At 37.3% G+C, this 70,451-nt stretch overlaps 8 protein-coding genes across 9 annotated transcripts in view; 5 read left to right on the forward strand and 3 right to left on the reverse strand.

Moving 5' to 3' along the window:
• The window catches only part of LOC126788050 (uncharacterized), a 3,168-nt gene extending 2,500 nt beyond the window's left edge, over positions 1-668 (reverse strand). Inside the window, exon 1 of the mRNA XM_050514004.1 lies at positions 310-668. Within this exon, the coding sequence (XP_050369961.1) occupies positions 310-473 (164 nt within the window). The 5' untranslated portion in view covers positions 474-668. The remainder of the gene's footprint in view (positions 1-309) is intronic.
• Positions 669-1,706: 1,038 nt separating this feature from the next.
• On the forward strand, positions 1,707-2,330 carry LOC126787284 (uncharacterized). Its single transcript, XM_050513195.1, has 2 exons — positions 1,707-1,917; positions 2,014-2,330. The coding sequence occupies exons 1-2, from the start codon at positions 1,707-1,709 to the stop codon at positions 2,328-2,330; spliced, it is 528 nt and encodes a 175-aa protein (XP_050369152.1).
• An 8,308-nt stretch (positions 2,331-10,638) lies between these two features.
• LOC126788046 (uncharacterized) lies at positions 10,639-13,909 on the forward strand. Its single transcript, XM_050514000.1, has 4 exons — positions 10,639-10,970; positions 12,264-12,459; positions 12,541-13,263; positions 13,500-13,909. Exons 1-4 carry the CDS (start codon positions 10,813-10,815, stop codon positions 13,689-13,691), a joined length of 1,269 nt encoding a protein of 422 aa, XP_050369957.1. The 5' UTR covers positions 10,639-10,812; the 3' UTR covers positions 13,692-13,909.
• A 4,358-nt stretch (positions 13,910-18,267) lies between these two features.
• On the forward strand, positions 18,268-24,660 carry LOC126788043 (uncharacterized). Its single transcript, XM_050513995.1, has 6 exons — positions 18,268-19,038; positions 19,297-19,391; positions 19,481-19,600; positions 22,094-22,831; positions 23,163-23,376; positions 23,494-24,660. The coding sequence occupies exons 1-6, from the start codon at positions 18,747-18,749 to the stop codon at positions 24,144-24,146; spliced, it is 2,112 nt and encodes a 703-aa protein (XP_050369952.1). The 5' UTR covers positions 18,268-18,746; the 3' UTR covers positions 24,147-24,660.
• Positions 24,661-25,301: 641 nt separating this feature from the next.
• Positions 25,302-27,070, reverse strand: LOC126788049 (pectinesterase QRT1). Its single transcript, XM_050514003.1, has 5 exons — positions 26,754-27,070; positions 26,264-26,459; positions 25,940-26,143; positions 25,608-25,843; positions 25,302-25,449 (listed from the first exon to the last, which is right to left on the reverse strand). Exons 1-5 carry the CDS (start codon positions 27,068-27,070, stop codon positions 25,302-25,304), a joined length of 1,101 nt encoding a protein of 366 aa, XP_050369960.1.
• Positions 27,071-36,423: 9,353 nt separating this feature from the next.
• Positions 36,424-39,243, forward strand: LOC126788053 (30S ribosomal protein S10, chloroplastic). 2 transcript variants are annotated; one of them, XM_050514011.1, is made up of 4 exons: positions 36,424-36,707; positions 37,069-37,110; positions 38,047-38,377; positions 38,919-39,243. In XM_050514011.1, exons 1-3 carry the CDS (start codon positions 36,471-36,473, stop codon positions 38,356-38,358), a joined length of 591 nt encoding a protein of 196 aa, XP_050369968.1. In that variant the 5' UTR covers positions 36,424-36,470; the 3' UTR covers positions 38,359-38,377; positions 38,919-39,243. The 2 variants fall into 2 exon arrangements, with proteins under 2 accessions (XP_050369968.1, XP_050369967.1); XM_050514010.1 differs by having other exon boundaries at positions 38,938-39,243.
• Positions 39,244-43,406: 4,163 nt separating this feature from the next.
• LOC126788048 (serine acetyltransferase 1, chloroplastic-like) lies at positions 43,407-44,868 on the forward strand. Its single transcript, XM_050514002.1, has one exon. The coding sequence runs from the start codon at positions 43,420-43,422 to the stop codon at positions 44,515-44,517; it is 1,098 nt and encodes a 365-aa protein (XP_050369959.1). The 5' UTR covers positions 43,407-43,419; the 3' UTR covers positions 44,518-44,868.
• Positions 44,869-68,810: 23,942 nt separating this feature from the next.
• Positions 68,811-70,451, reverse strand: part of LOC126787286 (major latex protein 146-like) — a 2,893-nt gene continuing 1,252 nt past the window's right edge. Inside the window, exon 3 of the mRNA XM_050513196.1 lies at positions 68,811-69,170. Within this exon, the coding sequence (XP_050369153.1) occupies positions 68,900-69,170 (271 nt within the window). The 3' untranslated portion in view covers positions 68,811-68,899. The remainder of the gene's footprint in view (positions 69,171-70,451) is intronic.

The raw sequence follows: 70,451 nt of genomic DNA on the forward strand, positions 1-70,451 counted from the left end.
AGTTTATGTAATGAGTTAAACAAAGAACATAAACAAGCCAAACAACAGGTACATGAAAAACAATATTCCAAAACAACCTTAGCATTGTATTATTACAAACTACATCAGAAACATTAGTCCTAAATAGTTTACTTCTTCAGCTTCAACCTAATAAAATCCAATAATCTATTGTACCCAACAAACAAATCAAACTATTGTAAACAAGCCTAGATTCTATAAAGTTCAAAACTCTACTACAATGGGCAATCGAAAAGATCATATCAAGCAGCTAATCTCAACACAGATAGTAAAAAAGCAAAAGAATTTTACCCAAACAAGGAGCTGTAAACATAAGGAGCTCCGGCAGCGACGGAGGCGGCGGCGGCGGCGGAAGCGGCAGCTTTAGCGGAGAAGTACCCAGAAGCGTGGAGGCACTGGGTTGTAAGACTTGGGTTTTTCTTGAGCAGATCCAAGACTATAGCTATTCCCGCCATTGGTACTAATCCAAACCCAACAAAAACCCTCTTGTCCTAATTTGCTGGAATATTCACGAGGCCAGGTGAAGTTTGAGACTTGATCATCTTTTAGATGGGATTTTTGTGACTCCCAAAAAGAAAAGATTAGATTTTTGTGAGAAGATGAAGAAGAAGAAGAAGAAGAAGGACCGTCCTTCCTGTGCTTTTAAGCCGATCAGTGTAATATGAGAACTCTTTTGCACAGATTTTCTATGTATATATTGACCTTTTCTTCAAGCAAAATTGATGAAGAATATACTACTTGAAGTAGGATTTTTGGATTCTCCTTGTATCCAAAAAAAAAAAAGGAGTAAGATTTTTGGAAGAGGCCCTCATTTGGCTTCCTAATCCTGGTTGTATATTATCATTTATTTATTTATTTTAATTCTCAATTTTTCCCATATATATGACAACTTAAACGGCTAAATAGAGAGTTACAATTCTAGTAATTATAAGATTGTGTTGTATGAGAATCATATCCTCTGCATTATTGGTGTATTTTGTCGTAATTAGTATAGTCTAGATAGTTAAGGAATGTTATCTTATTCATAATTCATTGGGATCTTTGATGTAATGTATATATATAAGGTCATAAGTCTATCAATAAAATTACAATTATTCTCTCGAGTTCATTCTATTGTTTCACATTATCAAGAACGTAGCTCTAGCCCTGAAAATCTAGACCTAGAACCCGAAAAAAAAAACTAAACCCTAGATTTTTCTTCTCTAGCGGGCCGCACCTTTTGCCTTAGCGCTACCGGCCTCCAAACCCCCTGCCTCTTTCGGCCGCCACTTCTTGGTGGCCCTAGCCTCCTCTGCCGCCGCACCAAGAGTTGAAGACCAAGGCTTCAAGGTTGGTGTCGTACAAGAAGAAAAGAAGAGAAGAAGAAGAAAATTCAAGACTTTTGCAATTCAAGGTAAAATTATAAATTAAAGTTCCTGCTTCCAATGAAATTTACTTTGATGGGATTTTTGTCTTGCATCGAGGACTTTCAAACTCCATTTTTTTGTCAACCCAATTCTTCTGCTTCTCGGATGATACACATGATTCTCCTGGTATCGAGTTTTAGGAGCGGTTGGGAATGCCGCTGTTACCATCCGTAGCCGCAAATTCGTATCGATTTGACCCATACAATTGTTCAGAAATAGTTTTATTTAATCAAACTTGTTTCGTTAATTCGAAACTAACATCTTCAATATCTTTTCTTATAGATGCCTAAAAATACACAAACAGAGTTCAACATCCTAGATTCTCATGGAACTAAGTGTCATCGATGGGTGTCCAACATTCAAATCACGTTCGTCAGAAAGAAGTTTATTGCTGCCATCAAACCTCCAAAAGAAAAAGAGGACCAAGCGTCTAATGTGAAAGCCCAGGTGCTGATGTTTCTCAGGCGCCATATGGACAAGATGCTCAACAACAGTCCCTAAAGTATACAAATCCAAGTGTTCTTTGGGAAGCTCTCAAGGAACGGTTTGATAATGTGCTTGATGCCCGGTTGCCCAACTCTTTTTGCAGAATGGAGATCTGTTTGTCTACTGGATTTTGCCAAGGTTCATGATTACCATCAGGCAATCTTAAATCTCCAAGCAGACTTAAATGTGTGTGGTAAGGAGAAAACTGGCGATGACATGATCGAGAAGACCCTAGAGACTTTCCCAGAATCTACAAATGAAATAGCTCACCAATATCGCCTTGATTATGAGGCCAAAAGAATCAAGAGTTTTACATATTTGATGAACTTTCTCAAAAAGAAGGAACATTATCATAAGATCATTCTCAACAACAACAATCTAAAACTTGCAGGGACGAAAAGAGTTCTAGAAGCTAATTAGGCAAGTAAGGGAAAAAGTCGAAAAGAAAAATCAAGGAATCGATCTGCACCGTATCAAACTGGAGGAAATAGAGGGCCTCGTCGAAACATGACTTCGACTAGGGATGGCACCGCCACCTGCCCCTCTAACCCTCGAGGCTGTGGTGTCTCCCGACCCTCCAAATCCAAAAACTCGGCAAACATTCCAAATCTGAACCTTTCAAGCTACAAGTGCGGTTCAAATCATCATTTTCATAACCAATGTCGTGCTCCTAAAGAGATTGGTCGAGCTAACAAGAAGTGCAAGCATTACTTGTCCAATGAAAGAAACTATGTTGAAGATGTGGAGATGCATGATACTAATGCTACCATCAAGCTCAAAGTTGAGGATTTTCAGACAAAGAAGAAAAAGAAACTCGGTCCTGAGGGTCATTCCACTCTTGATTTTAAATAAGATCTATGTCGATTGATTGTCGTTATATTCTTATTTTATTTAAACTTTTTAAGTTTGATTTGTAATGGTAGTATCACCATAATAAGACTTTTTCAAGTCAAGTGTTTATTTTTCAAGAACAATGTTGATGTACGATTATTTTTGCAGTTGATAAAAGTTTCGTTTTTGGTTCTTTGTTATAATAATTTATATAAACATTAAAGCATGAATGGTTTGCAATCTATAAACGGAAGGATTCATAGAACCAAATTTCACCGGTTTATGGTGATGATTGAGAATTAATGGTTTGACAATTGAACTAACACATGAAACTTAGGGGGAGTGACAAACTATAACAGGTTCACGAGTTACGGCTTTGGAAATCCACCAAGATGTTCTGTCCGCCGCCCGGTTTACCCCTGCAAGACGTTTAAAATGAAAAAAATATGTTTTAGCCTGAAAAAGTCGCCGGAAATTGGCCTGAAAAGTCACTGAAAAGTCGCCAGAACCGCCGCCGAAGCTGCCACTGCATCCCTGTCGAACCACCGCTGCTTGTTGCCGGCCTTGCAAACCCCCCTGCAGCCTCTTTGCACGACCCGCTATCGTTTCAAAGGTCACCCTCAAATATACGGGTCAAGTTATAGTGTAGTGGGATTTTGAGTAGGGGATGTCATACCCAAGGGATTGGAAAAACCGTCTCTAGCTAGGAGAACCTAAGGGATGCTAGAAGAATATGCAAATGTACAAGTCACAAATCAAGGCTCACAAGTGAACCCAAATTCATGGTAGATATATGCAAGATGGTGTAGTGATTCAAATTTATTTCGGATGTGAAGTTACTTCTAAAAACTAAATGACTACTTAAAATGTAAACTGTGCTATACTAAACTAGATGTGATGAAATGGATGGAAGTTAGGACTCAAGGTTTCCACCTCTAGATTCTCTTGTGAACAATGATGCTATTAAATTGAATAATGCCACTCTAACTAGCCAATTTCTCTCCTTGTATCCCTCTCAAGTATGACAAGGTACAATCTCCTTTGTTGGTATCAAGCAACCCCTCTCTGGTGTAGTACTTAAATACTCAACTCATGCATATGAATCTGGTTAAGTATCAAATCCATTATCCTAAGTGCATAAAGTTTAGAGATGAAGAAATCATGCAAACCAACCATGATTATCTCTAAGTGATTGTAGTTCACAACTCTAACATGCACATATGATATGCTATCATGTTTCAAACAACTAAGGTTAATCAAGCCTTCATCATTTATCATGTCATGGCAAACAATCATACCCAAATTGATTAAGTTTAAGCATAAATGTTCAACTTTTGAACTAGCATATTAGAGTGCTAATGAAAAGTGCATCAAATAAAATATTTATATCATTGTCATACAAGATTGGGTAGATCTTTCACCCTAGCCCCAACAAACTAACTACTCACTCATAACCAAATACACAAGCTTCAACATGTTTATGAACATCAAAGTAAAGAGAGAGTAGAGAGGTGACTAGTGAATCTTAAGTTGAGGATGATGTGGATGAACTCATGGAGGTCTTGACATGGTGGTGATGAAGGTGGTGGTGATGGAGATCCTCAAATGATGTTAGACTCTTCTTCTTCCTTCTTACTTGATGATGGTGTATGAAAAATAGTGGATGATGAGGTGATGAAACTTGTTGTTTTTAGAATGAGATGGATTGATGGAAAGGTTCTCTTCCTCTCTTTTCTCCTTCTCCCCTTGGTGGTGGTGGTGGTAATAGAGGTTTTTGTAGAGGAGAATGGTGGTGGAAAAAGTAGAGAAAAGTGAGATATAATAGTGTAGTGAGTGGGGTGGTTGGTTATGGAAGAAGTGTGTGATAAAGGAGGAAGTAGGTGATAAATGAGGAAGTGGGTGATCATGGAGGAAGAAAGTGATCATAGAAGAAGTGAGTGATAAAAGAGGAAGTTGGTGGTTGTGGAAGAAGTGGGTGATAAAGGAGGAAGTATGTGGATGACTAGGTAATGATGGACCTAGAAGTGATGATTACACCCAAAATCAAATCAGATTTTCGCATAATATAGGTGTGGATTTTTAGATAATGGGGAGCCATGATTTTGTGAGAAAGAGAGAAAAGTGGTGTAGTTAAATCTCAACTAAAAAGATGAGATCTAGTTGTGATAGAACAATGTGTTGCTCCTCCCTTGCTCCTCTATAAAATTAGCCGAAAAATACATGGAACCACCAAAAGTGGTGGTGCTCCGCCATAATAGTGCCGCTACAAGTGGTGGTGCTCGGAAAATTGCCCGAACTTGTCGTTTTTCTCTTCTTGTCAAGATATTCTACAAAACATGGAAATGAATTAATCTAAATTCTACACATTTGTGCCTTACAAATCCTCTGTGACTTGTCTAATTGGGACTGGTCAATTGATCCAAGGGCATGGTATAGCGTAATTCTTGTTACCTAATGGTACTCCCATAACAGTCAAAGATGCACTTTATGCACCAGGGGGAAACCAAACCTTGCTCAGGTTTAAGGTTATTTGTGCCAACAAGTATCACCTGAACACCAAAGTTATTAATGGAAAAGAGTATCTCTATGTTACCTCTTGTTATGGACGTCATCGTTGTAACCTAGAGATGTTTGAGTAGTGAGTTGTACTTTACCACACTATGTGCAATTGAATCCAATGCAGTTAGCAAGTCTTTCTGTGATTCTGACGCTTACAGCTATGGCATAATCATCTAGGTCATCTTGGACGTGATATGATGATTTTTATATTAAAACTGCACACGGTTATCCATTTTTTAAAGCCAACAAGCATGTGGGAACCCCACATGCCATGGATGATGGTGGCACGGCCGTGGCACTTGTGTCCGACCATGGCTTGGCCTCACGGCCTACCAAGGCTTGCCTACAGCCTCTAAGGCTGTGATGGAGCCCAAGGAGTTATGTGATGCCTTTTCCGCTATTGCCCATAAATCATTTTGTAAAGCTTGTGCATTCGCAAAGATGTAGGCAAAGACTTCCTTTGTAGTTGATAATACACATAACATTCTATTCTTACAAAGGATCCAAGGTGATATATGTGGAAAAATACATCCATAGTGCATACCATTTAGATACTTTATGGTTATGGTAGATGCATCGACATGCTAGTCACATGTCAATCTATTGTCCACACGTAATGCTGCATTTTCGAAGCTCCTTGCTCAAATAATTAAACTCAGAGCTAACCACCCTAACTATCTGATTAAGTCTATAGACTGGGCAATGCAAGAGAATTCACTTCAAAGACATTTGATGATTATTTCATGTCCATCGGGATAGATGTTGAACATTCCGTACCCCATGTTCATTCTCAGAATGGATTGGTAGAAGCGACAATTAAGCGGTTACAACTTATAGCTCAGGCTTTAGTTATGCATTGTAACTTGTCCATAACTTCTTGGGGATATGTCATCTTGCATGTAGTTGTACTTATTCATTTCAGGCCCACCGCCAAACAACCTATTAGTGCCTACAAGTTGGTAACTAGATATGAGCCTGACATTTCACATTTACGCAATTTTGGTTACGCAGTTTATGTACCTATTACGCCTAAGAAAATGGGTCCACAGAGACGAATGAAAATTTATGTTGGATATAACTCTCCAACGATTATCCGCTACATTGACCCTCAGACAAGAGATCTATTTACTGCTAGATTTGCAAATTGTCATTTCGATGCGATACACTTCCCGCATTTAGGGGAGATAAGAACTCATTTTTTCAAGATAAACTTCAAGAATTGATGTGGAATACCCCCACTATGTCTCATTGGGATCCCCGCACATCACATCCTGAGATTGAAGTGCAACGTATTTTGCAGTTACATAATGTTGGCATAGACTTATGCCTGGCCATACGCATTGAAATCAACACAGCTAAAACCAAGCGAAGCTCGAACCCGCAACACTGACATGGAGACAGCCACGCCAGCTCCGCAATGGGCTGAAGTACGGCCCAATTTGACTACGGATTTAGATGGAGCAAGTCTCACATCGGCAAATGAATGCTTAGCTCACCACTACTCAGCTATTAAAGGCCAAACCCTTTACCATTTCAAGCAAGTAAATTGGACTACTCACTATTACTCTGTCAAAATTACCGTTCGCCTGACTTAAACATCGAAGAGTTGAAGACCACGCCGTCGTGGTCTCTACTCTATTGAGTTGTGCTATTTGTGACAAGAAGAAGAGCAAGGAGCATAGCACAGCATAGATCAACGTAGTGGAGTGAACTACACTGCATTAACACATAAGGTGCCAGATTCAATGCCTAACGTTTTTACGGATATTGCAAAAGTGACGAGATCGAGTATACATGCTGCAAACTGTCCTGTGAGGTTAGAAGTCCCGAACTTCGGGCAAGATGCCACCATACTAGGGCAAGGCTTGTCCGAGCTTACCCTAGTTGGAGGCACAACGACGGTCTCGGCTCCTCCCAAGAAGTGGGGAGCCCGAAAGGTTTCACTGACTCACAGCCAAGAAAAAGAGCTAAAGTCAAGGCACAAATTGATCCACTCATCATAGACTCGGACAACCTGAGCTTCGAGATTGTCTTTGATTATAGCTATGTCCATGAATCAACACTTGATGATATGAGGGACGCTTTACACTCATTATTCATATCAGAGAACAGAGAAATCTCATTGAGCGAGTTCAATGCTCCAAAAGGCATGGATATGAATTCCATGTGGAAAGATGATGTGTTTACTTATTCCATTGCTCAGGAAGTCATTGACGACGACGACATGGAACCGCGCTCGGTTGAAGAATGTCAACGAAGAGCAGATTTGCCGAAATGGAAGGAAGCAATCCAGACATAACTAGACTCTATGAATAAAAGGCAAGTTTTCGGTCCGGTCATTGAAGTACCGCCTTAAGCCTGTTGGACATAAATGGGTTTTTGTTCGTAAGCTGAATGAGAAAGGTGAAGTCCTGCAGTATAAAGTGCGACTCGTTGCTCAAGGATTCTCTCAGCGTCCTGGTGTTGACTATGAGGAGACGTATTCTCCGGTTATGGATATCATTACCTTCTGAAATATGATAAATATAGTGGTATCTAAAAAGCTAGACAAGCAGCTGTTAGATATGGTGACCGCGTATCTTTATGGGGATCTAGATACGGAGATATACATGAAGGTTCTTAATGGACTTCAAGTACTCAAGTCAGGTAGGCCACGCAATGCCTATGCCATTAGGTTACAACGCTCACTTTATGGACTTAAACAGTCCGGTAGAATGTGGTATACACGTTTGAGCGAATACTTGATTGGGAAGCGATACAAGAACGATGAACTGTGCCCTTGCGTGTTTATCAAACCCAATAGTTTTGGTTTTGTTATAGTAGCTGTCTATGTCGATGACATGAACATAATTGGATCTCTTAATGAGATTGGTGAGACGATAAGCTCCTTGAAAGCAGAATTTGAGATGAAAGACATGGGAAAGACTCGGTTTTGCTTAGTTTTGGAAATTGAGCATAAAGTTGGTGGAATCCTTGTACACCAGCCTGCATACGTTCAAAAGATACTCACGCAATTATGTATGGACACAGTTATGCACCCTTTTAGTACTCCCATGGTCGTAAGTAGTCTGGATACCAAGAAAGATCCATTTTGTCCGAAAGTTGACGATGAAGAGATACGTGGTCTTGAATATCCATATTTGATTACTATATGAGCTTTGTTTTATCTACCTCAATGTACTCGTCCAGACATTACATTCTCAGTATTTCGACACAACGTCGCCGCCATGCTCTCCCGGAAAGCCGGACACGGCTCTGCCACTGCCAGTGTCGATGCCGATGCTAATTCTCAGCATTTGAATGACAATTCCTCCTTCCTTGCAACTTCTAGTGATGAGTTGTAGGATTCGCTGATGCTGGATCCCTTTCGGATCTACACAAAGGACGTTCTCAAACTGGTTATGTTTTTACCATGAGGAATATGACAATTTCTTAGAGATCAACCAAGCAAACCCTTGTTGATACTTCCTCGAATCATTCTGAGATTATAGCATTGCATGAAGCAGTCAAAGAGTGCATTTTGCTTCGAGTAATCATTACTCATATTCGAGATGCTAGTGGATTAAGTTCTACTACAGTTGAACCTACATGTCTTTACGAAGATAATGCTGCTTGCATTGAGCAGATGAAGTTAGGTTACATTAAGGATGAAAACAGAAAGCATATTTCACCAAAGTTCTTTTATAATGAGCAACAACAAGAGATGTTGAATATCTAAGTTAATCAGATTCGTTCTGAGGATAATGTAGTAGATCTATTCACTAAGTCTCTTCCAAAATCTTCATTTTTGAAGCATGTGAAACGCATTGGTTTTACCCAAGAGGTTTTGTTTTGCTTGGCAAGGTTTTTACCAAGGCAACAATATTGCACTATGTCACATTAGGATCGCGATACAAGAGAGAGTGTTGCAGGAGAATCATCTCCTATGCATTCTTGGTGTATCTTCTCCTAATTAGTATAGCCTAGATAGTTAAAGAATGTTATCTTATTTTTGATTCATCAGGATATTTGATGTAATGCCTATATATAAGGCCATATGTCTATCAATAAAATTGCAGTTATTCTCTCGAATTCATTATATTGTTTCAGATTGGTATTTGTCGAGACTTTTTCTTTACGTTTCGTAGACATCTATTATTAAGAAGTTTAGGCTTGATGACATGTTCCAACCCTCTATTTAACATTTTCATCAATCAAGGATGACAAATAGATAGAATTTTAATAACTCTCCTCTATAATTTATGCAATCATCGGGAGTGCATGGCGACAACGTTGTGTCAAGAATGCTTGGAAGTTTCTTAAGATTGGGTAGCGGGGGCTAGAGGCAAAAAGGCACCACAAAATCGTCTTAAAGCGAAGAGGGGATGGCCTGAATGGTGGATGGAGCCTTTGATTCATGGCAATGGGGAGTCTTTTGGGAAGCACTTCTTTGGCATTTCTATTTACATTTTTAGGAGCCTAATACATTATTTATATTTTTTTATTATTTCAAAAATAAATTAGTGGAATCTTTGTAATAGGTAGTGGTAGCATACCAAGTTCTTAACTTGTCACGAGGATACGACCAGTGTTCTAAATATCGGATATATCGCTGATATATCGGTGATATTTAGAAAACGATACGATTTTGTCATATCGGTTGAATATATCGGACAACGGTTAAATATCGGTCAAATATCGGTCAAACATTGATTTTTTATTTATTTTTCAATTTTTGTTTAATTTTTTAATATTTATTTCCTTTTTTTTAAAAAAAAACTTATATTTTTTTTCATTTTCTCATATATATATATATATATATTTAATTATATATATTTTAAATATATATGATGAATTTTAAGCCTAAATAATCATTCTTAGATACCTATTTTTATTATTAGGTGTCGTTCGTGTACTTTAATTGTCACAAAATCAAGTATTTATTTTCTTTAGTTTACTTAGTACCGTTTCTTTAGTTTATTTAGTACATATTGAAGTATAATTTTATAATTTTATTGAAAATAAGCAAATCCGATAAAACCGATATATATCGATATATCCCCGATATATCGTTTTACTCCTCGACCAATACGATAAGTAATATTTAGACCATTAATTACGACATTGTAATAGATACGGATACCAGTCATACAACTATAATCGTATTTTTGTATGTTTTAGTTGCATGCTATATTAGCAAGATAGGAATTTTTGACAATCTGTTTAGATCCTCTAAAATAAAATAAAAATAAAAATAATCCAAGAGGAGGTCAGGAGGTGGATGACCGATTGACCAGAACATTAAGCCCCACACGTGCGACACAGTCTAAAGCCCGCCAACCTCGAACTCGACAGAACCTATGAACCAAAGTACCAGACCCCCTTGCCCTTCCCTAAACTTGTCTTCAAATTCAAACTCTCAAACAGCATCTCCCCGAAAATCTGGGAATTTGGGATTCGATTAGTGAAGAAGAGAGAGGGAGTCGAATTGTTGCAGAGAGAGAGAAAGAGAGAGAGAAGAAAGGAAGGAAGAATGAATACGGGAGACCTGAACAAGGTGTGGGAAACAAGAGCCCTCAAAAGAAAGGATCGGCAAGATGAAGCGACCAAGATGCTCGACAGAATCGCCAAACAGGTGCAGCCCATTATGCGCAATCACAAATGGCGCGTCAAGCTTCTCTCTGAGATGTGGTAATTCCCCTCTCCTCTCTTTATTTATCTTCCTTGCCTATTAATACACATTTGTGCTATCGGATTAGGGAATGGAATCCCACTCTTGACATGATCAGCTATATCAATTGCTCACATTGGTCTTGACTCAATCTAATTTTTTTTTGGGTTTTGCTTGTTTGTTTGTGTATTTGTAATATTTCGAGGGGTTCATTTGTTTGTTTGTTGTTGGATTTAAATTTTCTTTGTGTGTATAGGCAAGAACTCGTGATAGACTTCAAGGGGTGAAACTCATCAACACCCTGCTTAAGCATATTGATAATAATCTCAGTATCACATTCAATACGCAATCCATAAGTTTTTTGTTTCGCAGCCATTTCTAAATCCAATAGGAGACCTCGGGCTTTCGCTTCAATATTTTCCCAATGCCAATGTAGTTGGAGTATCCCTCAATATGCCAAGCAGTGGCATTATCAAAAATCACTTTAACAGGCTGAATGAGAAATAAGGAACCTATCGTGAAAAACAATTTCATTCCTCCTTTTCGATTTGTACCAACATGTGAATACAAAGTGGAACTCGACATTAGGCCTCCATAATAGCTCTTCATGCAGTGAGCATTGGCAATATTGAAACTGCCCAGAGTAAGGGACTTAAAATTAGAGTTGGAGCAGATATTTGCTACCAATTAGCAAGGCTCTGGGACTATCTCTTAGTAGATGCAATAGGTTTCTGATATACCTGCAAACCAGGAAAAATCATCACTGGAGAGCCTCCATTACGCTGTCAGTATTTGTAAAAATCTCCCTATTATATAAAAGCCAAGAATAGTATTCTTAGCAGTCCATATGGTCTTGGTCCTGGTATTATATTGCATTCCTAGCAACTCTTCTCTTCTTGGACTTGGATTCATGTTTTTTTTAGCATGATTGAAATGATGGAGTAAAATTGACTATGTTAATTACTCACATTGGTCTTGATTTGATCCAAATTATTTTAGTGTTGTTAGTTATTACTTTAATAGCTTAATCTGTATATAGTTGTTTATAGCTGTGCTTAATTTCGTCAATCACCATGAACCTATGCCAGCAATGTGTTTTTTTTTTCTGGGGAGTTGTTAATATCTTCTGCTCATGTTGCTGCTGCCTTCAGAAATATTATTCATTTTGGATTACTGTAGTTTGTTTATTTTCCAGTATGGACCATAAGTGTCGCTCTGTATGTAAATTTTCCACATGTTTTTTTTTAATTTTTGGGACTATTCACTTCATTGCTTTGGTTATAAGAGATGAAAACCATTTGATAATATTGCAGCCCAACCAATCCTAGGCTTCTTGGATTGAATGTGAACCGCGGTGTGCATGTGAAGCTGAGACTGCGTAGGCCAAATAGAGATCTGGATTTCTATCCCTTCGATCAAGTTCTTGATACAATGCTGCACGAGCTTTGCCACAATGTTCACGGTCCCCATGATGCCAAGTTCTACAAGCTGTGGGATGAGCTTAGGAAGGTGCTTTTGATTTCACTACTCTTCATGTGCTTAATGTTGGTGTTGGAGACTTGGAGTTTTTAAAGTTTCATTGTTTAACAGGAATGTGAGGAGCTGATGGCTAAGGGTGTAACTGGCACTGCGGAGGGGTTTGATCTTCCAGGGAAACGTTTGGGAAGTGTTATGTGTCAACCTCCTCTTTCTTCTCTCCGGAAAACAGCACTTGCTGCTGCAGAAAAGAGAGCGGTTTTGGGATCTTTGATGCCATCTGGACCTAGGCGCCTGGGTGGTGATAGCTCTATGATGGCTGCACTTAGTCCGGTGCAAGCTGCTGCAATGGCTGCAGAGAGAAGATTGCAGGATGATATCTGGTGTGGTTCAGCATTTTCTGCAGCCTCTGAGGATGGTGAATGCAACTCTGGTAAATCAGAGGACTGTGAAAACATAGATACAAGGGAAGGAAGTTCAAGGATTCACAATGGTGCAAAAGCACAACCCTCAGGTACATTACCACAAAAACGAAGTCGCACACCTACTAACACTTCTTCACAATCATCAAAGGTCCATTTAGGATTTGAGTTTGTAGATCTATCCAGCTATGACTCAGTATCTGGAGCAATTATAAATTCTGATATTAGATCTCAGAAAAGAAGTCGTGAATCAGAAACCAATTCATTCCCTTTATCTGATCATCATCATCAAGAAACTAATTTTGTGGATTTGTTGGGTGTTTCAACCTCTGGTTCTGGTTTTATAAATGGTGGAACACATGATCCTGGAGAATCTGCTATGTGGCAGTGTGGAACATGTACGCTTTTAAATTCGGTAAGTGTATTTACTTCTAGCTGACTCCTTATATTGCTACCAATGAACCTCTATTTATATGAAGTTGGTTTCATGCAAGGGCTTTACTTCCTTTTGGAAGTATGTTTATGCAATGCATTATGCATTATATTTTTGAAATTTTCTTCCTTTAGTGTTACAAAATCTCCCCTTTTTGCTTTTAATGTTCTAGAATTGTACTAATATAATTGATTTACCTGATGATGAGAATACTGCAGCCACTAGCTCCAATATGCGAGCTTTGTAGCGCACAGAGACCAAAAGATGTTGGTACAAGTCGCAAAATCTGGTCCTGTAAATTCTGCACTTTGGAAAACAGTGTGAAGCTGGAGAAATGCTCAGCATGCGGGGAGTGGAGATACTCGCACGGTCCACCAATAGCAACCCGACCACCAAATCTGGGCACTTAAGAAGCACAAGATCTATGAATGACATGGCCTTCAACTTCTTGGTAGTTTTGAAATAGATTACCATTCTTTTTGGCAGTGGCATTTAGGTTGATATTTGCTATCTTGCTTCTTATTATGGTAAAGTTATGTGCATGAAGTCTGATGTTGGTCTAGATTGCTTGTGGAATTACTGATTTCTCAGAAAACAAATATAAATAGACTCTAGCTAACAGGTCAAATCATTGTGCCTAATTGGCAGCAGACAATCTGGAGGAAAGAAGGTGAATTAGGGTCCATTTTGTCGTAAAACGGGCTGGATAGTCGAGTGGTTCTTTGGCCTCCTTTAGTATAACTTTCTTGATTTAAAAAAAAAATTCAAGTTCTATCTAAACTTTTAAATTTTTTTTTTGTGAAAGTAAAAATGAATCCATTAAAGCAACTGCAAAGAGGCAGAACTCAATACAATCAAATAGCTCGCATAGAGCAAGCCTAATACTACAAACTAGAGCAACTTCATCTTGTACGACTGTTACATCCTCCATATTCCACTTGTCATAAACACACAATTGTGGCACAAGCAGAATATAAAGTACCTTAAAAGATTATCATAATTATTCCAGTACATACCAGACTTAAAAGGCAAACCAACTATAAGAAAATAAGCTTCATCCTGATAAGATCGGAGCCCATATATACTTATGCTTGCCCACACATCAACTCAAGCCCAATTACTGTGGGCACCCAATACCTTAGGCACTCTACCACTGCACCTTCCACCACCACCACCAATCTTGGATCCAATGGCCAGCCTCCCCACCGAAACACCATGACGACGAACCTTTTTCTTGTCAACAACCGAAAAAAATATGTTCACCAACACACATCGGGATTCGCACTACCACAAGATTTTTCAATGAAAGCTGACAAGGTATATAGGAAGTTTTTGTGGCGAAATTCCTTGTCGGATAAGTTCCGACCCACTTTTTTCTTTTGTTATAGGACCAATTAATTGAGCGTTTTTTGAAACATTTCCAGTTGTTTTGGTCAATGGAAGCACGGTCACCAACTCCATAGGATCCTCAATGCCGTCAAAACATCAAGTCTCCGACTGCAAGACGTTGCCTAACACAAAAACAACACTGCACACCCGAGACCTCCACCCACGAACAATGCCGACCCGAAAAATAGTCGATCAAACGTTGTCGTCGTCCTTTCTCAATCCACCTCTCGCCTAGGAGGACCCCAAAGAGAGAAAGCCGGATGTAACACGAGACGCCTTCAACGATGACGATTGCAACAACAATATCAGAGTCATCGGTCAAGAATGCCACTGCCAACACTTGCAAAAAACCTAAGACTGCTCCGAAAAGGTCAAGTACTAGCGTCCTACCGCGTAGTTTTTATAAATTTAAATTTTATTGTGTTTGTTAAATCAAATAAGAACAATTTGTTTTTTAATTACAAGTCATTGTCAGGCATTAGCAGATTTTAGAGACAAATTTGCTGTAAAAAAATCATTTGAAAATACTACTTTATGAACAATTTAATTTAGTTTACCCTCTATGATTAGGATGTGACTTCATATTAGTATGTATACTTTCACTTTCATCACCCCTTGAGCTCTTCAATTTCGATTAGTTGTGCCCTTCCAAATAAGATGTTAATTACAATATTGAGACCCACTTTATGGGTTCACATACAACCAAAACCAAAAAAGAAACTATTTCTTCCTCTTCTTTGGATCTTCATGGATGTATCTCATATAGTTCACAACAGATATGACACACTCATCACTTTGATTGGCGACGAAACCTTGGGAGTCTGTCAATTGGAGCTCTTAGAGTTGAGTGGTGAAGGCAATAAGCATAGAAAGTGGTTGGCAATTAAAGTTGTTGGCCAGGAAGGCTGCGAACTGTGTGTTGAATTGATGCAGTGGCTGGAGGCAGTGTAAGTAATCAATTTGGGTTGGTATTAGTCAGTTTTAGATGTATCTTTGATTGGTGGTGGCGTCGTAGACCAGTGATGGTCATAACTCATATTACTGGGGCTAACAGAGAGAACGATGGAGAGAGCGGCTCGGGAACAGCGTGGCTTGGGGAGAGTGATCAGAGAAGAGAGTTATTTTTTCAATATGCATGTTAACATTTTTATCCCCTAAAATGGGCAACAAAGAGTACATGTTCAATTTGGATGGAAAGGGCATTGTTTATTGAAATCGAAGAGCTTAGGGGTTAAATTGATGGAATGAAAGCATATAGACTACATGAAGATACCTCCTAATTACAAGTGGTAAATTGAATTTAATCCTTTTATGATTTCCATAAAAATTCATGCATTCAATGACTCGATGCTTTTATCATGGCATATCAAATGAGTTTCTTGATTTGCAAGTAATCTAACACATTTTTGTTGGAGCCATAATCCTCAATAGATTGTCCTGCAAAATTTTCTAGGATTTTGACTGAAGAACTATTTCAATTTATTTGGCACGGTTTCTCGATTAATCTCACATCTACATTGCAATATTATGCATGTTGAAAATTAACGCTTTCAACATACTTCAACAACACATTATCACCATTACAAGCCATTTTTCAATTTCTAAACCTATCAACTGTGAATGTTGGATAATGAGTGTCCTCATTATCAAAATAAACGGTGGCGAGCAATATGCTCTATCATGAGCAATTAAATACTCAAGCAATGGATTATCTTGTAATCAAAAGTTATAAAACTTAGCTTCTTACTCTCTTTTTCTCTCAATGAAAATAATATTTTACGTTCAAATAAAAATGAGAAGCTACATGCTTGTGAATATTGTACCTCTCATTTACTAGATATTCCCACATGGGAGAACATAATTCAGGATCATCTTCGAGAACATTAATATTATAATGTGACTCATGAATAGAACGCCGTGGTGAATCATCATAATTTAGATTGGATATGGAAGTTTAAAATATGGCACTAGAACCTGAGGACTTAACCTTTTTTTTTTTTTTCGGAAACCATGTAGTGATAAATTTGGACGAATGATTATAATGTTGCCAAAGGGGTTGGACCGGACAAAACACTTTGACTTCTCAAGTATACGTTAATGAGTGAGTAAAATTCCTTCTTATTTATAGGTATTGTAAGTAAATAAATCAATATGCTCGAATGATTGATTTATATCCTCAAATCAGAAGTGTTACTCTTCCAATTATAGCCTAGTTTGGGTTGATTCATGAGCTTTTTTTACAACTGATTTTGTTGGACATTTTATAATCGATGTTCAGTAAACTCTTTGAAGCTAGTTTTGAGAAAAATGAGTTCTTCAAAAAAAAATCAAATGCCTTCAGTAAGAAGCTTATATCATATAGTGTTTAGCATGCTGGATATTGTTGAAGTTGATGTGTTGAAACTAAGTTCAAATCATATTGTGCTTTAATTTTTTGGAATGTAAGCATATTTAGCTAGAGGTTGATTCAACAATTGTGCTTAATTTTTTACGGAATCCGCATCTTGTTCCGTGGCTTTTGCGAGTGGCTTAGGTTATTGTCTGCATTGTATTTTTCAGATGAACTTCCACTCTTCACATATTTTCGGGGAGCTTAATTTAAAACATTTAAACAAAGAGTTAAAATTAATGACTAAAAATATTGATTTTTGAGGAAAATTTGACGTTAAAAAAGATATTGGTAATTTTTTTTAAAAAAATTGATTTATATTCTATAGAACTATTTAGATTGTTATATATGTTAAATTGTGCATAACTATTAATAAAAGCATTTTAGTAGAAATTGTGAGGAGTTCCACAAGTCCATTGACAACTCAAGTTCGAATCACACCATGTGCATTTTTATCCGAATTTATTGCCTTCGCGTGTCTAATTTGGAGAATACGCGTGTCCATTTGAGATATGACGTGTCCATTACGTATCCGAAAATAATACGCGTGTCCAACCGTATCGTGTCCGTATCCGTGTCGGATTAACGACGAGAGGTTTAACACACGTCATTTATTTTCCCATCACGTGCGGTGCACATGGCCGTGTATCTTCAGGGCCGTGCATACAAGATACTCCGTAAGAAATTGTCATGTTTGAGAAACTACATCAACCACAGCCTTCGGAGTTTGGAGGTCCAATATTCACCTTTTTCTTGTTAAAAACAAATAAACAACAAAATTCAACAAATAGTTCCACCTCGAACAACTGGTTCCAATAGCTTCACACAACACATTTCCATAGCTCTCCTCCTCTTCCTCTTCCTCTTCAAACTCTGAAACTCTCCCCAGTTCTCATGTCCATGGCCTTTTCAACAACTCTTCTTTTCTCTTCTCTCCCTTCATCTTCCCCTCATCAACTCCCTCTCTTTCTCTACTCTTCCTTGCACCCACCAAAACAAGCCCAGACCTTTCTCTTCTCTTGAAACCCTCCACCACCTACCATAGCTTCCCCTCTAAAGCTTTGACCTTTCTGAAAGCTTTTGCGTTTTCGTTCTGACCCAAACTGAGATGCCCCTCTTGAAACCCTCCACCACCTACCATAGCTTCCCCTCTAAAGCTTTGACCTTTCTGAAAGCTTTTGCGTTTTCGTTCTGACCCAAACTGAGATGCCCCGTTTGATGTGTTTCCTTGGTTGGTAGAAATCAGTCTTGTTAAAAAGGGCTTTTGTCCCTATTTGAAGCTGAGGCTGAGTTGTGTTTGAGTCTAGGGGGCTCTGATCTGTCTCTGGATCGTGAAAGCTCAGATCTTTGTGGGTGAGGTGTTTTCATTTGCAGCAGAAAGTTACAGGGTAGAGTTTGTTTTCATCAATTTGTGTGTAACTTGAATTGTTTATGGTGGGTTGTTGAGTTTGTAGATCATTGAAACAGTTGGGGTACGTTCTTTGAGCATTTTTTCATCTGTAAAGTTAGGACCTTTGGTGTTCCTTGGGCTCCCTAAGCTTTTAAGGTTTAAGATTTTGTGGTCTTATTTATCAGAGACTTATTTTCACATTGATGGGTGTAAGATAGGTTATGATTGTAGCATCGGGGCGGTTTTGGGTTTGTTGTTAGAGAATCGAGTAGGTGTGTGGTCTTTGGTTAGGCCACAATGTCTGGAAATGAGCACTGTTTTGTGGAATGGAAAGAACATTTTGTTTCGCAGGAGAGGGGAAACCGTGTGGTTCATTATTTCTTGAAGGATTCTACTGGAGAATCCATACGTGCAGTAATAGGTACGGAGAGGAGTGTTAGGCATATGTTCTATGTTGTGGCTGATGAGTTTTTACAAGTGCACGGGAGTGAAACGGCTAATACTAATTACAAATGGAGGTCAAGAAGGGAGGTTGTGGATTGGCTTACGTCTATGCTGTCCAAGCAGCTTTCACATGGAGATCTGTACGGTACGTATTGCCCCTTATATAATATGCTATGCACGTACGTTTTCAAGATATTTCTTATATTGCTTTGGAGATTTAAGAACCATGATTGATTTGTGTAAGAGAAATGTTTTGATATTGCAAATTAGCCTAATATGATAATTTTAGTAACTGATTCTTGAAATGGGAGTTAATGTGGATCAGCCACTTATCTGTTACTCAATGTGGATCAGCCAATTATTTGATACTAAATATTTTGATCTCAATATTTATTTGTAACAGAGTCACTTGAACATGATCCATCACAAGGGTTAGGGAGTCCTGAATATCCAAATAATGGAAGTAGTGGTCCCCAGATCCAAGTTTCCAAAGACTCGGTATCCTTCTGTTGATATCCTTTTATGTTATCTTCTCAACTATGCTTTTCAATCTTGCCTGAGAGAGTCACTCTGAAACATGTTATCAGGGCCATGCAAAGAACTTCAAGATGAACAGTCCAGACATTGTTTGGTCAGGTGTTTCATGGACATGTGGTAAACAGCTCAAGCATTTTCCTGCATTCTGTAGGAATGGGATTAAAATAGAGGTAAGCATTTTGTAATTCAAGTCAACCAAGTTTTGAGGTGTTTCACTTTTATGTAAATGCAGAAGGGTTTTTAACAAAATTTCTATTTTAAGGAAGTTATGTATTGATTTTCCGGGAACCTGGCAATAACTTAATAAGTTTCAATTAAGGTAGTTTTGATAAATAAACGGACATCTATTGTTCTTCCTTATTTTTCTTCTGTAAGCTCTCCATATTCTTTAGACTGACAGCTAGGACTGCTCTGCCATAAAGGATTTTCAATTAAAATGAATTTGTTCTCAACCGGGGAAAATAGGGTAGCGATTGCTTGTTTTACTAGTTGCAGTCTTTTTTATTTTTAAACTTTTTATTCATATTTTCTCACCTCTGTGATGTCTAAATTTGTATGGCAAATCAAATGAGGATCTGGATACCAAACAGAAATCAAAGATGTTGATCATCATTCATGAAACAAAAGAATTGTTAGTTATTTATGATTCATGAGGTGAAAAGCATGCAAGTAATTTTTCGTATTGAAGTGAATATAATGAGAGAATCAATCTAGAAAAGTCAAGATGATCATCAATCATAACAGATATACAAAGAAATATGTGGGTGTTTCGTGGTATTTAACTTTGTTTCACCAATCCTAGAGGAATTTCCTTCTTTACGTCTTGAAGCTTTCACCCTCTGCTGGTTAATATTGTAGTGCAACTTGTCCTCCCTTGGTGTATCAGAATTGATCTACCGTTCTATTACTCTGATCCATTGATTCTAAGTCTTGAGTAAACTTTTTCACCATAGGGGTAGAATGACAGATATATTATTTTTGTCCAAAAAGCCATTCTGTGCGCAGGAAAAGTTTTTGACCTGGAACATATATTGGCTGAGTACCTCATACTGTCATACATGTCTTCGTCACTTTTTTTTTTTAAGAATAGTCATTCCACCAACTTTCTGTACTTGTGTTCTGGTCATTTCAGATTTTTCAAACAGTTTTGATCTTGTAACATGATTTCGACTCAAGATTAGAAGCATCTTAACCCTACATTTTGAGAATATGACATAAGTCAAAGAAAAAAGAGTGAGCTGATTCAAAGTCAATATGATGAGCAATAGATCTTTGTTGTGGGTCGTTAACCTACAGTGCAAATTTTATTGTGGGGTAGTACAACCGAAAGGAAGCAGTGATAGTTTCTGGGAACATGTGCTGCAGAAACTACTGTAGTAATATGCTAATGAGAAAGATGGGGATCAAATTTGGAGTACTAATTTGCCAGAAATGGATTTAAGACAAAGGAAGAAGGGGAAATTTTGGACTTTGATGTAAAGGAGGATCACGAGTGAATTCAGAGTGCGACATTTTTATGATCATAATCATAACAGGAATTATCAGATTGCCGGTGTAGAAGTTACCCATGGAAAATTAAGAATTTACTGGTATGACTTCCAGATTATCCATGAGACATAGGCTTTCCTCCCAAGGAAGTCAGGTATTAGATGCTCCAGCAGGTAGACTTGAGCACATATCTGTGTTCTTTTGATTTTTACAAAGAAATTGGAGAATTTAATGGCAATAGATCTATTTGAGTTGTATTTTCAGTTATCACTGTTAGATTCTGCAATAATGGGACTATAACTGGCAGTTTGGAACTGATTTGCTTAGGTTGAGGTAATATTACTTTTTGGAGGAGCCGGGTAGCATTAATAATAGTCCACCATAGCTTGTTACTATTGCTTCTTTCCCTTTCATATTAACTATTAGGTTATGTTGTGTTGTGTTGTGTTTGTGATGTCTTCTCTCTCGCATGCCATTCAAGTTTCTTCCATAGCACAGGGATTGCCGATGCAAAAAGAAAGGAATGTTCTACAGAATAAAGATGTTTTCTATGGACATTTTCTCCAAAAAGTAAATTAACTGATACTAATTAGGTTTGTTACTTTGTTGTTACCAATGATTTGTAGATTAATGGTTGTAACTTCAGCTCTTATGTAAGATTGTTGGATGTAATCGATCCCAAGAGCTAATTAGAGAGAAGTTATGTGTTGAAAGCCCTATGATCCCCACCCATTATTTGAGGTTTTGAACCTAATCAGTATATTACCTACATGGTTACTTCAGAGACATAACATTGGTAGAATTAAGTCTTCATTTCCTGTTTAAAAGATTGAGTGCACAGCAGTTTTTTTCAAGATATAATGCTTGAGCATACCTTGTGGCCATGCACACACTAACTGCTTCTTGACGCCAGTAGTGCATTGTAGTCTGATATGCTTGATCCCCTAGGAAAGTACATCTTGCTAGAGTTGATATATTGTTGCATGAACTTGAGGGTTTTAGTTTAAAAATTGTAAGCCTTGAGGACTTGAGGTTATCTATATAAGAGTCCGTTGATGTACCTCTTGTTGTAATTACTACAGCCTACATTTTCTAATGAAATCAAGATGGTGTTCAGAATTTTGCTGTAATTTTTATTTCTCCTCTGATTGTTCTTGTTTCCCCTTATAATGTAGATCAAGTCCTTTGTATTCGTCATGGCAAAAGGAGAAAATCGCTATGTTGCTTATATGGAAGATATGTATGAAGACAAAAGGGGTCAGAAAAAGGTCAAAGTCAGGTGGTTTCATCGTAATCAGGAAGTTAAGGGGGTAATTCCTTTACAAAATCCTCACCCTAAGGAAGTTTTCATCACGCCATATGTGCAGGTCATTAGTGCAGAGTGTGTTGATGGTCCAGCAACAGTTTTAACACGTGAACATTATGAAAAGTGCGCATTTGTGTTTCCTCAGGCATTATTGGCCAAAGTGCATCTTTGCTACAGGCAGTTTAAAAGTAAAAGGGTGAAGCCATTTGATTTGAGTAAGATGCACGGCTATTTTATTCAGCCGATCCTCTCTTATTTGAGTCCCAACTTTTTACCGAATTCAGAGTGTATGAGTGATACTCTGATTGGAAAAGAAGATAAGTTGGGCACAAGTGACTATGTAAAGCTGGGAACTAAAAGGACTAGGAATGGAAGGCCATGCCAGAGGGTTCCAACAAATCAAAACTCAAGCTTTGGTTTTCTAGACAAGAGGTTGCTTTCGTGGAATACCCCACTATTTAAGGTTGATGAAAAAATAGAATTGCTATGCCAAGATAGCGGCATTCGGGGATGCTGGTTTAGGTGTACAGTCTTGCAGACATCACGAAAGCATATTAGAGTCCGGTACAATGATTTGCTAGATGAGGAAGGATGTGGCAATCTGGAGGTACCCTTACACTTGATTTATCCTCTCTTTTGATCATTCTTTGAGTGACCTGTACTTTTAAGTCTAAGTCATGTACTCATGAGTAGTATCAGCAACTAGGATTTTGAATTAGGTACACTATATATCCTTCGATATTCGTTTTTGATTAGCTTTCATTTATATTGCTATTGCAATTATATCTCAACTTATATTTTACAGTTTCCCAGATATTGAGTGATCCAACATATTTAGCTCTTAAAGTCCTGTATTCGTTTGAGTGATTGTTCTATATTATTATGATTTCCAATGGTTTCTGAAGCTTATTTTTGTGGCCCAAATCTGTTATTTGTAGGAATGGATCCCTGCTTTTAGACTCGCTAAGCCTGATAAGATTGGCATGCGGCATGTAGGCCGCTCAATAATTCGGCCAGCCCCTCCTGAGGAGCAAATGGGCCTTCCTCTCGAGGTTGGTTCTGCCATTGATGCGTGGTGGAGTGATGGCTGGTGGGAAGGGATTATAACTGGATTTGGCAGCTGTGATGATAATGTTCAAGTCTACTTTCCGGGTATGCTTAATATTAAATACGGTTTTTATCTTTTTATGTTAACATTTCTGTTACATTTTATTTCTATGTTTTTTTTCTTTCCATTGGGGTATGCAATAATTTCTGTGGTGCTTTTAGGGGAAAGTTTAGTCTTGAACATGGACAAAAAGGATCTAAGAATATCAAGAGATTGGTTAGGGGATCAGTGGGTTGATATTGAGGCGAAGCCTGATGTCCTTTCAGCCATATCTTCAACAATTAGCTCTTGCACTAGGCCCTTTGTGTCATCCAACATTGCCAAGGTTGTTGAGGATGTTGGTTGTGGTGGTAATACTTTGTCGTGTCCTGAACTTCCTTCTAGTTCTAGACGTGAAAAAGAAGAACTATGTGCATTGCCCAGCTGTGATCGTCTTCCTGATGAAATGGACTTGGTCAATGATAAGAAGCCACCATCAATAAAGGAAATTGGTCCTTCTAGTTCTCGACTTGAAAAAGATGAATCAGGTGCATTTCCCAGTTGTGATCATCTTCCTGATAAAATGGACTTGGTCAATGATAAGAAGTCACCATCAATTAGGACCATTGGTACTGAAGGTGTTGATGGCAATGACAAGTCTGGTGATATAATAGTTGTCCAAGGTAATGATCACTATGATGCCAAAGATGACCTCAATGGTGTTAATGAGGGTCAAGAATGCATGGAGGTGGTTGAAAATCCAAGGAAGAGCCCTAACGTTGTAGATCCAGGGAAGAGCCCTAAAGCTGTAGAATTCATGGAAGTGACATCATAAGATGTCCAACATTGCCGTACTTGATGAGTTATTGTTGTTAGCTAATATCAAAGTGTCTCACTTGGGATATCTGTAAATAGTTACACAGATGTTTGGGGAAGCTCGCACTAATTGGAGGTGGTGGTCTTCAGGATGTACAGTAATTGGAGCAGATTTATAATTGTTTTGTTCTGATTTTCAGTCTTTTTAGAATTCTGATACTTAGAATTAGAAGCTCAGAATTCGAGTCTGGAAGATAGAATCTTGTCTAGGTGGAGAAGATGGGGGAGGTCTATGGGTTATCAGCTGATTTCAGTTGTTTCCATCCCAAGTACAGGTTCTTATGCGTTGCTCACTGTTTATCTTCTACATAAGTCCGTCCTTCCACCTTAGCGCTGTTGTTCATGATTGCTTGTAACCTGTATTAGAAGTCATGTAATGTTAAATAATGATTTTCTTGGCTTCATGTTGTGTAGAACTTGACCTGAGAATTCAGTCCTGGAATTAATAGTGGCGAAATTACTTTTTCCTTTGAAGCATCAAATTCTGAAAGAAATGTATATTTCACTGTTATTTCTTTCAAGTACAAGGTTCCATATTTGGAATTTAGTCAACAGGATTACAGAATGATTTGTTGATCCGCAAAATTTAGTCAGGAATAAATCTTAGAACTCACTTAAATTGGCAAAGATTAAATTATGAAAAACTTAGTACTGTTGAAAAAATTGAAAAGGTTGTTCAAGTTTGAACACTTATAAGTTTGAACACATCCCATGCATCTATTTCAAATGCATCTTAATTTCTAAATATGCTGTCTTTTGGAGAGAAAATAAACTAATAAGATCACGAGAAATACTAAGGAGACATAAAGAGAGATAAGAGAACTAAATACATAGAATTTCTAAAAAAATCAAGAAACACGGATTTCCAACTTGTTTAGATGGAATACAGAGGACATGTAAAGAGAGTGACAAAAGAATCAAATACACATAAACTCCTTTAAAAAATTAATGGTGATGCCGTTTAGGGCAAAAATTGAGAAATTCTAGAAATGGTATCTAAAATAAATACACAAATTTCCTTGTTGCATGCAACTTGAGATTACAATTGGCACTGAAGTGGATCAAAGAATAAAAGATAGAAAAGAAAAAAAAAATTATGAACAAATTACAAAAACTATAGTCTAAGCCATTGCTCTCCATATATAAATTTGGTATCCAGAAAAGGGATTATCTCCGCATTACTAAAAGACTTCAACCATTGTACCCTCCCTCTTTTATCTGCTCCTTTGCCTCTGCATTTGTACTCTCCAAATTCCACAGTCCTGTTAGAGAAAAATCAGTTTTTGTTAGATGCTTGAAAATAGTATAAGTGATCAGGATGTGAGGCCATGTTAATTGAACTCTAAAAAAGGCTACTGTACTATTAGAGGGAGCAAATAATCTGATTTGTAATCTGCCAAATGCTAAACTCAAAGGATACCTCTGCCTTGGTGGGATGTTCCAGTCACTCCACCCTGGAGGAGTTATTATGTTGTCAATATGGCAGTACGAATATAGTACTCTCGAATAAGCTCCCCAAGCTCTTCCCAAGTAGATATTTCCAGTTCCGATGATTTTGCAGTTCACGAAAGAGAACCCTGTATCTTCATTTGGGGAGTCTCTATGATGAGCTGCAATGGCCCCATAGGTCTTAGCTGTTGATTGAATGATACAGTCCTGGTTGCAATTGCAAGAAGCCAATTCAAACAGCATCAGAATTATAAGAAACTTAAAGAGCAAGTTATGTATGGAAGTGCTAGACAAATTTTGTACCTGGTAGAGTGATCTTGATCTGCCAAATATGAAGTCCACATTTCCTTGGATGTGGGATTCGTAGTAGTAGTGTGATCCATTCTCATCCAATAGTGTATCTTGTGCTCCCAAGACCCTTACTCTATAGAACATGGCCTTGTCACCTGCAACTCTAAGGGCCACTCCTTGCATTCCATACCCTCCTGGCACTGCAACCACACTGTTCTGCAATAACAGCTTGAAATTGTAAACCAATCACTTAACAAATACTTTAACTTCTAACAAACTTTTTCAAATCGTTTAAGTCTCATTGTGATACTTTCAGACTTGCGCGTCAGTCATTACCTCGAAAGTGATCCCTGTTGCACAGAAGTAATCAGCCTCTATGGCTACAGTTGCTGTTCTGTATGTTCCTAGTTCAAAGCCATTGATGTCCTTATCAGATGCCTTATCGTTCCAAGTTATAACAGTCTCGGAAGTTTGATTCAGGTTCCCTATAAATGATATGTATGGCTTGGTTATTGGTATACGCACCTTCTCTCTGCAAAACATAACCAAGAAAAAGAAGGTAAGACTAAATTTTCACACTCCAAAAATTAAAGCACATCAAGAAATACATAGGTGGTGTTATTATATTTTTAACCACTAAGATTATTTGTGACTACCACTGCCCACGTAGCTCATCAGAGTTTTAACTCATCTCCTTCAAAAACACAGAAATTGTCAAACTCTGCAAGACCTGGATATTCTTTTGGCTTCTGTCAAACAGATGGAAACAACTTCTTTTCTCACAGAAGCCATGTCTATACGAAAATGAAAAGAAGAGGATATTAACCTATAAATTCCGGGAAGAATGTATATTTTGACTCTTTGAGTGTTATGATCTGGAACCATGTCAACTGCTCCTTGAACTGTCACAGAATTTCCTCCTCCATTCTTGTCCACAACAATGAGGCACGTCCCGTTTTGTGGTTCATTTCTAGTGTTCAAACCAATAACCATTTGCTCATCCACCTTCAAATCATCCCAGCTGATATAACTTCTTTTATATGCTTCACTTTGTGAGAAACCAATCTGAAAACCACCCAACAAAACAAGTAGAACTAAACCAGCACCAGCAGCAACAGAAGCACTAAAAACACCCAAGTCCATGTCTCAAAAGTAGTGGCTTCAAACAATCAAAAACTAAGAAGTACATGAAACCCAGAAAGCTGATCCAAGAAGGAGATGTTTTGCACAACTAGTTTTGAAGTTTTGGTTGGTTTCTGGAATTGAGGGAGGAGTGAAAGTGGTGAAAATAATAAATGGGGGAGCGTGGGATGTTGCTTGTGACAATGCTACAGAGTTGAGATCAGCAGCATATATAAGAAGAATCATAAATATTAAGGATCACAGAGATATTGCATAGATTGAACTATAAGCTCAGGAATTTAAAGAGACTTGGGTTAGTCATCAAACTCTTGCTCAGAGCAAAACTTAATGCTCCAAATTAATTGATGGGAGTTTGTCAAGTGAAGTTCGGTGTTTTATATGCATAGAAGTTATAAGGGTTTAGCTCTTGAAGGTGGAAAAGAGCGGTTATGTTATTCTTAGGAGGATGAAACTGACATGAGAGATTTACAAGAGAAAAAGAAAAGGCCTTTAGGATTTGAGGTGGGATTTGATTACATAGACAGAGGCAGAGGGTCTCTTTGCATGAGGCTTTGGAGGAAATGATTAAGGATTCAGAAATTCGTCACACCCTCAAGGCAGTTCACGCACGTTATGCGCGCACGTCCAACTATATATTAGGGTCCAAAATGATTACATTTATTTAGTAACTTGATTTTGTCTCATCATATTTATCCCTTTGTAACAGTTTGTGATTTTACTCTTTATTGTGGAGGAGTTTACGGTGCTAACTTTTTTTACTGTACAACTACTCTTTTGTGAATCAAATTTACAACCTTAATTAGACCATGAGAGTATCTAAAAGTCCAAGGTTAAGGCTAGGCTTTGAGTTCTACCTATTATTCGGCTCTGCTAGTCTATATTTACTAGTGGACGAGTTATCGCGCTGGTTTGTGTGTTTTAGGTTTGTTTTATATATGTCATTTACAGAGAAGGTTTTTCTAGATACCGAATAAAAGTTCTACCTGTTGTAATAATTCAGATCAAGTAACTTTAAAAGAGCTTATATTACAAATATTTCAGATTTGGTTCGAGGAGGCCGGTGATCGAGGATGTTCGAACTCTCTCTGGCCTTAGATACAAGCTTAACAACCCATTCAAGAAACCATATTCATCTTCATCACAAATAAGCTATATATTTAGATGGTCTAGATAGTAACCAGCATTTCATGACATAGTTGAGAAAGTAAGATTGCTTGCGTGATCTCCTATCATTTTACTCCAACTTTGTTCCTACAGCAAGTAGAGGTAAGAATGCGTTGATCTTCCAAATTCTGCTTGGAGTGCCATGCTCGTCGAATCTCCCTTACTTGCCATAGTTTCACATTGATCGTAGGCCTTGCATGTAGCTAGTTGCCACGCAAAATAAATGATAACGAACCAAAGTCTTCACTGTGCTCGAGTATCCCCCATATGCCTGCATGTCATTCATTTCTTACTTGTAACAACTGATGATGAATCCATTGGTAAGTGGTAACTTAGTCAATTACTCACATGGGATGATGATCATGATGATGATGAACATACATATGTACATCGATCTTTAGTGACTTTCAATCTTACATGTCTTACGTACACAAAAATATTAAAGAAAAAGATTTTTCGTTTTCCCTATGAAACCTCCTATTTACATTTATACATACTACTAAGAAATGATATTAGCAAGTAGAAACTAGAGTCTTCAATTTAAAGCTTCAAGCAATCTTTAATCTTGGTTGTACCAGCTAATGTGCAGTTCCTCGTGTTCTTCTTGACTGGAAAAAATTCAGGCAAATCATAGATAATAATTGCAGGAGTAACTTCTCCGGCCAGCTAAAACAGGATGCAGTCCCAGTAATTGTCTCTATCTAAATATAGCTAGTTTAAGTATCAACATTCATCACTACCTTACCTCCCGAATGATTAAGGAGATCGAGGACGAGGTCGATCAGGTGGTATGAGTCCATCAAGTACCAAAAGACGGAAACTTTTGCGCGCAGTCACAAGATATGGCATAGTCGATTCAAATCGACAAATCGTCTAATGTTCGCATGTAGAGTAGGAGTGGTAAGCAATGCAGGCTGTGGCCGTAGTAGTGGCACCACCAGAAGATTGCACTTGGGAAACGTCTTGAGAAGAAGCTTGAGAGGAAACATTTCGATCATCGGCTATGCCTAAATATGGTGGCTCTCGTGGCTGGGGATCTCAAAAGTATCCATCTTATGGCAAGCGGTCGGTCGGGCTCTAGAATTAACTCGAGCTCTCCCGGCTCTCTCCTTAACCATCCGGGAGCAGGTAGCTGGCTCGAGCCCTAACTGTACGAAGTTTTTCAAGATGTATCAGTAGCCGATTATGAACTACTTTAATTTACTCGTTGTTTAACATGATATTAAAGTGAGAAATTTACCAGCCAGTCTACCATCACGTAGTCGTTGTTGAATCAAGTATTATCATACCTAGGTTGATCTAAGAGCAACCAACCGTCAAGCTCATGTTATAAAAACAGTGATATATTGCATATATAATTTAATAAATTGAATTATAAATAATTATAAATCAGAAACGAAGAACACGAAAAGAAATTCAACCAAAATACCGAACGATTGATGATAGAAGAACTAGTCGAGACATGTGTGATACCACACTGTCCTTAAGATGTTTACGCCTCCTCTACCGGTGCAAGGATGCTTGGCGCTTGTCTCCCAGGATATAACGACTAAACGATTCTAGGAAGTTGCACTACTAACTAGAACCTTCAACGAACTCGAAAGGTACCTCTTTCTATCACCAGAGAAAAGCTAAGAATTTTGAGAGTGGGAGAGGATTGTGTTTCGAATGGAATGATTTTACAATGAAAGGATGATGGCTATTTATACTGTGAGGATTTGCAATCAGCAATTAATAAGATGGCTGTTATAGAAATCAAAAGATCATAACATATATGAGTTATATATGTTACAAACATTGATTTCAATTCTATTATAATTCTCCATAACACACAATAACTCAGTTTTTACAAAAGAAGAATTTGAACATTCAAGAGAATTTGAAAAGTCAAAACCGAATTTTCAGAAATGCAAAAAGAATCTGCGTTCCGACCCTCAATTCGGTGTTGCATTCGTGTCCGCAGGTCGCACGGGCATACACGAGTTTCCCTTGTGACCTAGGATTTGCACCCCCCCTGCGCGTGCGCGAGAGGGTATTAGGGGGCTTACACACTTTACAATCAATACACAATGGATTCTATATAAAGTCTTTTCAACACTTCTCTTTTCCAATGTGGGACAAATATATTTACCTCATTCTAAGTAGCCATCTTTGAGTGACAATTTCTTATTCACCCACAAACTAAATTACACAAACAAACATATGATCTTGTAGCCCTCATTATGGAGAACTCAAATATATGTTCATCTTTGATTAATTATAAGTTTAACTTAATTTAATTAATCAATTAAAATTTGGTTTTAAATGATTTTTCCAACCATTTTCCAACAATTCCCCACATGAATGAAATTGGCCACCAAAGACTCGATAGAATTTGGTGATAGATTTCTACGGTTGAAACCTGCATAGGATAGGTAGGTTTGACCCTTTGAACCTTCCCTTATAAAAGTATGCTTACTTTACTAACTAAATAGTAGATGCGATGTCTTTGAACTATTCGTCCCCACTTCTCTCTTGCATAGGTGATCTCTTAATTAAGAGTAACCCGCATTACTCTGCTCGATTTCTCGACGCATAAGAATCATTAAAAGTTTTTAGCTTAACCTCATTCATACGGGTATCATTGTTTTTTATCATAAGAATGGACTTGGGGAACTCCCCACAGTGATCCGAACTAATCTCTACAATTTGGTTTTCCCTTTTGAACCTAGATCTTGGGATCTTCAGTCAGCTAGGTTGGGTATCCACTGTAGTGATTTTTAATTTTCAATGGGCTTTAGTCCCATTCCGTTCGATGATTTTTCAACTAACTCTCTGTTTAACCCTATGGTTAAAGGATCAGCAATATTATCCTTAGACTTTACATAGTCTATAGAGATAACTCCAGTTGAGAGTAGTTGTCGAATGGTATTATGTCTTCGACGAATGTGTCTAGACTTACCATTATACATCTTGCTCTGTGCCCTACTAATTGCAGATTGACTATAACAATGTATACCAATCGCAGGCACAGGTTTTGTCCATCTAGGAATGTCCTCTATGAACTGGCGTAACCATTCTGCTTCCTCCCCACATTTGTCTAGTGCTACAAACTCAGACTCCATTGTGGATCTAGTTATAACTGTTTGTTTTGAGGACTTCCAGGATACGGCTGCACCCCCTAACATAAATACATATCCGCTAGTAGACTTTGAGTCTTTCATGTCAGATATCCAGTTCGCATCAGTGAACCCTTCTATAACAGCTGGGTATGATGTGTAGTGCAACCCATAGGTACGAGTATACCTTAGGTATTTGAGTACTCTTCCAAGCGCTTGCTAATGCATAGCTCCAGGATTACTCGTGTACCTACTTAGCTTATGAACCGCATAAGCTAGATCTGGTCTTGTACAACTTGTTAAGTACATTAGACTCCCAATTATTCTTGAATACTCTAATTGAGAAACACTTTCACCTTTATTCTTGGACAAATGTAGATTCAAATCTACATGAGTTCTGACAATTCCAGAACCTTCCTTGTTAAATTTCCCAAGAATATTGTTCACATACTGCGTTTGACTCAACACAAGCCCTTCTGATGTTCTCGTAATTTTAATTCCTAAAATGACATCAGCAAGTCCCAAGTCTTTCATGTCAAACTTAGAATTCAACATGTCTTTAGTAGACTTGATCATCTTATCGTTTTTCCCAACGATAAGCATATCATCCACATACAAACATAGAATGATATATCCATTTTCAGTGTCTTTGACATATACACACTTATCACCTTCATTTATTCTAAATCCACTGGTGATCATGGCATTATCAAATTTCTCATGCCATTGTTTTGGAGCTTGTTTTAAGCCATATAATGACTTAATCAATCTGCACACCTTCTTACTCTGAGAAGGAGCAGAAAAACCTTATGGCTGTTCTATGTAGATTTCTTCTTCTACATTTCCATTTAGGAAAGCCGTCTTTACATCCATTTGGTGTACTTCAAGTTTGCGCAACGCTGCAATTACAAGTACCATCCGTATGGAGGTTATTCTCGTCACAGGAGAATAAGTGTCAAAATAATCCAAACCCTCATTTTGCCTATAGCCTTTAATAACAAGTCTAGCCTTGTACTTGCTATTGACCCATCAGCTTTTTATTTCTTTTTGAAAATCCACTTGGAAGTCAAAGGCTTACACCCAGGTGGCAAATCCACTAATTCCCAAGTGTGATTTTGCATGATGGAGTCAACCTCACTTTTGATTGCTTCTTTCCACAGAGGACCATCAGTAGAGCTAACTGCCTCTTTGAAGGTACGGGGATCACCTTCAACCATATATGACAGGAAGTCAGGTCCATAAGACTTTGCGGTCCTTGCCCTTTTACTTCGTCTAGGTTCAACCTCAGACTCAAATTCGGACTCTGACTCAGATTCTTAATCCTGAGCATCATCAGTTTCGGCTTGGTTGTCTTCACGTGCCCGTTTAGAAGAATTAAATTCATCTCTAGACTTCCGTGGAAATACATTTTCAAAGAAAGATGTATTTCTCGATTGCATTATCGTATCCTCATGGATTTCAGGAATATTCGAATCGTGGACTAGGAATCGATAAGCCGAACTGTTATGTGCATATCCAATAAAGATGCAATCAACCGTTTTAGGCCCATTCTTCACCTTTTAGGTTTAGGAATTTCCACTTTTTCCAAACATCCCCAAACTTTTAAGTATTTGTATGATGGTTTTCTCCCTTTCCATAACTCATATGGAGTTTTCTCTTCTTTCTTTTTGGGCACCTTATTTAAAAGGTAATTTGCCGTGAGAATCGCGTCTCCCCACATGTTGGGTGGCATCCCAGAACTGAGTAGCATAACATTCATCATATCCTTTAGAGTACGATTTTTGCGTTCTGCTACACCATTGGATTGTGGAGAGTATGGAGCAGTCCTTTGATGTATAATCCCATTCTGAGCACAAATCTCAGCAAATGGCGATTCATACTCACCCCCTCGGTCACTTCTTAGTGCCTTAATTTTTTTGTTGAGTTGGTTCTCAACCTCATTTTTATAGAGAATGAACTTCTCTATGGCCTCACTTTTACATTTTAGCAAATACACATAGCAATATTTCGTGCTATCATCTATGAAGGTAATAAAGTATTTATTATTCCCTCTAGATACCGTTGATTTTAAATCACACACATTTGTATGAATCAAATCAAGGGGTTTACTGTTTCTTTCAACACTTTGGAAAATGATCTAGTCAGTTTAGCCTCTACACAAGTTTCACACTTATGTTTTGAATTAATTTGTAATTTTGGTAAGTGTTCCATGTTAATTAACTTTCGCAAAGTATCAGAATTAACATGTCCTAGTCTACCATGCCATAAATTGGAAGACTCAATCATGTAGGTGGAAGTAGAAGCTTCATTCATTTTCTTGATCAAAGTCATTACATTCATTTTGATCATCCCACCTGATACATAGCCCTTACCCACAAACATTCCATTCTTGGATAAAACAAGCTTATCAGACTCTATCACTATGCGGAACCCATGAGAGTTCAACATTGCACCAGAAATCAGGTTCTTGTGGATCTCCGGAACATATAGGACATTGTTCAGAGTCAACTCCTTTCCAGAGGTCATCTTCAGAATCACCTTTCATTTCCCCTTGATGGCAGAGGTTGCAGAGTTCCCCATGTACAGAATCTCCCCATCCTCAGATGGTTCGAAGGTGGAGAACATCTTCTTGTCAGCACAGACATGTTTGGTGGCTCCAGTGTCCATCCACCATTCCTTGGGGTTTGAATCCACCATGTTCATCTCAGATATCATGCAACAGAGATTCATGTCTGCAACATCCTGAGTGACTGCTTCAATCAGGTTTTCCTCCTTCCTTTTATTCCTCTTTGGTTTGTTGCAGTCGACAGACTTGTGACCAGTCTTGTCACAGTTGTAGCACTTGCCTTCAAACCTTGGCATTTTGGAGATGCCTCCTTTTGGCCCTAGCTTGGACCCTTGATACTTGCCTTTCTTGTTTTTGGAACTTTGACCATGTTCCATCATGTTTGCCTTAGCAGAGACGCCATTGATCCATGCTTTCTTTTCGGATCCTCAGTTGTCTTCCTCAATGCGAAGTCTAACCTCTAGATCCTCCATGGTCATTTCCTTTCGCTTGTGCTTCAAATAATTCTTGAAGTCCTTCCAAGCAGGTGGTAACTTTTCAATAGCACATGCCACTTGAAAACTTTTCACCTAGTTGCATTCCTTTAACGTGAATCTCATGCAGGATTAGCTAAATTTCAGAGAATTGACTCATCACGGTCTTTGAATCCACCATTTTATAATCAAGGAAGCGGCCCACGATAAACTTCTTGGCGCCGGCATCCTCGATCTTATATTTTTTCTCCAAAGATTCCCATAGCTCCTTTGCCGTTCCCATGCTAATGTACACATTGTACAATGAGTCGGCTAGACCATTCATGATATAATTCCTACGTAAGTAGTCAGAATTATTCCATGTATTTACAACAACAATCTTTGCTTGATCGCCATGGTCATCTTCTTTGAACTCAGGAGCATTCTCCGTCAAAAATCTTGCTAGATTCAGAGTGGTCAGATAAAACATCATCTTTTGTTGCCACCTCTTGAAATGCAAACCATTGAACTTCTTAGGTTTTTCCCCATGGGATACTGAGATAGGTACAACGGGAGCAGTAGGCACAGTTGGCACCAAAGGTCCCTTGGCATTTCTAGAATTTTCTCCGTTAGTTATTTTTAGAAACTGAAACACACACAAGGTGTAAGTTTACTTGAAAAATTGTAGATAAATATCGAATACAAATTATATAAGCAATATCAAAACTAAACGTCTTAAGATTGTTATAAAAACAGTGATATATTGCATATATAATTTAATAAGCTGAATTATAAATAATTATAAATTAGAAACGAAGAACACGAAAAGAAATTCAATCAAAATACTGAACGATTGATGATGGAAGAACTAGTCGAGACGTGTGTGATACCACACTATCCTTAAGACGTTTACGCCTCTTCTACCGGTGCAAGGATGCTTGACGCTTGTCTCCCAGGATATAACGACTAAACGATTCTAGGAAGTTGCACTACTAACTAGAACCTTCAACGAACTCGAAAGGTACCTCTTTCTATCACCAGAGAAAAGCTAAGAATTTTGAGAGTGGGAGAGGATTGTGTTTCGAGTGGAATGATTTTACAATGAAAGGATGGTGGCTATTTATACTATGAGGATTTGCAATCAGCAATTAATAAGATGACTGTTATAGAAATCAAGAGATCATAACATATATGAGTTACATATGTTACAAACATTGATTTCAATTCTGTTATAATTCTCCATAACACACAATAACTCAGTTATTACAAAAGAAGAATTTGAACAGTCAAGAAAATTTGAAAAGTCAAAACCGAATTTTCAGAAATGCAAAAAGAATATGCGTTCCGACCCTCAATTTGGTGTTGCATTCGTGTCCGCAAGTCGCACGGGCATACACGAGTTTCCCTTGTGACCTAGGATTTGCACCCCCCTGCGCGTGCGCGAGAGGGTATAAGGGGGCTTACACACTTTACAATCAATACACAATGGATTCTATATAAAGTCTTTTCAACACTTCTCTTTCCAATGTGGGACAAATACATTTCCCTCATTCTAAGTAGCCATCTTTGAGTGACAATTTCTTATTCACCCACAAACTAAATTACACAAACAAACATATGATCTTGTAGCCCTCATTATAGAGAACTCAAATCTATGTTCATCTTTGATTAATTATAAGTTTAACTTAATTTAATTAATCAATTAAAATTTAGTTTTAAATGGTTTTTCTAACCATTTTCCAACAGTTCACCCATCGCCATACCGTATAACTTGCTAGTGATCTAGAAAGTTGTAATCTAAGAGATGATTAAACTCATTAAAGAGCAAAATAATTGATTGGACAGTCTCAAGTTCTCAACATACGATCAACAACAATAGAGATGGAACATCGTGTAAAAGTGGCGATTACAAGACCTAGTCCCTGTGTTGTCAATCAACACTAACAAAATATAAGAACTCACATCGTATGTGACTTACATAATATTAGTGAGTGTTACTGTATTTTGATGCGTGAAATCCGCTCTCTTTATCTATACCAAAAGAAATAGAAAAAAAAACCAACAAGTTATAAGCTTTTCTCCTCTCCACCCTCCAAAAACTTTCACTCTCTTCAATTCTAATGGCGGTTTCTTCAATCTCTGCAACCCTAATTCCCTCTCTTCCTCTCTCCAATTCCTCCCCATTTCCTTCATCCAAATCCAAGTTCGCTTCTTTCTCTATCCCCACTTCCCACAATGCCATAAAGGTTTCAGCTTTGAGACCCTCACAGTCCTCCACTAGGGTTTATGCTGCTCCTGAAGTCCTCGACAGCCCTCTACCCCCGCCGGAAATCCTTGATGGCTCCAATTCCGATGAGGTCTCTGTTTCTTAGCCCATTTGGTTTCATTTCCTAATTCTCTGTTTGTCTGTGAAAATGTGGAGTTTGAGAATCATTACAGTTCTTCGGTCTTTCTGTATTTGGATTCTACTGATAGATTTGGATTATAAGTAAAACTATAATTGCTTTTGTGGGTAGTGGAGTGTTGGGTTTTAGCTATAATTAAGTGGGTTGCTGTGTTGGAATTCTTGAACAGAATAGAGTGGACATGTTGTCTGTGTATTAGGGTTCTCAGCTGTTGAATGAAGCTTATTTATGATTAGAGTTATGGAAATGTGAATTTAAGGTGTTGTGTTTTGTGGTTGCTTTCATCTGATGTGTCTTGTTTGTGTTTTTGTAGACTCCGAGCACTTCGTCACTCAGCATTGGTGGGGATGATAAGGTAACTATGATTGTATTGATATGTGAATGATGTTTGAATTTTGAATTGGGGTATGATATTTATAAGCTTCTGCAGTGGGTTGAGATAAGAAAACAGTTTATTTCTCGGTGGTTTTTATAATGCAACACTGCCGCTAGTGATTTTTGAGTCCGCAGAATAAAGACTCATTACAAGCCTTTCTGAATTTGTAAATGTTGTTGAGTACGGAGCTTATTTTAAGTGTAATGTAGAGAGTTGCGCCGAAAGTGGTGCAAGTGTGGTTTCACAAAGAAATGTATGGAAACCCAATGTGCTTGGAATACTATGTTGTTTAGTGGAGTGCTGCTTAAAACGTTATCAATTGCTTTCTCCTCGGTCTCTTGCTGAGTGGTCTATAAAGTTATTGTCGTTTGTTAAGACATATGCGATTGAGGTTTTAGGTAATACTCGCTATGCGACAGAGTCAGGGTTCAAAATTTTCTTTCTCAACTAGTCTTTACATATTCAAATTGAATGCAATATACTCTAACCTGAAAAGTAGTGAACATTTGTACATATAACTTTTTGGATATGCTGCAAATTCATCTTAAAGGGCAAGCATGTAGATCCTGCTACACATATATGTTCACCTTTTACATGTTGAGAGTTATGTGGCAAAGAAAGCTACATTTGATTCCTTACAGACTTGGTGAACATATTCCATGTCGACTTGGGGTTGTTTGTCTAGAATGATTTATTGCCCCTATATATGGGACACTTTGGAATGGCAGTTAAGTGAAAAGATGTAGAGCTTCTAGAAATGAGGCCATTTGGAAATAATTAAGTTAATGTAAATAACTGGTTTGAATAAAATTAGAAATCAGTTGTTTCCTCTTTTTTTTTTTTTTGTAATTATGTATTTTGTGATGTTCTAAAAGAATTTGTTTTCTGATAATCTCAAGCTGTTCCTTTTTTCAGATAACACCAAAGCAGAAAATTAGGATTAAGCTTAGATCATACTTTGTTCCTCTGATAGAGGATTCTTGCAAGCAGATAATGGATGCTGCTAGGAACACAAATGCAAAGACCATGGGTCCTGTGCCTTTGCCAACCAAAAAGCGGATCTACTGTGTTTTGAAATCACCCCATGTCCACAAGGATGCAAGGTTCCATTTTGAGATCCGTACCCACCAGCGACTTATTGACATTCTTTACCCAACAGCCCAAACAATTGATTCCCTTATGCAACTTGACCTTCCTGCTGGAGTTGATGTTGAGGTCAAGCTGTGAAGAAGCGGGGTCTGCTTAGGTATCTCTCACCTTCTCATGTTTGAACAACCATATTTGACAGAATTAAAGTTCTATAAGTTATAAATTATAATTGCCAAGCTCCTTCGTATTTCCTTTCAATTGATGTCCATCCCTAAAAATCTTTTCTGTTTTGTTCACACATTACACTGGAATTGATATACTCTTTCTCATTCACTTTGCTCGACCATTTCTGGCAAGTTCAAATGTATTGCAAATGATCTATTCTTGGTCTGGTTTTGTTTGTTGTTTTACATACCCATTACTGTATGCTAAACTTGATGTGCATGGTCTTTCTTTATTACTTAACTCTCTAAGGTCAATTATTTCCTGTTTCCAGTTTCATTTTCACCTTTATACTGCATCCATTCCATCCTGCACGCGTTTTCATTTTACCAATTATGTCCTGGAATTCATATCCTTAGTGCTTGTTACCTACTTTTGTCTTAGCTAAACCAGAAAATTTGTGTCCTTGTAATACATGTAGGCTGTAGCTTTCTTCTATATGCTCCTGGCTCTTAACCCTTTTCTTTGGCTTATAGAGCTAATTTTCCATGTTAGGTGCTGGATTTCTAGTAAATGGATTTGAAGGTGGATCAATGGCTCAGGTTCATATTGTGGAGGGTGATAAACCTCAAGAGCAAGCTTTAAGATAGTTTGACCTTTTCGTAAAATTCATGTGTTTTGGCTATGTTGTAAGCTGTGTCATGGGATATTTGAATTGCCGATTTTGAATTTGGAAGTGGAAATAGAGATTGGCAGTATATCTTTGCATATGCTCAGTTACTCTGTTTAGAATGTTTCAATTTCATGAGCCACTGAAAATGTAATGTCAATAGGAAATTATATTACATTTTACTTTGTATGTGGTAGCGGCTTTTGATATGCTTCCCTCACATGTTTGTCATTAGACTCGCTACTAATTTTTTAGACTCATTGCTAATTGCTAATTGCTTCAGCATTTTTAGCATCTTTATTTTTATAGATGTGCACGATTCAGGAACTCTATCCACACCCGTACAAGTACTCCCTGCTATTTCTCAGCCCCAGATGAATTATCCTTTCAACAATTCCATTATTTTCATAATTCCATAATTTGAGAGACCCAGTTCCAAGATATTTTGCCTTCAAAATTCTCATAATTCTTTAGTAAGTGGCCTGTGAATCACCTTGCGACTAAATTGAGCTTGTGAACAGACGTGCAATTTTGTATGGTCTTTTGTGCAAAGCTGAATAAATTGTGGAAGAATGGATGTCACTGCAGAGAAACTGGATAAGCAGTTTCACTAGTTATGTCCACTGTTGATTCAAATGCAAATCACTGGTTAAGATACTGCCTGTCTAGCTTAAGATGCTACATAGAGTTGGCTTTGGCACAGTTGACATTCATCCCTGGGCAACTTCGCAGGAGGGAAATTGCTCTATCCTGCTATTAGCTGATCCTAATAGAGTTGGTTATGATAGGAAAGTCCATATTCCGGAAGATGTGAGGGGGAACTGGCTGGAAATATGTGATGGTGATGGGGTGGTAATAGGGGCAAGGGACCATTCTGTTAGGGACTGTTAGGATTAGAGAGTGTGCTAGTCTGGGCATAATGCATTTGTGTTGGTGCTTCCTAGATTTTTCCTCAAGTCAGGATCCAACAATTACCAACAGATCGAACCGAGTTCGACTTTGAAAAATACTCCAAATTTAATAATCTTAGTAGTAGCGTAATCATTTATCTAAAATTCGGCAAAACCCAGTGTTCCTTGGTTGCCCAGGAATCCTCACACCCCATATAAGGTAATAGTAGTCACTATGGATTTTTTGTTTGGCAACTATAGTAGTCACTGTAAATGGTCATCATAGCACTAGTTGTCTGAATGAACTCAACTATAGACATATTTCATTAGCTCTTACATTTCGGTACCTAGAACATGCTACTTTTCTACTCTTAAAAACATCTTTAACAGCTCCTCTCAAAATTTTCTATTATAGAGAATGAAAATACCAAATCTCTAAAATAAAAAATTAGAAAAGGTCTCAACTCTAATAGCTCTATTATATTGTATAAAATTTAATACAAATGTGTATAATTAAATAAAAATCAAATTGAATATCTTAATGTCATAATTTAAACCAAGATTAGAGAAGGAGTGATAAATCTTTTTTTTTGTTCTTTTTTAGGATGGAGTTTTTTTTTTAAGAAATAAAATTTAGAGATTGTTTTCAAAATTATAAAGATTTTAAAAATTCTACAAATCTAGAAATTTTATTTATTTCTTTTTCCATTTTCTCTATTATAAAGGACGGTTTAGATGATCTATTAGAAATAAAAATGGATGTATTTTCTCTATGACAAAAACTATTTGAGCTTTAGAAGAGCTGTTGGAGATGCTTGAAGTATCTTAAACAACAGTCTTTAATCCTTATAGCCGTGCACAAGGCGGAGCTAGAAATTTATAGTAAGGGGCCAATATAGGAATGAACAAATTAATCTAAAGATTCAGACTAATGACTTTTGGGAGACCTCAGATGGAAGTCATGAAGAGAGATGGAGTAGCACAGTGGTTATATTTAGTAGTGACGTGAGCGATGATGTGGCGCCTCTCATATTCGATTTGGATTCCAGAAGAGTGGATAAGAAGTCAGGTTTGACTCGAAAAAAGCCATCAATTCTGTCTGGCTATGTCGTTAATGACTAAATTATGTAACCCGTTACGTACGTTCCAGTTTTGGTTTTTAACATATGGTCCCATATACAAACCTCTAGATGTTCATGATTAATGAATATAAGATTACTTCCTGATATAATAAAAGGTTCATGATTAAAATAATCAATGTTTTATTTTGGTAGAGTGTGAGTTTATCAAACACTTAAAAAATTTTTGGAGGGATTGGCAAGTTCTATTTTTTCTCGTATATTAAATTGAGCAGATTCTTTTTTAAGGTAGACATTTTTTTAAAATAGAGAGGTTATGCGACTATCCTTGAGCATTGATTTAACAAACTGTCGGATATAAGAGATGAACATTACATAGACATGGAATATTATTAAAAATCTCTACTATACAATTGTACTTAACTAGACACCAATCGACAAATAGTGGTTAGAGAAACTATTAATTTATTTTAAAATAACGGTGACATGTTAGAAAAATTACTCAACTATAAAATTTTGAAATGGAAGTATCATTGCTAGTCCAAATATGTAATGATTCTTTGTAGAATTCGCACCAAACTGACCAAAGTAGTGTCTACTGTGAAGATCTTGTTTAGCTCGCTGAAATAAAAGAACGTTTCGTGCTCGTTTTAATAACCATGAATAATTAAGTTGTAATGAGATTTTCGTTCATAGATTTTTCCAATAAATTAGGACTTGTACTATTTTTCAAATTTGAATTGGGGAAGAGGGCAAGAGACTCCCGGGGAAGATCCATTGATGACCGGGAAATAATCTGTGGCGTATGTCCGAGGAGTTCAGGGTGATTCATATGGAGGAGGAAGGCTGAAGGCGGGTGGCCATCTCCAGGCCTCAGCTTGCTGCAAGCATTTCACGGCGTACGATCTCGACAAAGGTTGGTCGTCTTCAAACTCCAGTTTTCTAACTCGAATGTTTTATTTGTTTATTTTCTTTTGGAATTTGGTATGACTCGCTTTGTGACTGATGTTGTGCCATCAATCCATGAGGCTTTATCGAGTTAGATGCCATCGATTATTTTCCATTTTGATTCGAAATCATAACGAGCTCTTTCTTGGGTTTTAAAGTAGGTAAACCCAAAAAAGATAATTCATTCTTTTTTTGTTCTTGGTTTTCTTTATAATTTTAAATGTCAAATTAAGGAATACCACTTCTGCTTCTAGTCCAAAAACCAAAGGTATTTTCTTCTCCTTCGATATAAAAAAATGGATTCGACATGAATATAAGAAAATTATTAGACATTAGATTAAGTTAAGAATTTTCCTTAAAAATATCAAGAAACGACGATTTTTAACCTCAAATTTGATGATGTCAATAGTTCATGAGTCATGATTAATAAGTGGCAATTCAATAGTTGAGTAAAGTGCATTGAATTGTAGTCTTCAATTATTTCCAATAAAAGTATGTTAATAATTAATCATGGAAGGATTCATTCTTACCTTCCTCATACAAAATTGAGGAAAGTGCATTGAATTGGCGTGGCCAGAGAAACTTGGCATCCACATTCGAAGCATATACAGTCAAGAGATGGCTTGACCACAGAGTAGATAGATCGAAATAATTTCAAAATTAATGAACATTTGTATGAGCAAGCCTCTATGGCCTCCTCAGTGTACTCTCAAACTCAGGATGTACAATTATTTTTTGAGGTCAAGGCTCTATGTCCCCCCAACCTGCCTTCAAAAAATGAACATTTGTATGTATGACCACCATCAAACTTGCAAATGAATTTCTCTCAGTTCTAAAAACCAAAAACTTTGGCCACAAAACTAAAAAGAATTATCAAAACGAAAATGATTTCTCAAAGTAAGAATGAACTGCACTAAGTACACAGCGATCTAAGTTCAGAGTCGCTCAAAAATCAAACATCGTTCTCAGAAAAGTTCATATCCAATTTAAACTTATTCTCACTAAAATTGAGAGTTCGTTCTAATTGTTCTACGAAGTCTTGAAGCAATAGAGTTTTCACCGTATTAAGATATCCACAAAAAAAGCACAAGGCTCCTCTAAACAGATCAAAAATGTGTGGGACGATTTGCTACAACATCACTTGCTTATAAGAACACACGTAAAGAGTTCTTTTAAAACCAAAAAGAATGCGATACTCCGTAGAGAAAAAGAGGAAAAACAGAAGAACAATAAATCGATTTATTAATGGCTCAAACTGAAAGCCTCAAAGCAACACAAGAAGTCTCAAAACGATGTCGATGATTGAGACTGGAGACTGGAGACTGGAGACCATTGGACCACCCCATCACAAATTACGTTTACATTTTCTCCACACATTCCGCCTGCACACCATCACTCCCTTTTTTTTTTTTTTTTTCCTTTCTTGCCCAACAAAACTTCTCCTTCTTCCATGAAAGGTCTTCCCACACCTCGATCCCTATATAATGCCTCCTCCCTCTTCTTGTCCACCCCAAAACTACTCCTTCCCAATCCCAACTTCCACAACCTCCTCCTCTTGAATCCAATGGCTGCTTGCATCGACACTTCCCAAAACAACAACCCAATTTGTCAAGACAAAGATAACCAATACAATTTCATCCAGTTTTGCCGCGCTCCCCTCACCCACAGCCGCCCCAAAACCACCCAGACCCGCAGGGTCGCAGACGATGATCCGGACCCACACCAGCAACCAAACCCAGATTCGTTATGGCTCAAAATGCAAGAGGAGGCTCGATTTGATATTGCACACGAACCCATTTTGTCGAGCTATTACTACACATCTATATTACGTCACACTTCAATAGAAACCGCCTTGGCGAATCACTTGGCGGTGAAACTGAGCAATCCCAGCCTCTGCTGCAGTACCCTGGTGGATATTTTCATGGGGGTGTTTCTGGAAGATGGGGAGGTCATCAGGGCTGTCAAGGAGGATTTGAGAGCAGTGAAAGAGAGGGACCCAGCTTGCATTAGCTATGCTCAGTGCTTCTTGAATTTCAAGGGGTTCTTGGCCTGCCAGGCGCATAGGGTGGCGCACAAGCTGTGGTCACAGGGCAGGAAGGTGTTGGCGTTGCTGATACAGAACAGGGTTTCCGAGGTTTTCGCGGTGGATATTCACCCGGGGGCGAAAATCGGGCACGGGATATTGCTGGATCACGCTACTGGTGTTGTGGTGGGTGAGACGGCGGTGATTGGGAACAATGTGTCTATTTTGCATAACGTGACTTTGGGAGGGACTGGGAAAATGTGTGGGGATAGGCACCCGAAAATCGGGGATGGGGTGCTGATAGGGGCAGGGACTTGTATTTTGGGGAATATTAGGATTGGGGAGGGGGCTAAGATTGGGGCTTGTTCTGTGGTCTTGAAGGATGTGCCGGCGAGGACTACTGCCGTTGGGAACCCGGCTAGGTTGATTGGAGGGAAGGAGAATCCGAAGAAGCTTGATAAGATGGCTAGTTTTACTATGGACCATACTTCCCACATTTCTGAATGGTCTGATTATGTTATTTAGAGAGGGGTTTGCTTTTTTTTTTGCAATATGGATGAGTTGGTCTTTGTAATGTGGCGGGGGCTTATTGTTTGTTGGTGTAAGTGAGAACCCGAGTTCTCCTAATAGCAAACAGAGAGGGTTTGAGCCGATATAATGTGATGAAGCAGCTGGTTTGCTGGTGTACAAGTCTGAGATAAAGCCTTTTTATCCCATTGTGCCTGTGATCACAGCGAGAACTGAGGTTCTTCTATTAGCAAACAGAGTCGTAGAGGGAATCAGCTCCCCTGTGATTTTATGTACTTTATTTGTATCATTTTCAAGAAGTTTAGACCTTGTATGCTATAAATATGAAGTTATCAATTTCTTTCCTTCCTTCGGCTGATTTATCATCCTTTAGTTTTCAGTCATTGACACACTGCTATCTATAGACACATTGGTTTCTAAAGTTCTGCAAAGACTGAAGATACTACTGAATTCTGTAGTCTACTCTAAGAGATTGTATTGGGTCAATCATGGCATTACATCAGTAGTTCTATTCTTAATGAATTCAGCTACTTCAAACAAGCTTTTTATAATCACAATAGAGGGAAGGTGGAGAGGACTATTGGGCAAGTTTAATTAAAGAACTAGCAAATAATAAGAGTGGGATTTTAGTAAACAAAGTTTACAGAAACTCCAGCTGGTTTCATTGCATGGACAGAGTAGTAACATGTTTTTGAGTTTCAGTTCTTAGGCTCTTTCAAGATATATTAGCTATTTTCGGCATTTGAGTTTTTTGAGCTGACTTATCTTAAAATCTTAATTAGCTGTTTGTGCTTGTAGAATAATGGGCTTATTCCGGTTTGTCTTTCCTGGTAAGAACCAAGTTTCTTTTGTTAGCAGTCTTGTAATTTGCTAGTATCATTTAATATTTCTGAAACAGATCTCTGAATAGATTTAGAATTCTGAAGTACATGCAAAAACATATTCGGGATCTTGATAATATGAACATGTGATATGATAGTATCTTTCACTTGTTATGTAGCTGCTTTTATCTATCTAGTGTTTGTTTGTTTTACATTTGTGCATATATGAGATCTGATCTTTGAATGGTGGGGTTAGAATAATTAGGGAGTTTATTTAATAACTGGTTTGTGGGACACAATTTGGTGTCTTTGGTGTTATAAGCATTATCAGATAGCAGCCATCCATTAACCCAAAAAAAAGAAGATAGCAGCCATCCAATTTTTCTGCAATACATGGAAGCTGTGTTTGTAGCAAAGAGTACTCCTAGTATAAGGGTCTTAGCATCAGTCATAGAGCTGGGAAATAGTGACTCATTAGCTGTAATAACCTGCCTCATTAGGTTTAATTATTAAATGGTGATTTGAGTAAAATCTCATTCTACGTCTTCAACTTAGTCATTGTTTGAAGTCAAATCGATTTCGAGAATTAAAAACTCAAAAAAACGATTAAGTTTATAAAGGCTCAAGAGTTGATTTTTGACTTGTAGCTTATATTTGGAAACTTTTTTCATGAAAATCGATACAAGTTCTACGACATGCGGCATGTGTAAATCAGATATCGAATGAAAAAGTTAAGAATCAGAAATGATGAAAGACAATTTTAGAAGTGGTAAAAATAAGAGTAGAAAAGAGGGAACCCTAAAACAAGAAAATCAATTTTTTTTCAAGAGGAGCCGCACCCCCCTTTTCTTTCTCTTTCTTCCTCCTCGACTCCCTCCCACACCACAAAACTTCTCCGGCCGATTTCTCCGCCATCGGGCCACCTCTTTGGCTGCAACCAGTCCCATTTGAACCGTCTCTCTTCTGCCGTCCGTTTGAGCCCCTCCTTGAGCCATGCTGGCGACTGTGCGAGGAGTAGTGACGCCCGCAAGGCTCGACCTCCGTCGACGTTGTTGTCCTGGACGTTTCAGCGAATTTCCGGAAAATTTTCCAGCGACTCCAAGGAACTTTCTGGCCAATTTCCAGCCACTTCCGAGACGTTTTGGCTCTTGCTGATGTCACGAAAGGCTTTGGATTGGAAGCTTTGTGTTTGTCTTGGTGATATTGAATGTATTGAGGGAATAAAAAGGTGAGTAAAACTCATTGATGCAAATTCTTATATGCATTTAAACGTAGTATACGTTTCATTAACTTATAAAATTGGTTTCTACAATATACTCTATTTTGAATTATATGAGCTTTATTGTCTACGGATTATGGGATGTAAATTGATATTTTAAAAGGGAAAATGGTATGAAGAACTTTTGTGATTATGGACATTGGATAATGCAAGTGAATATTATTAGAGTAAGTAGGATGTTATAGATATAATATAGTTATTTATATGTGTGTATTTAATGGTAATAATAATATACATGTACACTTGGCTATGTGATATTGTGTAATGTTTTTACTTCATGGTAGTGGAATTGTGGAATATGTGATACTTGTGACATTTGAAGTGTGAGTAGGACATTCCATGAATTATGTTTCCTTTGTTGTCCTAATGTAATGAGAAATTATTGGAGAAAATGAATTTTTTTTAAAAGTAATATGAACTTGATCGTCAACGGTTGATAGGTAAGTAAAACGTTTTCCTTTATAAAACTCACTCTTATGATTTCTCTTACAATGTGATTGATTGTTAGCGAGATAAGTTGATTTTGTATGCATGATTATGTATATAAATTTGTATATAATTATATGAATTATTTTCAATTTATTACCTTGAAGTTTGAGACTTTAATCAGTTGTATCCCCATTATTTGTTTTTAATCACGTGCGCCCTCAAACATTCAAAATTTGATCAAGACTGTCTAAACCGTTATCTCTCTGTTAAAAGTACAATTATACCCTTCTGATTTTTTTTTACTTACTTACTTACTCTATCATGAAGAAACTAAAATCTTACACTCCTAAGGACTAGACTTCAACATGCCACGTAAACAACCTAACGACTTCTTATCTAAATGATTTTTAATCTGGCGGAATCACTACTGCCTTAGTATGGTAAAATTTCAGTTATCTAAAGGATAAAAATATGACTAATACAGGAAAAAAGTCAAAATATTTTTGTGACGAAGGTTATGGGCACACACAAGAGTATTTATACAACCATAATCACATATACAAAACCCAGAGCCTCACTCTTGGGTAAATAGCTAAAGGTTGTTTAGTTACATATGATTAACAATAAACACATACACAATACACACTTACTTGTAGGAAAAACACACTACACTAGATGATTACAGTAGACAAATATTTCACTCAGATGAAGTATTCTCACACAGTCACACTCAGACTATATTAGAACACTATTCGCTATACTTCACTATTCTCACTCTCTAACTTCTTAAGGTTGGAAGAATTTTTTCCTCTTGTTTTTTTTTCATGCCTTTCGTAAGATCGAGCTCCTTATATCCGCTTCAAACTGGCCTCGAACTCCAACTTATAATTCAAATTGATTCACAGATGAGTGGGAGACAGATGAAATCCCATCTTGATAAAAAGAAGATAACTTTTCTTGAAGAAAAGTAAGTCGGTTGTTCTTTAGCGTCGGCAGCCAAAAACTTAAACAATAGGAAAATGTTATTTGGCCACATGGGTCGGCAAGCAATTATCCTTCCATCCTATTGATGATGTTAAGATGTGCTTCATCATCAAAGTCAAAGGACCCATCTGGACTAAAATCTTCTGGAGCTGATTCGAGATCCAAATCATGGATATGAACCTTTTGGTGTTCTTCCATTTCTATCTTTTCAAGCGAAGTAGTGGTGGCAAGAGTACAGTTGACTTCCTTCTTTTTCAAGGATGCAAAGAAATCACAGCACCCAAAAAGAGGATGGTCATAACATGTAACCATAATCTTCTCTCCACTTGTTAGAAGACTTGCACTATAATCCCTTGGGATTAATTGTTTCGTGCTGGCAATAGTCATTGCCTTCATCCAAGGAATGCTCCTATTAGGTTTACCATTGTTCTTGGCAACAAAAGACTTTTTTGCAGAACCTTGGATTTTAATCTGACATAATGGTATGGAGAAATGTAACTTATTTCTCTATTGATCACTGTCTATTCAGGAGGTGTGGACACAAATTTTAACCTTAGAATGCATCCAGCTGGTCTGATATGTTTGATAGCTTTAGAAATTATTTCAGGAAATCCCTGTAAATCTTCATTTGACTTATCCAGAGATTAAGGACAAAACAATTTTCTAGAAGCCATAACTTATGCTTCTGGGGATGCTTTGCTTGTATATCTACAAGGTATCTCCCATAATAAGGGTCATGAATTACCATGAGGGTTTCTGAAAGTATATTTCTTCTACATTTCCCAGAATATCATGAAAGTTGTACCATTCTTCTTCACTCAAGGTTGAGATAGTAATTTTGGTACTCTCGGAATTCCCAAGGTATTGTACCTTTGAAGGTTGAATTTCTTCATTAGCAACCTGCTTTTCTTTAGCATGAGATCCATGGAATTCTTCTGTTAATACTTCAAGGGCTTGAAGCATTTGTCACTCATTGTTTTCATATAAACTGTATAGAATATTGTCAATAATAATCTTCTGCTTAAAAGACAATACCCTTTCCATTTTGAAAACTAGTCTATCAAAAATCTTCTAATGCCGGTGAAAAACTTTCTTCAATTTGGTAACTTTAGGAAGTTGCCTATTTGCCCTAAAATGGGCTCTTCTTCCTTGCGGAAAAACATAAGTGATTTGATTAGTTTCAGCTGCACCACTTGGATGTAATAAATACTCATTTAAGAGTTTTTTTTTTTCATCTTCAGAGGTAGTAGACTTTTCTTCTTCCTTTTCCTTGGAGTTATCATCCGAGCTCGCATCCCACTCTCTTGTTGGTCTTGATTTATGTTCTTCAGTTGGTCTGCTTGATCCAACAACACCGTACGAGACAATGAACTGGTATCCTAGTCCATTGTGTAGCGGTCCAACAGTTTTGTCTCCTTTCATATATTTTTTCCAAAGAGTCTTTTCTTTTGGTTCAAGCTTCTCTTCAGGATCCGGTCTCTTACTTTTGCGATTTTGTCCTTCTTTCTAGAACATAGCCATTTCTCTGGTCAAGGCGTCTGGCAAGTAGTTTTGTCACCTCTGATCATTTCAACGTCATATTCATATTGTGATAAAAACATCTGTCATCTAAGAACTCTACCTCTATCAGCGGCATCAATTAATTTATAATTCTTAAAAAAATGTACTCTTTTATTATTTGTTCGGACCAGAAACTTGTTTCCTAAATACACTTATGCACCCTTAATGGATTTGATAAGCGCAAGGACTTCTTTATCCCTGTAGAATAGTTTAATTCGGCTGAAGTAAACTTTCCCGATAGGAACTTACAAACCTTCTCTTGGTTTGTATCTGGGGTAACAGCTAACACAACTCCTGCCCGATAGTAATTATTTGCATCTATCTGCAAAATGATCATATCACCTTCTTCTGGTAATCGCAGGGGTGGAAGATTTCTTGTTAGCTCTATAATTATTTTGACAGTGTTGATATCATCTGTCTTAAAAGACCATTTCTTTTTTTAGCTTGTTTTGGGAGAGAGGAGTGCAGTGAGACCACTGACTTGAGGAATAAAATATCTCGCAAAGTTAACAACTCCCAAAAATCTTTGCAAGGACTTAACATCTGGGATGCTATTTGGAAATTGACTAATCTTCTTGACAATATGATCTTGGAGACTAATCTCTCCATCTTTAACATGTATGCCGAGAAAATCTATTTCACCCTTAAAAAGATGAATTTTCTTTTGTCTGAGGATGATTCCCTTTTGGACAATGAGCTTAGAAATCTGCTCGAGGTGCTTTAGATGTTCATTCATAGTTTCAGAGAAAACTAGAATGTTAGCGATATAAACTATGCAAAAATCTGCATAAGACTTAAATATATTATCCATCTTTCTTTGAAAAATGTATGGGGCTTGCTTTAATCCAAATGGCATAACTAACCATTCGTAGTGTCCTTGAGGAACGCAGTTAATGCTATGGAATTAGGATGCATTTTAACTTGCCAGAATCTTGACTTTGCAACAAACTTGGAGAAAATCTTTGCTCTTTTAAGTGTGTTGATGAGAACTCTCACTTGAGCTATCTGGTAACCATCTCTGACGGTATTCTTATTAACATCTCTATAATCTATCACCATTCTAGCTTTTCCTCTCACTTGCTCAGCATGATTTCTTACGAGGAAGGCTGGAGCATAATGAGGACGATTGGATGGACTAATTAACTTCTTATTAAGAAGCTCTTGATTTTGGCTCTCCAATTCTTTTCTATCTTGTTCACGATAATGAGGAATTGCTTTTACATGGCAAATAGCATTTGCATCATGCATATTTAGTTCACAATATAATGGGTCTCTATTCTAGTACAATTGAGGATCTTCACTGATTATTGGTTTTAGTAAATTCTCAATCTCTACCAAGGTTGGAACCTTCTTTTGTTCAAACTTGTTGGCATATACCTTAAGGTTGTGTTCCATTATGAACTCTTCTTCTCCATCAGAGCTTGACTCATTATTCTCCTCTGAACCTGAATCTTCCAAGTCATTTGAACTCGTTTCAACTGTTATTATTTCTTGATGCCCTTTTAACTGCTCTTTTAGCAACAAAACCGGCTGCATTTATGGCTTGTATCCTAGCTTGTGATCACCACTTTTTGCTTGCGATCTCTAATATTGCTATGGAAACTCTTGTCCTGTAATTTTTACCACGTGTGAAAGCCTATATTCCTAGTAAAACTTATTATATTTTTCAAACCTCAACATGGCCGGTGTTTGAGTAACTACTTGTTGAATGAGGAAATCATTTCTTACTAACAAGTCTGGTTCTTGGGCTTCGTTTGACGATAAAAGTTCCTCCTCCTAAGAAAATTTTAAAGTTTTTGGCAAAGATATTCATTGATATCTCGTTGTTTCCCACTCCAACTTCTGTGACTGACTTCTCAGCACTTTCCCAATATGTTTCAGGAATAACATATCTTCTTGCTAAGCTGTATCTTGATCCATTATCTACAAATGCATGTAGATGGTATTTTTTGTAGTTAGAAAACTTCAATCCTACCATAATGTAGTTACTGTATCCATTTGTCTGGACTTGCTTCAAAGGTTTTGGTGAATCACCAGTGGTTTCTATAAAAGGATTGATATTCATTTCACAAATAATTTCTTCATCTGTCTGTGTAGAGGATGAAGATTCTCCAGCTTCATTTATTGCTGGACTACTTAATGAATTTACTAACTTCATCTTCTTGATATCATTTCCAAGATCTTGTTTGAGAGTTTGCTCTCTCTCTTCTTCATAAAACATCTCATACTCTTGTTCAACAAGGATATGAGTATCATTCTCCTTTGTCTTTCTTCTTAATTCTACAATGAAACATTCTTTATGATACATTTCCCCTGTTTTCTCACAGTTCATAGGTATTGAACTATCATTAAAACAATTTCATTAATCACATGTGAAAACTCCAGGTTTTGGGCCAAAAACTGATAATATCAATTTTTTGCTCTTGTTTCCAATTTTGAACTTGTAATAAAAATATAGGATGATATCCTACAATATAGGACGATATCCTACATCTTCTTCTTTTTCAGAAGAAGAATAATCTCCTGAGGTATTATCTCGCTACCTGATAAGTACTCAAGAGAATAAATGGATTCATTCTCTTCATCAGAATAACTTGTAATGACTTTCAGCTTTCTAGAGCCAGCATCTGCATTTCTTCTTAGCATCTTTCGAAGAATCTTCTTGTCTTGATTTTTTCTTTTTGAAAAACCTCTTCTTGGGAGAAGATTTTTCTTTCTTTTCTTCCGAGGAATTCAGTTTAGAAAATTTGTTCTTAAATCTATACTTCTTGGAGACAAACATTCGTCCATGTCCCTTGTTCAAGTAATTAGTCGAGAACCTACCACCACCTGAAAACTTGCTCCTATGTTTCCTATCTTTTGAGATATGACAACCCCATTGAGTTGGAATAATCAAAATTTTAGGACACATATTTTCAATAGATTGAGCTACTGCATCATTCCATGGTTCTGTAAGCTTCATGTATTATGTTTTAATGAGATCACTACTTTCTATATCTCTCATTATGGAGTAGTAGTTTTGGAACTCATTGGTATATTCCTCAAAATATATCATATTAGAAATACTCAATTTTTGAATATTTGCTCTAGCTCTCTCTCTTGCTTGCTCACTATGCCTTGTTATCTCCACAGAATTGAGCATAATTGGTTTACCAAAATCCAATGGATTATTGGTTTGAGCAAGTCTAGTTGCCTAATTTGCCCACTTTGAGCTTTGTTTAATGAAATTATACCATTTCTGGACAATTCCTATTAAGGTTTACTCATAATATGTGTGACCATCCTCATATGCGTATTTGGAAAGCACATGGGCTTGGGTTAGCCTCAGGCTAGATACCCAATTATCTATGGTTTTTCTTTTATCACCAACTTTATCAAGATCTAAGTAAACACCTCTCTCTAAGAAAGATTGTCCCCATTTTGGCTCTGTAGGTATGAACCTTTGCGAGCTACATTATCCAATTCTTACTGTAGGAGCTTGACCTTTTGGAAGTTTGACTTTATTTTCACGAATAAATCTTGTTACATTATTCATAATATTATGGATCATCACCTGAGGTGTAGGTTCTGCTTCTCCCTATTATGCATTCATGGAGGATTCTCCTTGCTCATCTTACGGCTCATTCTTTGCTTCTTGATAAGGAAATATATTCCTTCTCTTTTTCTCATGTTGGATTTGTGAAATTCTTCTTATTATTTCCTCTAATCCTTTTGTGGATTCACAACTTTCTACTTGAGCATATAGCTCTTTTAATTTTTCCTTTTTAGCATTTTAGCGGTCTTTTTGAATCTTCTTATTCAAAAGCTTCTTCTTGGAAGGTTGTAGGTCTGGAACCAGAGGTACTTCCTTCTTCATATCCCGCAAATGAATGCCTATGATTGAATTGAAGACTTATTTTTTCTCCCATATCTTCATAAATGGATGCACTTGAACTCTGCACCTGTCTTTCTGGAGGTACAAGTTTCCATTATATGGGGAATGTTACCTCATGCCATTTTGTGACATGTTTTGCTGAGAATTATTTTTAGGGCTGGTCAATACAGCTGTAGTAACTCTAGAATTTTTTAGATATTGGGTGCTATAGTTGAACACATTAACTTGTAATAGATTCTATAATCTATTGCAAGTTCCATCATCTCATCCTTCATCGCGATTCCATCTGTCTACATTCTCAATCTAAGAAAGTGAACCGCATCTCTTAGATGAGTAGTGAAGTTTGGGTAGACAATGAAATATGCAACTTGATTGAACAATGAGGTTTCTACTGTCCCTAACAGGCTTTTTTGAAAATCTTTTATTCTGTCATCTTGTATAACACATAAGACATAACAGTCTATTCCATCTCTAGCTAGAAGTTTGATATTAACTTGGACGGCTCTGATATGCATGTAAGAGTATTCTTTTCGAACTGCTTCACTCACCTCGTTAGGACTGATTAATCTAATGTATGTTTCTTCTCCAGTGGCAGGGACTGTTAATTCAAGGATTTTGAATTTATGAAAATCCAAGAGGAAAGATCCCTTCTTGTATATCTCATTTAGCTTGAATCTAGGTGCAGATGCTTCTCTCACACAGGATTCAATCTCATTATACTCAAATTCTTGAGTGTTAATGAGTTGTATCGGTACATTATTCTTCTTAGTACTTAGTATTCTAATCAACATTTTCATATCTCTCTTGGATTTTAATTTTTTTCATTCGAGTAGTTTAGGTTCGCTAAACCTTAGTCTATTCTCTCCATTTGGTGAAGGAATCTTACTAGCAATAATATGTGCTAATGCTTCTTCATCTATCCTTTCAGATGATCTTTCTTTCATTTTTTTCTACAGATCTGTAGACTTTGGATTTTGTTGCTTAATTCTCGAAATTGTTCTTCGAGATAATTTCTGATTTCTTGAAGATAGGCAAAGTTGTAATTTTGTGGATGAATTAAAGCATCAATGTCACACCTCAATTTTTGGTAATGTTTTTCCTTTTTTGAGGTGTAATTCATACTCTATATATTGAATGAATTTCCACAACAGAATATGAAAAAAAGTTGGAAAAAGAAACTCAAATGACACCAACTGAAGGTAAACATGTTATTATTCAAAGTTCAAACATATTATAAGGATAGACTCATCAAAGTCTATTTTTATTCTAAGAAACTAAAGAGCAAGCAAAGCTTCACACAACAAAACACTCTTGAACAATAACTTCAAACAACTTGTTCCTCACCTGCAAAATATTATAAAGGGGTGAGCATATATAGCTCAATAGGAGGCAAACCTTTTCAAATTAATTTTAGCCATGACCAACATATTGATGCAACTTGTTCTACTTCACATAGTTCATATATTCGAAAACACTAGTCTACATGTCCCATACCATGTATTTTACCACTAGGGTGACTTAGAGTTTTCTTTTACATGAACTATTCCCTCATCATTCCCACAAACTCCTTTTGCTAGTCATTTTTTCCATTGCCCTTTCATCAATCCTGAATTACCCTTCACATATCATATACTAGTTGCGCATTATCTTGGGCATACATGAGATATAGTACCTGCTAAGGTTATAGCCTCAACTACACAAAAGTTTGATCCTAACTTCTCTACCTAAGTGCCTTAACAAAAGCACCATCCCTTCCTACAATTCATTACGTAGTAATATCAGTAGCACACATAATCAAATCAACAATACGATCAAAAACCAGCAGCAAAAGCAACCAACTCAGACAAGAAAAACGAACAACATATATATATAATCATAGAGAATCTCTAATGTTCTCCTACCTTTGCTGATTTCCACCTCATGTCTCAAGCTCCTAATAAAAGGGTAAAACCATAGAATCAATGTCATATGATTAAAAGATTACACTGATACAAAGTATAACAAACAAGCACAACCTTTGTTTCCCCAAAAGTTGGTTTTTAAACAATATAGAACCAATATTTTAATTTTCTGAGCTTAATACAAACACACCGAAACCTATACTAGACTAATAGGATTGTGACTTCAAATTCTTCTAAACACTTGTATCTAACACTCTAACAAAACTCGGAGACTTGGAATCACTTTAAAAAAAATGTTTCTAGAATAAAATTATGAATTTTCAAAGTTTAACTATAGTTTCAGAAATTTATGACGAGTCTCTGTACATGAAAACTATTTGGTTAAAAACGAATCATTTAGACTGGGAATATCATATAGGTGTCTTCATAACAATTAAACTAGACACCCTAAAGCAAATTTCAGAGTTGGAAAAACCTGCAATTCGAATGTTCGATAATTAGTTATGGAAATTTGAATTCCAGGTACAGAATCAGTCTTCACATGTTATAAGGAATAAATTCTTGGAGATCTAACAAAAAACTTGACCAACAAAGAATTAATAAAACAAAAACCAATTCTAACTTTACAAAATCAATTCCAATCTAACATCTAAACAGAGATATCAAATCCTAATTGTAGAAAACTAAGAGCATCAAAATCTCAACTTAGCCCAATAATTATATAACAAAATGCAGTACCTATTCTCTTCCAATGCTCTCTATCTAGGTTAAACCTCTAATAATCATATCTTAAAAAATGTAGAAACACACCCCTATTTATAGTACTTGGAAAGAGATAGAACTTGGAGCTTAAGAAAAGAATAAATGGAACTTATCTGAATTGTTCACCTGAAACCTTAGCCATTTAGGTTCTAAACCTGCCACCTTCATACTTCTAGGGTTTTAGTTCTGCTTAATAGCTTTAGGGCTGGGCACGGGCCCGGCCCGGGATTTTTTTTTCAGGGCCCGGGCCCGGCCCGGTTGTAGTGTGACGGGCCGGGTTTTTTTCTAAAAAAATCAGGGCCCGGGTAAAACCCGGCCCGGGTCAATTAATTGCAGGGACCGGGTAAAACCCGGACCGGTAACATCCGGGCCGAGCCCGCCCGGTTTTCCGGGCCTAACTCTATTTTTGGCTAGTTTGCGGCGAATCGGTAGTGCGAGGCGACGACAATGGGAATCATGAGATTGAAATTAGTTAAATTTAAGGTTATTTGGTTATGTTCAAGTGTCATTGTATCTATTCTATAAGTTTAGGATCACTTACGAAAAACCAATTACATAATAACACCTAATGTCCCGGGTTTCCGGGTTTTTTTGTTTAAAAATTTGAAGGCCCGGGACCGGCCCGGACATAACAAAGCCCGGCCCGTTTATCACATGACAACATATGAGCCCGGCAAAAAACCCGGCCCGCCCGGACGGGCCCGGCGGTCCGGTCCGGGTTTTTTTTCTTTTTCGGGCTTTTTGCCCAGCCCTAAATAGCTTTGAGGAGTCATCTACTAGAAAGCTTGCTCTCCACTCAGTTCGCACCTCATGCTTTCCCAAGTTTTTGGATAGAAATTGGTGGCTTAATCAAGGTCAGTGGCTAGGTTTTGGATGAAGGAGAATCTGAAAAGAAAGAAAATGGGAAGAACATGATGAACAGAGGAGACAAACCTTTGAGTTTGTGAAGAGAAGGTCTGGTGTTTTGATCGTTGTCACTGTAATCATCTTCTTTCCTACTTGTTTTTGGCTGAACTGGGTTTGGGTCAGGTCATGGGTTTTAGACCAAAATTTGGGCTTCTCTTCTATTAATACGCAAAGCATAGAAACAACCTAAGACTTCAAAAAATATTTTCAACAAAATACATACTTATATATATAACACAACAAAATAGGTTTTTATATACTATATATATATATTTTTTTTTTCTAGTTGCTACAATCAATGTTTTCACTGAGTTTTAGGAAGGTGAAACTTAGAGTCTTACCATCTTCCTTTCTTACTTTTAGATCTACTTTTTGATCCATCATATTCTGGATATAAGAGTTTCTAAAAGCTTATTTAGATTTTCCTGGGTATCTCTTAAATCAGCCGCTTGCTGATGGATAATATTAGAGAGATTCTCTGTTTTGGCTAATTTTTTCTCAATATCTGAGAGAAATTGCTTTTCTTTGAGAAAATCAAACTTGACTTCAAGCCTTCCTATTCTAGAATTAATCTCCTCGAGTTGATCTGTAGCTTTGTTGTTGCACTTTTCTCTAGATAGGTGATCTAGGAATTCAATCAAGCTTGGTCTTGATGGATCCAGATCTGCTACTCCAATATCTTTTTGGAGATGAATATGTTCGTCATATAGAGTATTTAATATTCTATAGATGTATTCAATGGAGTATTGGCTTTCTTGAATATGCTTTAAATGAAAGCACACTTGCCACTTATCAATAACTATTTCAGTACAAAAGGAATGATACTGTATGGGTTTGGATTCTTTTTTATTTGGCTGAAAGAAGCCAACTTTGTGGCAGAAGCCTAATCTTCACCTGTTTTAAGCAAACAGGCTCTAAAGCCAGCTAATTTATGGATCTAACGATTGCTCAAAGTACTCAGTGGATTTTGATCTTCTTCAAAGGTTTCTTGAAGTACTGCAATTTCTTTTCTTAAGTGATAGATTTGTTGTTGAATATTGTAGATAATATCCCAATAATCTTGGATATCTCTAGGGAGAGTATTTCTAATTTTTATGAGTCTTTTTTCTCTAAATTTGGCTTTTTGTTGTTCTTTATAAGAAAGTCTAACTTCTGCTAAAAGATTTATTCTGGTAGCTATTGAATTTTCTATTATGATAAAAATTAAATGTTTACTTTTGAGTATCGAGGATAGATTTATGTACATGTGATAAGTTATATAGACAAAATCAAGTGTATGGGCCCACTACGCTCCGTCAGAAATAAAAATAACTTAAGCATAAATAAAACTCAACTAGGGGTAAAAAGTCAAATTAAAGAATTGTTTCAAGCTACTAACGGAAAAGATCCTTATGATGAAAAATTGAAAACACAAGGGTATACGTGATTAAAATGAAAGAACATGGAGTAACTTAATCTTGCCCCCAAACCCTAGGGAGGTAAAACTGAATTTAACCTTAATTATATTGTTTATGCGAGTACGGAATGGTTATAAGGATTTGATGTTTATGTATGTTGAAGGAAATTGGTTAATGACTTGATTTTACATTGTTAGTAGTGAACTACGACTGGTATTGTGGAAATTGATGATGTTGGGTTAGTTATGTGACTTGGCGAAGACGTTGGTTTGGTAACAAACATTGTAGTTATAGGTTAGGGTCTCTCCTATGTTGTGTGATGATTACGATCTCTCCTGAGTGGCGTATGAGATCGTTGATCCCTCCTTAGTGGCATAGGAGATCATTATGCCTAATTGTGTTAAGGGTAATGATGTTGATCATTATGCCAAGAGTGAATTAGGAAGTTGGGTAAATGTGTACCTCTTACTTGTCTAGGAAGATGTCTAATGATGTGTATGCTTAGTGGTGGTGTGAGTTTATTCTTAGATAAAGTCATTGTTAAATTGAGGTAACCCATTTAAATTTGTTTTACTCATACAAGTTTCATAAACTTACCAGGTTTGTTGTCACAATCCGGTGCACCAATCCATGGTTGATCTTGCAGGTGAGGGGCAGTAGGGTTAATACTTCGTCAGTTGGGATTTAGCTGGTGGGTGAGGACATTGTCTTAGTAGTTCGTAGAGTTGTAGCGAGTTTGAGAGAGCTTTTCATTTCTATTTCTCTTCAAGTTATAAACATTTGAGGATGTAACTTTAGTTGTTAGAGTTATACATTTGATCGTCTTAATACTTGGTCATTTGTAATAAGTTTCAAAGTATTCTTGGTTTGAATTACGGTTGCTCACACCTTAAATTTTGAATTTATCATTCAAAAAATTTGGGATTGTGACAGTAGGTCTAACCAAAGATTCCACGCTTGTGTAAAAAGCTTGGATGATTGCATTGTTTGAATTCAGGTCTTTGGACAAGCTTTTGAATATTAGAAATTGTTGGAAGTTGAATCTAATACATTGGTTAAAGTGCAGGGGTATATGCAGGGACATTGCAGAGCTTACAGGGCAGCGTTGCACACAGAGCTGCAGCTCCTGCCGAAACTGTGTCGTTTGTGCCTATGAGCGTCATTCTCAATTTAAGGGAAGGTTGTCGTTTCCCGCAATCAGAGTCATTTTCTTGGTCTCTGCTGCATTAAATGCTAGAGCAGGTATGCAGATTTGCTTCCCGCAAATCTTGCTTTCTTGTCACCCAATTCATCTCCTCTCCCTTAATTTCTAGTTGATTAAAAGTTGTAAGGGTCAAAATATAGTCTTTTACTGTTCTTGATAGATTAGAGTGCTTAGCTTTTTTTTCTTCGGTTATTTAGCCTCCATTTTGTATCAGTTAGTGAAGCAATACAATTGAAAATTTTCTCCAAACTCATTCTCTTCATATTTCAACATGGTATCAGAGCAAGCTTCCGATTAGGACTTGCGTCTGCACCTCATTTCCATTCTTCATTTCATTATCTACTTGTTGTTTCACTCTAGTAAATTATGGTTGGAGGAGACGTTTTTGACAAAAGACTATACTTCAGGTTCTGCTTCATCTGCAATTGGAGCAAATGATTCCAATACCAATTGTCGACTCACTGCAACTCTTCTTAATGATTTCAACTACTTATCATGGTCAAGATAGATCAAACGTGCTCTTGAAGGAAAGAGGCTGCTTGGCTCCATTGATGGTTCAGTCAAAATCCCCTCCACCCCAGCTGCTGAGTATGATGCATGGTTCACTCAAGATCAGCTTTGGTGGCTTGGATATTAAATTCCATGGAACCAAAGATGCATGAGATCTTTGGTTATGCTTAATTATCATTCCAACTTTGGCAAGATGTCAAAGATCCATATGGTGACCTAAACAATACTACACATATCTTTGAGCTCAAGAGAGAGATGTCTAAGTTGTAACAAGGTAACTCTTCCTTTGTGCAATATCTTTGAAGCTTGAAGACTATGTGAAATGAGCTTGATCAATATTATCCAATTACTACTGACATGAATATTTTGATGAAAGGGCTAAAGAGGATCATGTATTCTTGTTACTTCCAAATCTATGTTCTGAATATGATGATATCAAGAGCCATTTGCTCATAGCACCTGAGCTTCCCTCTTTCAAAGTAGTATGTACCACTATTTAGAGAAAGGAAACACGAAGGAAGGTGATGAAAGCTGGTGCATTTGTGATTGAGCAGAACAATGAGGCAAGAGCGTTTGCTCGCTCAAGTTCAAATGCTTGGCCTTATAAGGGAAGAAGATCTCAAATGCACTCATTATGTGTCAATTAGTAGAACTGGGTTTGGTCATAAGGAAAAGACATGTTGGATCCTACATCCTGAATTGAAACCAAAGTCCAACAATGAGCTCAAGAATCAGAAGGGGAAGATGAAGGTGAATCCAACTTCCAGGGCTAATATGGTTGAGGGTAGTGGATCTGAGGCTTTGGTAAACTTCACAACAAATCCAATCACTCTTCTCAATTAGTTTGCTGCCTTCTTGCAACAAAATGCTGGATTGAATGATGGAGATTCTACTGCCATACTTGGTAAATTTGCAGGGTAGTTAGCAGATGGAAACTTAGCCTCACATGAGGAGATTCCAGGTATTATTTGCGCCTTATCCACTGCTCTTGACCTTAGCAAGAAACATGATTTTTGGATTGTTGACTTAGGAGCTTCTGATCACATGTCATATGATGCATCATGCTTGAATGATTTTATTTCCTTTAAAAAATTCCTTTTGTGTCAGTAGCTAATGGGAATAGAGTGCCAATCGTAGGAAAGGGAAACATAAAGTTTTTTCCAGTCATAAAAATTCCAGTGTCATGTATGTGCCATCTTTCCAATTCAAACTTCTATCTATTAGACAAATGAATCATGTATTAGATTGTCTTGTTTTGGTCTCAACCTTCAATGTGGTCTTACATGATCGTTTGAACAAGAGGAAGATTAGTGAGGGGTTTTATCTAAATGGCTGGTACTATATTTCAACTTCTCCTAACTTTTACAAAGAGTCTTCTTGCTGAATTGAAGCCATCTACTCGACAGCAGCAGTTGTGGCACATGCGTCTTTCTCACCCCTCGTTTCATGTCATGTCTTATCTCTTTCCAAATCTATGTAAACTTATTTCAGATTGTGAAACTTGTCACAAATCTAAATTCACTAGATCAAATTCTGGAGCTTAGAGAAATTTGAGATTATTCACTATGATGTATGAGGACATGCAAAACTAAATTCTTTTGATGGCTATAGGTATTATGTAACCTTTATTGATGATTAATCAAGAACTACTTTTGAGTACTTATTGAAACACAAGAATGAAGTCAATAAAAGCTTTGAGGATTTTCACAACTTGGTAAAAAACTACTTTTCATCAAGCATATGCATGCTAAGATCAGATAATGGTACCGAATATACATATAAAATCATGATTGAGTATCTCATCAATAATGGTATTCTGCATCAAACTAGCTTTGCCGGAACTCCACAACAAAATGGTGTTTCTGAAAGAAAAAATAGGGTTTTGTTCGGAAAAAAAACTCGAGCCATCATGATTCAAGCAAATGGTCCGAAACAAAATTTGGTCACTTGCAATCCAAACTACAACATATATCATCAATAGATTGCCCTCAAGAGTGTTAGCTTTTAAATCTCCTTTCTCTGTGCTAAAGGGAAGAAATGTCAGCATTGATCATCTAAGAATTTTTGGATATGTATGTTTTGTACACATTCAGGCTCATCATAGAGACAAACTTGATCCAAGGGCTTTGAAGTGTGTCTTCTTGGGGTATTCTTCTTCTCAAAAAGGATATAAGTGTTATGATCCAATCTCCAGAAAAGTCATTGTGTCACGAGATGTTAAATTTGATGACTCAAATTCGTTTTTCCAAGTTTATGATAATGATTTGCAAGGGGAGTTGTTTGATATGCCTTGAGATGTGCCTCTTATTGTGCATGCAGAGGTGCATGTAGAAAGGCATGCAAATGTGAGTTCTTCTTCTTCTCTTTTTCTTCTTCTCCAGATACTGATATGTGTTGTAATACTCGAGACTTCTAATCTCGATTACTGACACATTATGACAAATTAATCGATACTTATTTTAAATGTCGAAAAACGTATTTTAATACGTCGTTATTAAACTACACGTCGCCACGATCTTGGAAATATCTTCGGAATATTTTTCCGACGATCCGTTTCATTTTTACAGATTTCCAAAGTTGTATTTGGTTTTGAATGTTTTCTAAAATAATTTTACAAATTTGGATTTTTTTTGTTTATGGGATTGAGAAGCCCAGCCCAGACCCGGGCCCAAGTCCAATATTTGTTAAAAAAAGCTATGTCCTTCTCTCTCCCTTATTCTCTTTATTCGTCTTCTGCGACACCACTGGACTGAACACTGTCCGGCTCCTTGTTGGCCTTGTGTCACCACAGTCCGACGACTCTAGTCGCATGAAACCACACCATTACACTCCCTTCTCAGTCCTCTTCATATTGATGTCCATCAATCATCAATCGATGCATTTCCAGTTCTGCCAAATTGAAGCAGCGCCTAACTTTCTCGGCTTCGGCGAGCTACTCGACCTCCTTTGTCTTCTTCTGGTAAGCCAAGCCTCTAATCTTAATTCCCAATCCATTTCTAAGTTTGATTTCATCGATTTGAAACTAAACTCAAACTCTTATTTTTCTGGGTTCTTCACCGTTGAGGTCCACCTTTTGCTCTAGCTTTTCTGGCAAAGTAATGAGACTTGACGAGCAAATTGATTCGCTTTAGGTAAGCCCATTCTTCTTTGTTTTACTTCTAATTCAATTTATAGTTATAACTACTAAATCAACAACCTAATCTATTCTTTTCTCTTCCTATGTTTGTTCTTGCCGAGAAACCGAAATCCGACAAACATTTCTCTAGCTACAGAAGAACGTCTTGAGCCTCTAGTGAATTTCTAAACCTCAAGACAGCCAAGGTTTTGGAATGGAGGAGTGTAGCAGCACCGGTTTGAGATCGATGACTTGTGGAGGTAGCAATCCTTCCCCAATATCTCAAATTCTTGCGTTTCTGAATTTGTGAGGTTGTGATTCTTGTTGTGGTTTTGTGTGTTGAATTTGTCGTGTCATAGATGGGATTTTGTGGCTGGTTTTGTAATAGGAGATTGATCAGACTTGGTTTTTACCGAATTAAAGTTACCATTTTACTTTTTACCATTAATGAGAAATTACCAAACTGCCCTCGGTAGAAAGTTATAGTTTTACTGTTTCACTTTACTGTTTTAGGGTTTTATCATAAGTTACCTTTTTAATATTTACTAAATGATTTTAATGGTTTTACTTTAACTAAAGATAACTTAGTGAAAACCAATTTTAACTAAAAGGCGACAATTTAACGTAACACTTAGTTACGACTAGTTTTAGTTACGATTTCCGTCCGGTTCAGAAATCGAGAACTATATGACTTAGAAATATGTCGGTATAATAATAAAGTCGTTGATTTGATTTCTAAGTAGCTTTAATATCCTTAAAGTATGCTTAGTATCGATCGATTATTTAAGTTGGATTATTTTCAGATTTTTCCGAAAATTGGTCAACATGGTCAATTCTTGGACAACTGAGGAATATTTGGTCAACTAAAAGTCAATCTTTGACTTTACTGGTCAAACTAGGAATAAAGAATCTAGTCAACCTTTGATATTTGAATTTGGTGTTGACTCCTGTGATCATTGGATTCAGAGTTAAAGCTACGAGATTGTACAAGACTGGAGTAGCAGCAACAGTAGCAGCATTACTTTGGGATTGCGTGAGCAACATGGATTTTGCACTTCAATCCAGGTAGGGTGAGCTAACCCCTTTGTGTATTTCGTGCCCATTAAATTCATTGTCTATTACTTGGTGATGTTCATTGTTGGAAATTGCATACATGATTTAGAAATGCTAAAACCCAAGGATAGGCGGATACTTCGTGACTGAGTAGACCTGAGACTGAATGAGGCCCGGTATTCCGGTAACCCCTCGGTGTCGATAACCATACCTCCTGAGGGGAAATGCTGTGAGCCCTTAGAAAATTTCTTTATTTTTCCGGCATAATTGTCGCGCTATCCGACGTTTTTCCGAGATGTCAAAAATGTAGTTTAATATTTTTGTATTAAACTACGCGTCGTCAGGACCGCGGGAGTATATGCGGAATATTTTTCTGACGCTCGGTTAATTTCCTACGAGTTTACGAAGTTAACTCTTTAAAAACGTATTTTAAGAATTTCCTATTTTCTGTTTTTAAATCTTGACCGTCCATTTAAGCGAATTGATCTGGACCGTCAAATCAACCTGTATATACCTAACTACAATACACTCACACACACACCACCACTTCCCTCTCCCTTTTCACCTCTGTTTCAAAACAGAGGCACCACCGCGCGGCTTGTACGCCGCCTAGCGCCACACTTTCCTTCCTCGAATCCATTAAGTTTGAGCCAAAAGCTCTAATCTCTCTTGTTTCCGAACTCGTTGGCGTGTTCTTGAGCTCCGGCGAGTGTGTTCTTCAATCCAGGAGTTGCAAGTATTCTGAGTTGCTAGTGAAGCTCGGAGAGGCAGCAGACATGTCTAGGAGCCAACGGCGACGCCACAGCAGCTCGAATGAAGGCACATCATCATCGGAGCTGACGAGATCTTTTCCGGTGCTCCGTTGAGGTATCAATCGAACTCTAATTTCTTTGGTTTTGGTGTCTTTGTGATCGTTTTTTCGTTTCGATTTGTCTAGTATAATTGCATGTTGATTTTGGTTGGTTTTTCGCCGGCGTTTTGGCCGGATTTATGAATAGGAGCCGATTAGAGATCAAAGGGTAAGCCGGTACTTTGGTGCGTGGACTTCGACACTGCTATATTAGGTAGGGTGAGCCGGTACCTTTCGGGTTAGTGGTTTTCTATATATAAAATGTATATGTTATACGTCTTTATCGCATGTTGCATTCATTTGCATTTTACTTTGGTCGTATTGTCTCGAGACTGACTCTTTTATTTTATGCATGGTTATAAGCCGGTGATTCCGTGTACTGATGTCTGGCACCGCAAGTTTATTTATTATATGGTGAATCCCGCGTCCTGATGTCCAGGCACCATCACGGTGAATTCGTTGTCCTGATGTCCGGCACTGTGTGACTTATTACTACGGTGATAACCGTGTCCATATGTCTGGCACCATAGTACATTATTGGCTCTCGGTTCACCCAAAGGCGAACCTTAGAGCCGGTCGGGTTGAATACCCCATCGGCGAATTTGATATTTCGAGCTGAGTCGCATATTTTATATCTGCATGATTTTACTTGATTTGTCTTAAACTTTACGAGACTTGTTATAGTCTCAGTTTGACTTTCGTTACGTGGTTTTACGCTAATGGTCTATATATATATATATATATATATAAATGGTCTTCAAACCTAACTACGGTTGGGTCGTCTCACCCGCATTCGGGTTAGCGAGGACGAGTGCTCACCCCTACTTTTCATGTACCTGGAAGCTGGTTCGCGATGACTTGATTAGGTGGTAGTGGCATTGCATCACTCGTAGTTCACTTTCGATACTGAGGAGTCAGCTTCCGGTGTGACTTCAGATTTACCCGATCTCCGTTACTATTTTAACAATTGCACGACGCGTACTCTGTTACTTTTTATTTTAGTTGTGCAGTTGTTTTCCTTTGGCCCGTATTTATTATGATGACGCACTTTTCTCATGTCATATTTGAACTTTCATTTTATTTGCTACCTTCCACTTATTCATATTTATTCAACAAATTGAGCTTCATTTGTTTTTAACCCAAATTTGTTATTATTTTCTTATCCCCATAGCCTTGTAGTCGTGAGTTGGCGATGTCGATGCGTAGGATCTTGTATTGATTGGTACTAACTTAGGACTATGGCGATTACTGCTGCATTTCAGGACCGAAAATGGTCCCGAGGTGTGACAAATGCCATGTTCTAAGATTTGGATCCAACCTATATAATATTATTGAGGGCATTCCCGAAAATGGGCACTCTCACTCCTTTGTTGTTTTAACAAAGGCAGTCGGCATCGACTTAAAAGGTGACTCGTTCGCCTCCTAGTCGTTAGGATCGGTCATCACTGACTTGATATTATTGATGGTCATCATGCATGTTTTGCATTGTTTTCCCATAAATGATAACATAGCCTGATTTTTATTAAATGATTTAAAGCATGTGCTCACATCTAAACTATTTAAGTTTTTATAAAACTTAGCTCACCTTACTTTCAAACTACATAGGTGGGTAGGCCCCTACTGGGAGCGAGGACGAAGCTCACCCCTACTATAGTTTTCTTGCAGGTTTTAAACTTGTTATGGGGCTTAGGAGACAAGAAGTTAGGAATACACCGTCCTCGGGACCTATTGTTTGAAGTTGTTAATTTATTAGCTCTCTTTCTCGTGAATGTTTGAGATATAATTTATGAGGTTATATAAGTCACCTTTATTTCATTTTTGGGTTGCCATAGTTGAATTCGTTTTGGGCCGGTGACAGGTAAATCACCTCATGTTGTTTCAAAATATTGTAAAGCTCGCTTATTCTTCCCAAACGTATTTGTTCATTTGAAAACTTTCATTTTAAAGTTGTACTTGTGAACTTAGTTACGTCTGTTGCAAAAAATTTATATAGCCTTCTAAACTAACGAGTGTTCAAGCGAACTCTATTCGTTTGTTAATCCAAAATTTATAATCAAATACCATCATTTTCCCTTCCGGGATGTGACATGTGTCATCAAGAAGAAGTGTTTGTTGATGATGGTGTATCCTCAAATTATAGGAATGATGAATTACAAAGTCAGCCTGCTCCAAGAAGAAATCCTAGTCGAACTAGGAATCCTCCAGCTAGACTACAAGGTTTTGAATTTTTCAAACCTAAGCATCCACTCGGTGGAGACCATTTGTCGGTCTCAAAATCCCTCCCATTCGAGTTGGGTTTCTTTGAATAATCTATCCATCCAATTCAAGCATTGAAGTGGTTTCTCCTTGTTGGTGAAGGGAGCGGCGAACATGGAGGTGTCGGGTGGGGCGATGTTGTTTGGGAGGTCGAGGGCTTGGATGGTGATGTGAGGGTTGCGGGTTTAGTCGTGGTGAATGGAGTTGCAGAAGCGGACGTGAGAGAGGTGGAGAGGATGGTGGGCACAATTACTCTTCCAAAATAGACGGAAAATTCTGGAAATAAATTTGCCGACCACCCTCTATTTGCCCACCTTGTGTCCACCTTTCTAAACTCATGTCATGTATCTAATTGCTCAATTATTATCTAACTTTGAGTTGAGAAAAAACATATGACATGAGTTTAGAATAGTGGGCACAATGTGGGCAAATAAAAGGTGGTCGGCAAATTTGTTTCCGAAAATTCTAAAACAAACGGAGGGGTTAACATTAGGTACAACTATTATGTCGAAATCTATATGTCAGGTACTGTTTGAAGTTAATGAAATTAAATTACCCTTAATTTAGAGTGGGGCATCTGTCATATATGGTTCTTAAAATTTTCACTTGTAAGAAATGTAATAACTGAAAACATTGGTGGTACAAGCCATTTCTGTGCAGTGCTCTCTCTTTTGAAGAAATCAAAACAAACAGAAAGTCCCAGGGTTGTAGCTTTGTGTTACATGTCAGTCTCTTATATATTATCGGAGTCTGATGACTGATGAGCTAGCAAGGGATGTCATACTTCAAACTGTAGAAAACAGTCTAGGCGTTGATGACTGGTTGGAGAGGTGATCGAAGGGGTACCTAGCTAGCTTAAGCGCGCATTTTACTCCAGTTTGGTGGTATCATATCCCACCAACATGTAGTAGGTTGCTAAGTTCAGATTCGCAATGAAGCGACCGATTCACAGACCCTATATTCTTATTGAAATACATATCTATCGACTGTAGGAGATAAGCACAATCGAAAGACCGACGAAGTATATGTATAATCACATATGCACGATTGAACTAGCTAGGAAGCAATTTTTATCCAAGAAAGCTACTCTCGAGTCTTGATGAGATCTATTTGCTAGGCTTTATTTCTGCATGCCTGTATCAATTTCTGCTTTCGAAGGTGAGACACCTCCATAGCTTCACACCTCATCGTTTCCCTAACACTATCCTCATGATCAAATGAAACACAAGTCATGACAAGACTACGGTTATCTCATTATAGCCACTATAACAGACTACACATATACTAGACCAAATGGTTAACAGTATTCATATGGGTATCATTGTTGAACTATAAATACGTTATAAGTAATCTAAAGGACTCATTATTTGTTGTTTAGAATGACTCTTAGCACAACATTCCAAAAGTATCAAAGCAAGTTCGTAAAGATTTTTTTTCCCACAACATTTTAAAGAAAATTACATACATCTTGAACCTAGTCAAGTCCCAGCAAGGTAAGCTTCAAGGCCTCTGGAAACTTTATCGCCAAGTTCTACATATCCTATTGGGTCTGGTGCATTTTCATTTGTCTTCTCAAAAAACAACGTCCACATGACTATGCAGCCACCATTTCCTGCGCTAATGGCTTGAACTTTTGACTTGAAACTCTTATACACCTTGAAGATATCTCCTTCCATGAAATTAAAGGAGATTGACCTGTTTTCATCATCAATTTCTTGGACTTTAAGCTTTGTTCTCACTAGGCCACTCCATGTACCAGGTTCAAATGCACAGTAACTAATTTCACTATATATTACTCGGCCTGTAGGTTTAGAATAGTACTTAAACAGTGCAAAACAGTACCACAACAACAACAGTGTGCAACAGTTGGGCTTTTCTGTTTGGGCTCTAATTTGTTTCCGTAGATATCTTCTAAATTATCTCTGTGATAAACCGACTTTGATCTTATCTCTATTGTTGGGATTCAATCCAAAGATAACATCTACTCCCTGACACAAAAATTTACAGTTGTGATACATACAGACTTACCTAGAACGTCAGCTCACAGCTATGATACAAAATGGCGATTGTCATTCTTGAAGCACCAAAATCATCATTATCAACACAGAGGTCCATCTTCAGCTCTCCTAATTCCGTTTTAGCGTCGACAGAAAAAAAACGTAAGCTTCCTGAATTATTTCCCAACTTCGTATTAAGATTAATCCAACCTATTGTCTTCTTTTGTTTGTTCTCATATCTGATTAACTCTATTGTATAGCTAAGTGTACCTAGATCTTTGTTATTTATTAGGGTTAATCCAACCTGTATTAGTGTTAATCCAACCTTTGTTATTTATTCTCTTCTTCTATTTTTTCCATATAAATGTACATGGATCATTAATTGTACCTGTATCTGTCTTCAATTTGATTAAGAACTCAGTTGTCTTCAATTCCCTCATCTTAAAGATTGTATTCTATTCTATTGTTAATAATCCATTTTCTCTTCTCATTCACAAACCTGTTATTTTGAATGTGAGCAATTGGCAAAAGAATGAAATAATATAAATGAGGTCAAATGATAATGACATGGGGTCTCGCTTAAATTTGCAGGGTGAATGATCAAAACTCTTTTTAAAGAAGTTTTGCTGCTGTTCTTCACTTCATTTGTGCTCTCATCTTATATAGGTTTGTCTTTTCGTGAGGTCTTTCTTTACAGTGCATTTGTTAATAATTTATATACAAAATTCAGTTATGTGATCATTTCACTATTTTTATGTTTGCATGTTTGGGTAGAAATCATTCATTGCAATTTGCAACACAACCAGGTTTTGCTAATGTGAAGAACAATAGGCTATTTTCCTCAGGAGATCTGTGTAAAAGTAAGACTCATTTCAGTTATTCATAATCTACTTACCAAGTCAAATTATAATACATTTTAGTAATAGTGGATCTTTTTTTTGTTAGCTTTAGTTGCACTTGCTGATTCAGTGTTCCTTTCTCTAATTAGACATCTAGATTGATTTTTTTTTTATCTATCACAGGTGTGAGTCGT

The sequence above is a fragment of the Argentina anserina genome, chromosome 3, assembly GCF_933775445.1.
Source record: "Argentina anserina chromosome 3, drPotAnse1.1, whole genome shotgun sequence".
Taxonomy (NCBI): domain Eukaryota; kingdom Viridiplantae; phylum Streptophyta; class Magnoliopsida; order Rosales; family Rosaceae; genus Argentina; species Argentina anserina.

What these genes read in the sequence shown, in the direction of transcription:
- LOC126788048 (XM_050514002.1), top strand. Translation starts at nt 43,420, where the DNA reads ATGAAAGGTCTTCCCACACCTCGATCCCTATATAATGCCTCCTCCCTC.
- LOC126787284 (XM_050513195.1), top strand. Translation starts at nt 1,707, where the DNA reads ATGCCTAAAAATACACAAACAGAGTTCAACATCCTAGATTCTCATGGA. An exon ending in GGACAAGATGCTCAACAACA is followed by an intron (nt 1,918 to 2,013) that starts GTCCCTAAAGTA and finishes CTCTTTTTGCAG; the next exon opens with AATGGAGATCTGTTTGTCTA.
- LOC126788049 (XM_050514003.1), bottom strand. Translation starts at nt 27,070, where the DNA reads ATGGACTTGGGTGTTTTTAGTGCTTCTGTTGCTGCTGGTGCTGGTTTA. An exon ending in ATTCTTCCCGGAATTTATAG is followed by an intron (nt 26,460 to 26,753) that starts GTTAATATCCTC and finishes TATGTTTTGCAG; the next exon opens with AGAGAAGGTGCGTATACCAA. An exon ending in CAACAGGGATCACTTTCGAG is followed by an intron (nt 26,144 to 26,263) that starts GTAATGACTGAC and finishes CTGTTATTGCAG; the next exon opens with AACAGTGTGGTTGCAGTGCC.
- LOC126788053 (XM_050514011.1), top strand. Translation starts at nt 36,471, where the DNA reads ATGGCGGTTTCTTCAATCTCTGCAACCCTAATTCCCTCTCTTCCTCTC. An exon ending in ATGGCTCCAATTCCGATGAG is followed by an intron (nt 36,708 to 37,068) that starts GTCTCTGTTTCT and finishes GTGTTTTTGTAG; the next exon opens with ACTCCGAGCACTTCGTCACT. An exon ending in GCATTGGTGGGGATGATAAG is followed by an intron (nt 37,111 to 38,046) that starts GTAACTATGATT and finishes TCCTTTTTTCAG; the next exon opens with ATAACACCAAAGCAGAAAAT.
- LOC126788046 (XM_050514000.1), top strand. Translation starts at nt 10,813, where the DNA reads ATGAATACGGGAGACCTGAACAAGGTGTGGGAAACAAGAGCCCTCAAA. An exon ending in AAGCTTCTCTCTGAGATGTG is followed by an intron (nt 10,971 to 12,263) that starts GTAATTCCCCTC and finishes ATAATATTGCAG; the next exon opens with CCCAACCAATCCTAGGCTTC. An exon ending in TGTGGGATGAGCTTAGGAAG is followed by an intron (nt 12,460 to 12,540) that starts GTGCTTTTGATT and finishes ATTGTTTAACAG; the next exon opens with GAATGTGAGGAGCTGATGGC.
- LOC126788043 (XM_050513995.1), top strand. Translation starts at nt 18,747, where the DNA reads ATGTCTGGAAATGAGCACTGTTTTGTGGAATGGAAAGAACATTTTGTT. An exon ending in GGAATGGGATTAAAATAGAG is followed by an intron (nt 19,601 to 22,093) that starts GTAAGCATTTTG and finishes CTTATAATGTAG; the next exon opens with ATCAAGTCCTTTGTATTCGT. An exon ending in AAGGATGTGGCAATCTGGAG is followed by an intron (nt 22,832 to 23,162) that starts GTACCCTTACAC and finishes TGTTATTTGTAG; the next exon opens with GAATGGATCCCTGCTTTTAG.